The following is a 72089-nucleotide window of genomic DNA, read 5'->3' on the forward strand; positions in this document are numbered from 1 at the left end:
AGGTTAAGCATTTCATAAATATTAAATCACCAATAAGTCAATCAATTCAATATACTCAATAGCATGAATAGAGACGTTAATGCGAAAATTTCATCATCCCAAGTTCATGCCGAATTTTTGAAAATTGTTCTTCGCCAAGGGGTTTGGTAAAAATATCGGCGAGTTTTTTTTCTGTAGAAATAAACTCTAATGCAATATCTCCCTTTTGAACATGATCTCTCAAAAAATGATGTCTTATTTCTATATGCTTCGTTCTAGAGTGTTGAATGAGATTCTTTGAAAGATTTATAGCACTAGTATTATCGCACTTAATAGAAATTTGTTCTAGGTTAATACAATAGTCTCTAAGTATTTGTTTCATCCAAAGAGCTTGTGTACAACAACTTCCTGCAGCTATATATTCAGCCTCGGTAGTTGAAAGTGCAACAGAATTTTGTTTCTTGCTAAACCATGAAATAAGTGAGTGACCTAGAATATAGCAAGTTCCACTAGTGCTTTTCCTATCAACTTTATAACCGGCAAAGTCCGCATCGGAATAGCATGTTAAATCTATATGAGTTCCCCTAGGATACCAAAGGCCGATATCTATGGTTCCACTCAAATAACAGAAAATTCTTTTAACAGCAAGCAAATGGGATTCCTTAGGACATGATTGAAATCTTGCGCATAAACATACACTAAACATGATATCGGGTCTACTTGCAGTTAAATAAAGTAAAGATCTGATCATACCTCGATACATTTTGATATCCACTTCCTTGCATTTTTCATCTTTGTCAAGTTTGGTTGTTGTGCTCATTAGAGTGTTTTTGTTCTTTGAGTCATCAATGCCGAATCTTTTTAGTAGATCTTTTACATACTTGGCTTGATTTATGAAAATTCATTCCTCATTTTGTTTTATTTGCAGCCCAAGGAAGTACTTTAACTCTCCCATCATACTCATTTCAAATTCATTACTCATACAAGATGAAAATTCTTTACACAACAATTCATTAGTAGAACCAAAAATAATATCATCAACATAAATTTGAACAACAAGTATGTCTTTGTCCTTATGTTTGACAAAGAGAGTAGTATCCGCTTTACCCATTGAAAAATTATTTTCTAACAAGAAATTCTTAAGCCTATTATACCATGCTCTACGTGCTTGTTTTAAGCCATACAAAACTTTAAATAACTTATAAACATGATTTGAAAATTTTTCATTTTCAAAACCAAGGGGTTGTTTTACATACACTTTTTTCCATTATAAAACCATTCAAAAAGGCACTTTTCACATCCATTTGAAATAAAATGAAATCTTTATGACATGCAAATGCCAACAACATTCTAATTAATTCTAGTCTAGCTACGGGTGCAAATATTTCATAAAAATTAATTCCTTCTTCTTAGTTGTAACCTTGAGCCACTAATATAGCTTTATTCCTTACAACCACACCGGATTCATCCATCTTATTTCTAAATATCCATTTAGTACCTATGACGGATTGATGTTCCGGTTTAGGAACTAATTCCCACACATTGTTTCTTTCAAATTGATTTAACTCCTCTTGCATTGCCATAATCCAAGATTCATCATTTTCCGCATCCGCAAAGGATTTGGGTTCAATTTAAGAATAAATGCATTATGCTCATAAGTATTTCTAAGTGATGATCTAGTTGTAACACCTCATGAGGGATCTCCTAAAATTACATCCTTAGGGTGAGAAGAAATATACCTCCACTCTTTGGGGAGTGATTGAGAAGTACCTTCATTTTGCTCTACATTCATTTCTTCATGTTGCTCATCTTGATTCCCATGAGACACGTCCTTTTGATTATCTTTTGATGATTCTTTTTGTAAGTCTTCATCTACATCATTATCAACAACAACTTTCTCCGTAGATGAGGGATTAGATTCATCAAAAGTAACATGCATAGATTCTTCTACAACTAGTATATTTTTGTTATAAACTCTATAAGCTTTGCTTGAGTTTGAATATCCAAGAAAAATATCAACATTAGATTTTGGATCAAATTTGCCAAGATTGTCTTTTGTATTCAAAATAAAACATTTGTATCCAAAAACTTTGAAATAACCAATATTGGGTTTTCTATGTTTCCAAAGCTCATATGGAGTTTTGTTAAGCTTATGTCTAATCAACACACGATTTAAAACATAACAAGCGGTGTTGACGGCCTCGGCCCAAAAATACTTAGGCAATGAATTTTCATTCAACATAATCCTAGCCATTTCTTGAATGAATCTATTCTTTCTCTCAACAACTCCATTTTGTTGTGGAGTTCTAAGTGATGAAAATTGATGCTCAATACCAAAATCATTACAAAAAGTCTCAAATGCATGATTTTCAAACTCTCCTCCATGATCACTCCTAATGCATGCAATACCATACCCCTTTTCATTTTGAATTTTCTTACAAAGCACTTTAAAGGCATCAATAGCATCATCCTTATTAGCTAAGAATAATACCCATGTATATCTAGAATAATCACCCACTATCACAAATGCATAATATTTGCCATTTAGACTAACATATCTAGAAGGCCCAAATAAATCTATGTGAAGAAATTGAAATGGTTTTGAAGTAGAAATATGATTTTTATTTTTGAAAGATGTTCTGATTTGTTTTCCAAATTGACAAGTTTCACAAATCTTATCTTTTTGAAAACCAATTTTTGGAAGACCTTTAACTAAATCATTTTTCAAAATTTTCGAAATCAAATCCATACTTGCATGTCCTAACCTTCTATGTCATAACCAATTATCATCATGCAATGCCGAAAAATATTTATCAAGAGTAGATGCACATTCTATGTCAATGATATAAACATTACCACATATATTCCCAACAAATAAGATCTTACCATCACATGAATTCTCAATAATACAACTAAATTTATCAAATATAACTTTATAACCTTTGTCGCATAATTGACTAATACTAATTAAGTTGTGTTTCAAGTTCTCAACCAAACATACATTCTCAATTAGAGTTGAGGAAACTTTACCAACATTTCCAATTCCAAGAATTTTTCCTTTTGAGTTGTCTCCAAAAGATACGTCTCCACCATTTTCAATTTTGGTGAAGCTTGAGAACCATGCATAGTTTCCGGTCATGTGCCTTGAACAACTACTGTCCAAGTACCATTTATTTTTCTTCTTCTTCAAGCCCTACAAAGAAAATCTCAAGTTTTAGGTACCCAAAGTTTTTTGGGTCCTTGAGAGTTAGTAGTGATTCCTTTTGGAACCCAAATGCATTTCATACCATAATATGCATTTCTTTTTACTGGACACCTATTTTTCATATGACCATCTTGATTACAAAAATGACATACAATCTTATGATTACTTGTGGAGGTAGCTTTAACAAAATAATTCTTATAATACTTTTGCTTCAAGGTAGGCTTATACCCAAGTCCACCTTTATCAAAAACACATTTTTGTGAGTTAAACATATAATCCAACATCTTTTGCCCATTTTTAAATTTCAAAACAATCTCATTCAACTCATTGCTCTTTTTCTTAAGCATTTGGTTTTCATTTTTCAAATCATCTATGTGTGATTCTAAATGCTCATGTGAGATGATAGGTTTCTCATTTGATAATGCAATTTCATCATGCAATGTTTTGTTCTCTACTTCTAGGCATGCAATTCTTGCATTTAGAGATTCATTTTTATTTTTAAGCTTTGTCATTTCCTTTTCAAGACATACATTCTTTTTACCAATCTTCATCAACTCATTATTCAATTCTTTAAAAGCATCATACAATTCATCATAGGTGGGATCACTTACCTCATTGAGATCATCATCCCCTTCTATTGCCATAAGCGCTAGATTTGATACTTCTTGCGACCCTTCTTCATTACTTGAATCTTCTTTGCTATCATCCCAAGTTACAACCATGCCTTTCTTCTTGAGTTTGTTGATAAGTGGGCACTTCGATCTTATATAGCCAGGCTTCTTGCATTCATAGCATGTGATTACCTCTTTCTTCTCCCTTTGGTTCTTAAAGTTTCTGAAATTTCTTCACTCTCCGGTTTTCTTAAAGAATTTTCTAAACCTCCATGCTAACATGGCCAGCTCTTCATCATCCAGTTCATTCTCCCCATCACTCTTATATTTTAAAGCTTTGAGAGCAATGTTTTTCTTCTTCTCCTCATGCCCTTTTTCTGCGGCCAAATCTTCTTCATATGAAATGAGAGAACCAATTAAATCATCAAGAGGTAAAGTATTTAAATCTTTGGCCTCTTTAATAGCAGTTCTTTTAGGTCTCCATTCTTTTGGAAGTGACCTAATGATTTTCTTAATTTTCTCGCTATTTGAGAAGACATTTCATTGGGCTCCTAGAGTGTTTACTATGTCCGTAAATCTCGTATACATAGAATACACACCCTCATTTTGTTCCATTTGGAACAACTCATATTGTTTAGTGTACCTACTAATTTTTTACTCTTTCACTTGATTTGTGCCTTTATAGACTACTTCAAGTTTGTGCCAAATTTCATTAGCACTTTCACAACTAGATACTCGATGAAATTCTTTTTTATCAAGTGCACAAAATAAAGCATTCATAGCTTTAGAATTTAGAGAAACTTTTCTATTTTCCAATTCATTTCATTCCCTTGAAGGTTTTGGAATATCTTCCCCGACTTCATTTTTATTTAGGGGCAAAAACAGACCATCACATACAACTTTCCAAATTTCATAATCTAGTGCTTATAAATAAATTCTCATCCTAGTTTTTCAATATGGGTAGTCGTTTCCGTCAAAGAACGGTGGTCTAGTTGTGGACTGTCTTTTCCTAAAGGTTGAGTCATTTTGGGTTGCCATGGATCTTTTACTTTCGACGGTTAAGTCCTAACAAGAGAACCACGCTCTGATACCAAATAAAATACAAGTGTGCAACCCAAGAGGGTGGGTGAATTGGGATTCTAGAAAATTATTTGATTCTAAAACAAATTATTAAGCAAATCTAAAATGAATTTAATGAAATAACAATTAAATCAATTGCAATATAAAAAGATAAGGGAAGAGAGATTTAAACACGGAGATTTTTACATGGTTCGACCAACCTCGCTTACGTCCATGCCTCTAAGCTTTACGGGCTTGAGGATTTCACTAAGCAAGCCTCCAAGGCTTCAAATGCTTACACTTGACTTCCAATGTGTCAATGAACCTTTTACAACAAGAGATTATTCTCAATCTCTTAACCCAAGTGTATCCTAACACTTACAATCACTCAAAGTAAAAGATTAAAAATTGTTTTTCTCCCACACAATATTTAAGATTACAAATCAATGCCCAATGTGTGAATAGATGAAGCAAGAATGTGTTTTAAAGCTCTATGAAGATTGTATTCTCAAATATAAGCTCAATGGTCGTGTTGTGATTAATCTTGTTTGAATTTGAATGAGTTTATTTATACTTGGAGCTGAAAAACTAGTTGTTATAGACTGTCTACTCAAAAACGGTTCGCCGTTAACCATTAACGGTTATCCGTTTAGGCTGATCAAAGTTACCGTTGGGCCAATTTTTAAATAAACAGTTTGCTGTTTATGGTTACCCTTTCGCTGTTAATTCCCAGAGACCTGCAAGATGAACATCAATTATCCGTTTATATTAAACGGTTAAGGATTTGCATGAAATGAACTCTCTGGAAATTATCGGTTAGTCGTTTGTAATTAACGGTTCCCCGTTTATTTCCAGTTACCTGCAAAACAAGTTAGCCTTATTCGTTTCAGTTTAGCTTTTGCCATTTGTTTCCAGGTACAATCTTTCATTCTGGATTTTATCGGTTAACCGTTTAAATAAACAATTCGCCGTTAAATTTCAGTAGCCTTCCCAGCTTTTTGTGTTTTCCATTTTTCTTAATCAGTTAGAGCTTAGGCAATATATTGCTCTCTGGTTTTAATCGATTAACTGTTTAAATAAACGGTTCACCGTTTATTTCCAGAATCACAGTTTAAGTCAGATTTTGCAGAGAATCATTTTCTAATTTGAATTTTAACAGTGATCCATCTTTTATGAATATAATTGGAATGTTTATAAGGCTCTCGTTTATTAAGGAATAGCTCCAATATTTTAAACAAAAAATATTTAAAGTTTGTAATCATTAAAATCAATATTATTAACGTATTCATGTTAACACATAATGCTACTAAAACTGATTTTTCTTGTAGTATGACTTGAGACTTAGTATTGTTTATTTCAACTCCCTTTAATAAGTAGTAGATAAACAATTTAAAGCAAATCAAGCATGAAAGACAAACCTCAATGTTGTTATTTTGGTGCATTTTCCTTTGTAAATATATTTTGGGCATTCTTATACTTGCCATTATTCATGGAGCCATGCAAGCTATTATTAATGCTATTATTCATAGGGACATGCAACTGACTGAGCGTCTTAGAATTAGTTGTTATATCAAATTTATGAGTTTGTAGGTTTCGTTCAATTATAGGTTTTGTTCGATAATTCCATGATCTGCTGATCTTTAGCTTAGTGGGAAGTTGGTTTCCTAATTTTTAGTATTGTTTGTTATTCTGCAAGTATTGTAAAGGCTATTATATATAGTTGACAATGCCTTCAATGAAGGAGTAAGCAGATTGAAAGCCAAATAATCTTTTCTTTCTCTTTTTTTCTTCCTATATAAAATTCAAACGTATCAGTGGTATCAGATCCCGGTTCCAACCATGGACACTCGCAACAAAACAAATGCAAACTTCCGCAATGACGTCACCACAACTTTAGCTTAGCACGAAACAAGTTTTGATCAAGTTAATGCTGCCTTGCAAGCTGTGCTAACCAACCTTCAAACTTTTCCTCATTATCGTAACCTAAGTTCCAACCAACCTGAAACCAACCCATTTGCAATTAAAGAAACCTCTTGTTCAAATGCTGCCAATGAACGTCCTAATCACCATTAACACCCCATCATCACCTCAAGTTGGACTTCCCAAGGTTCAACAATGAGGACCCAACTAGCTGGGTTCACAAGGTAAAGCAATATTTTGATCTCAGCTAGCATCGTTTCACATAAAAGGCATTGCTTTACAGTGGCATAGGAGGTTGACAAAATTTTGTGGACCATTCATATGGGAAGAATTCACTAAGGTAGTATCCCCCCTCTGTTTTGGACCAACATATTAGGAGGGCCCGTCAAAAGTTTTGACTCGCCTTAAACAAACCTCGTCAGTGGTAGCATATCGAAAAACTTTTAAAAGACTTTCACACCAAGTTGATGGCTTGCCTGAAAATTTTTTAATTGGTTGCTTTATTACAGGACTCAACAATGACATATGTTTGGACATGAAAATTAAATAAGGTCATATAAGAATGACACGAGTAATTGAGGAGTGAAACCAATTACTATAGAAATTGACCCAACCAATCCGCTCCTAATCCACAATAGTCACGCAAAGACTAGTACTCAACCCAACAGCTGGTGTGTTAGGACCCCTTCCAAATCAGCACCTGAATGAAAATCTCATGACACCGTCAGCAACATTCCGCTTATCATCAATCAAGAGGCAAGTGAAAGACACGAAAAGGGGTTATGTTACTATTGTGATGAGAAGTTCACTTCATGCCACTACTGTGAGCGACCATAATTATTTATGGTCGAAAACTTGCCTCATTCAAGAAGTGAAGACTTCAATAACATCCAAATAGAAAAAGACACTCAGGAAATCATACCAGAGATTTCTTTTCACGCAATGGCAAGAACGAAACATCCATAAACCATATGCCTCCTAGGCAAGCTAAAAAATAAGGAAGTAACAATATTGATAGATGGCGGTAGCACTCACAACTTCATTGATCAATCTATAGTCTCCAAGTTCGGGGTTACTAGTGGTCAAAGATAATAAGTTTCAAGTTATGATTGCAAACCGAGAAAAAATAGAGTATGTTGAGTAGTGTCAAGTGCTTACTCTCATCATTCAAGGACATCTAATCACTATGTCCTTCCAGTCGTTGCATGCCATTTGGTCTTAGGAGTATTGTGGCTTGAAACTCTTGGACCTATCGAAACTGATTATAAAAAGCTAACCATAACTTTCAAAGTCGGCACGGATTGGCCAAACTAGCATCGCAACTTTAATTGACAAGGAGCTCAATAGAATACATAGCACGAGTTTCTTTTTTCAAAAAAGTATGTCAAGCATTAACCAGCGAAAGGTGCATTCGCTAGATATGAGTCGTCTCTTAGCTGTTTTTCTCATCTTTTTGACCACCCACTAGCTTTTCTCCAAAATGCTCCCATGATCATCATATTCCTTTACAACCAAGCTGAGAACTAGTGAGTGTACGACCATATCGTTACCCATATTACTAAAAGATTAAGATAGAAAAGATGGTGCAGGAGCTTTTACAATTGAGGTTGATAAGGGCTAGTAAGATCTCAATCTCATCACTCGTCCTGTTGGTGAGGAACACAAATGGAGGCTAACGATTTTGTGTGGATTATCGCATCCTAAACAATATTACAGTTAAAGATAAGTTCCTAATACCTGTAACTGATGAATTGTTGGATGAGTTGCATGGTGCCAAAATTTTCTTCAAATTGGATTTGCAATAACGAAATCATCAAATTTGAGTAAATGATGAAGACATTCCAAAGACAGCGTTCCGAACACACGAATGACACTACGAGTTTATGGTAATACCATGCAAGCCGTTATTCATGGAACCATGCAACTGACTAAAAATGTTAGAATTAATTGTCATACCAAATGTATTAGTTTGTGGGTTTTATTCAATAATTTCATGATGTGTTGATCTTTAGCTTAGTAGGAAGTTGATTTCTGTATTTTTAATCTTGTTTGTTATTCTTCCACTATTGTAAAGACTATTATATATAATCAACAGTGTCTTCAATACAGGGGTAAGCATATTGAAAGCCATATCATCTTTTCTTTCCTTTTCCTTCTTCCTCTATCAAATTCAAACATATCACATTCTAAAGTCAAATCATCTGATATAAAACAAAATTCATTTATATGTATTAGGGTTTTCCCATCTTTATAGACGACATTACCATCTTTATCCTACAAGTTAGAAGATAAAAAAAAATCAGCAATAAATAAAGTAAAACCTTAATTAAAGTAGAGTGAAGCGAAGAAAGGAAGACTAAGATTTAGCATGGCAAAACATGATTGTGAAATTGAACATTTACAATTGCAGAAACTTACAACCTAGAGTTTTCTATTCACCTAGCCCTCCCAAAAAAAAAAGAAGGATAACTAAGAGAAGAGAAAAGCAATTTATAGTGAAGTTAAGGGACTTATGGTAAGCGTGAAGAGCTGAAAGCAACTTCTCTTCAAAAAAATTTCGTTGTGCATCAATTTTTGTTTGATTTTTTTGTATTTGAAATTCAGCTTCAACAATGATTTTATCCTTTGATGTATGTTTTCGGTTTGGATGAGGGATTGAAGTGGGAAATGACTTTGGCTTTGAAATGCTTTGAGGGTTTTTGGGATTGAAGTGTGTTAGGTTGAGCGTTTTGCTTTGGTTTTGGTTTTGGTTTTTCTTCCATATATCATTTTTGGTTTTTTTTTTAATTTAGATTTAGGATCTAGCCTTTTAGTGTTGGTAGAATGTAAGGGTGGCCGTTCAATTCAAATTAACCCGAATCAAACCAAACCTAAACTTTTATTCGGTTTTCAATTCGGTTTGGGTTGACCTTAAAAATCAAATGGTGCGAATGTGTGAAACCGTTCGGTTTGGCAACTCGGTTTAAGTTAACCCAAACCGAATGGGTTATAAAAAAAAAAAAATTGCAAAATGAAAAAAAAAAAAGAGAAAAACAATCACCCGAAATAAAAACTAAAACAAATCAAAACAAACCCTAAAGCTAAAAGTTTAAAACTATCTCTCAGCCTCTCCTCTTTCCCTTCATAAGATAGGTGGTAGGTTTTGTGGGTTTTGAGGTGGTTGGAAGGAAAGAGGTGGCTGGTGTTAGAGCTCTGGGTTCAATGATAGTTTCGTCAACAAGGGAACACCGCCAACGATGGCTAAAATAGTGGTTGGAGTGGGCTATTGGGTATGTATTCTAAGGTTTTAGAATTTATGGGGCTGGGGTGGATTTTGGGCCTGCTGATTGGTGGCATGGTGGCCACTTCCGCCCATCAGTGGTCTTTGTCCATGGATGGCTGGTCGATGGAGTCAATGGCGTGTGTAATGGTTACGGCTTCGACTTCTTAATTTCCATTTTTATTTATTTAATAATTTATGTTTATTATTATTTATTTGGATTAAGTTGTTTCCTTTATTGTTGTTTAATTTATTATGCACTTTATAGTTTTGAATTTGGTGTCTTAATAACCTGAAGACTTCATCGTTTGTTGAATATTTCATTATCTATTGTTTTATTTGTTCATTTTTACCATAGTTACTATAACCCACGAATTTGTAATCTAAACCGTATTACAATTTAACCCGTATTGCAATTAGAATTATCAATGCGAAACCAAACTAAATTATAAAACCGAACCGAACCAAACTGAAATGATTTTTCAACGAAACCAAAAATTGATAAAATCGAACCGAAAACCGAAATGATTCGTGAAAGAGAAATGATTCGTGAAAAGAGGAAAAATGAAGAGCCCAAATCTTTTTCAATTGTTCAATTTTTATATTGCCCTAAGAACAAATAACACCATTTATATTCAAGAAAATAAAAATAAAATAAAAATTATAAATCAATATCATTGTATTAGTGAAGGTTTATGATTTTATAGCATCAGTAACTACTGACATTTAGTTGTGAAACGCAGAAAAAATACCTTCTGTAATCAAATACTAATACTTTTTAATATAGTATTATCGCTTTAGTATCAATGAATGTTATTTTTCTACTAAAAGTATGAGCATGTATATAGGCATAATCAATTTTAAAATGAAAGACCTATCTTTGAAAGTAACGCTAATTGCATTTATAAGTACTTTTTTTTTAAGGAACTATAAGTACAACTTACTCTCACACACACCGGATGGTATGCTATCTAAAATCCTAATTAATCCAATCATGTACTCCATTATCTTACTACTTGGGATCATTTCACTCCACATACCGTTGACGAATATTAAGCTTATTTCTAGATTCATTCTTCGCTTTCTGATTTTTTAAATATTTATCCTAACAACAACTCAATTAGTGGGCTTTACACCCAAATTCAATTGCGGTGCGCAAAGCAAGTGAGCAAATCAAGATTCCATATGCATAATAATTACGATCAGAAGCCATAAAACACCAACATTTAGTTGTTCAGTCATATTTGGATACATTGATAATCAGATATTCCACTGCAACAATTACCCTAAACTTGGCAATTAGCTGAAAGCATCCATCGTGGTTCAACATTTGCCTTTTCAATAAAACCTGAGTGAAGCATATTTCTGAACTTGTTTTTAAGCGTCACATTACAATCCAAATTTGCCCGTCGTGATAATTAAGTTTATTTAATTTGTAATTTATTTTTGAACAATGCTTGATCTGATAAGAGGACTTGCATTCGGTGCTAATATGATTTTGTGTTGATCTTTTCGAAACGTTGTAACTGGTAGTTAAGATATAAGAATGTATATGATATTAAATAATAGTCGCATACTATTATGTATAACACTCCTTGCATAATAGATATAAAGATAAGCATAAAATCATTTATCCAAATTCATGATAAGACAAGAAAAAGGTGAATTGAACTTACTAGCTAGGTCCATCTAGTAACATTATTTTGAATGATCTTTTTCAGAAAAATTAAAGGTACTTCCGATTTTTCGAGCCTTTTCTATGGTATTTCCTTCGTTAAATTTATTGCAAAATCGATGAAATCTTTCTCGGAACTTTACATTACAATTTATAGCTAGTGTGTGTATCTGGGAAAGATTATACAATTTGAACAGTAATATATTTAACTTCTGCGACAGAATTTTACGACTTTGTAGTGTTAATTAATAAGTGTTAAAAATCTATATATTATGTTTAAATTGAACCAAGCCCATGTGAAATCTCTGGCAGTTTCGTTTCTTAATTAGTTGAGCTAAACAAGTTGACGTATATAAAAGATCATTGAGAATCAATTGTTATTACTTCTGGAGATGCTCATAATAATTAAGCAAATAGAATTTGTTCGTTGAGTGTTCTTGACACATCCAAATTAATGTTAATACAAGTCTGCCCACGCCACATAAATGCTCAATCAATTGGTATAATATTTTATAAATTCAGTCACTTTTGAAGGTAATGTAACCTAAAATATTTTTTTTTAACATCTATCTTGATGAAGTTGTCCAACTAGACTTTACCTCCTTTAAAATATTACTTATTATATGGGAAGAAGTAATTCAGAACCATTTACAAGTTTAATTTTTTTTTAATTCAAGAAATATTGATGAGTAAGGACAAACTCAGATGCCAAAATTTCAAGCAACCATGACGTGAAACCAAATTCCATTTTTATGCACAGTTCTTGATAGATTTATTTCTTCTAAATAATAAAATTATTCAGAGTCTTGTACTTTCTTTTTCCTCCTTCCTTCTCCTACTCAGGTTGAGATCCACACGTCAACAAGAAATCCAACAAATCTTCATAATGTGATCATTGTTGCCATTATCATTGACCATTGACGTGTGCAAAAAAGCTATATATGTAAATGATACAGAATGCCGCCCTTAATTTATATTAATTTTCAAAATCTTACATTAACCAGAACAATGAAACAAAAAGACAAATAGAAAACTGAATTTGTTGCTTTTATTTTTACACTAACCCTCCCAGTTCGGCAATAAGTTATATAGTACTGTATGTTTCAATTCATGCTAGTTCTTTCAAAAAAAAAAAAAAATCACTAGCTTCCAATTATTTGAGAAATAAATTGATAACATATATGTACATCAAATTATAGGTTCTGTTCCTCTGCGGGGAAAAGGAAAAAAAAAACTTAAAATCAGAGACAAAAACATTTTTAACAAAGCTATCATAAGGAAATTTTAAAAAAAAAACGAAGAAAGATTAACAAAAGGAGAAACAGATGTATAGCATAAGGGTATAATTTATTAAAAATGATTTTTTTTCGTCGGGGCAAAATTGCCTGAATTTTGCATGGGCAATTAGTTAAACATTAAAACGAACACCATAGGAGTTAGTCCCAAAAAAAATTTAGACATTCGAGCATTCAGATGATCACAACCGTCCGTTTTAACCGGGTTGCTATTTGGCTTGTTAGTATAAAATTCAAGCAATTTTACCAAGTAGCAATGTTGATAAATTAAATTTTGTCCAAACGAAGTAGCAATTGTTCTGACCCTACATAAGAATGGGGTTTTGTCTGAGTCGGTACAGTATATATACATGATGAATTGTGCTATATAATGGATGAAGAGAGAGAGAAAGAGAAAACGTTTCAATTTGATCTATAATAATTTGAGGAAGAAAAAAAAATTAAAGGCAGCAATTTATGACTATGACTATCTCAATTAATTCATGTCAAATAAACTTAACGTTGGGAGAATCACAACTACCATACCTTTTGTCTCCCCCATGTTCTCTCCTTTAAACAAGTTTTCAGTTCCATCAATGGCACAGATAATCATAAAAATTTAATAAAACATAAAAATAGTCTTTAAAAGCTCATCAGTCAAACCATGTATAGTTCCCACACACGTGTAACAACAGCCCATCTTACAGAAAAGTTCACACGTGTGAAGACCATCTAGTTTCTCATTTCAGCATTACCACTAATAATGCTTTTACATAATCTGAAAACAAAAAAACAAAAAAAAGAAAGGTATTTATATATGAAGCAGAATAACCCTAGCTAAAGCATAATATGAGCACATGAAAAATTAATAGTTGACAGAAGGAACTTGAAAAGAAATGAAAAACTTCAAAACTCTCATGTATTACATGACATTTCAATTATCTCAAAATGGTTAAAACTAGTCAATTGAGCTCAGTAAATGCTAACACTATTATTATTAATTTTTTTCTTTTTTTTTTTGGTAGCTACTCTATCCATCATGAATCTATAAAATTATGAATCTATAAAATTAATTAATCAAAGTATGGGACAATATTATCACTAGAAATGGAGCTACAACCTGTTGTCCTCATAGGTGGTGTGTATAGAGAAGAAACTGAAGATGATGAAGATGAAGAAATGACTATAGACGGCGGGGGAGGTGGCGGTGGATGAGGAGGAGGCTGTGATGTCGAAAGAGACGGCGCCGATGAACCGCCAACAATTGAGACAACCCCAGATGAAAACAAAGGGTTACTAGATGAAATAATAGTACTAGCAGTAGCAGCTTCTCTATATTTGTATTTCATTATTTCAGTCCTCATTGCATTCAGCTCAGCTTGTAAAGATTGTACTTGTTGCTGCAAACTTGAAATTGCTCCTAAGCAACCATAAACCGGATCTCTCAACCTTAAGTTTGCTTCAAAAACAAGACTATTTGCAGCATCTGCTCTTTGGCTGTCTGGCACTTCCTACAAAAAATTAACCATTATAATTAAGAACAAACAAATAAAAATCAAATGAAATGCCCCCAACATAGCTCAGCTGGCCGTGAATACCATTTGCGTAACTCGTGTTTAAGTAAAAATAAGGGTCGGGGTTTGATGCTAAGTGGGTAAAATTTTTCATTCCTATCTAGATCTTTTTAAAACAAAAATTATTAAAAAAATACAGAAAGAAATCAAATAGAGTATCTCATCATTTAGTACGAAATTAGGGTTTTGCGTATGTATGTACCGAGAGCAACTTGGAAACATTGCTTGCACCAAAGACTTTATGAACAGCAGCAAATTTTTGGGGTTCATGGGGAGAGAAATAAGGAGAAAAAGGGCATTCTTCAGCACATCTTCTTCTCAAAAGTTTACAAGCAGCACAAGGAGTAACCGTGTTCAAAGTCCCTGCTGATGAATTAGGATTTAACATTTGTCTCCTTCCCATTTGGGAATTTAACACATCACTTTCTCTCTTGATCCTTTTTCCTATCTCATCAAATCTTTCCCTGGAGGCACAACAACCAAAAACAAAATAGAAAAGAAAAGAAAAACCATTAGGGTTAGGAAAAAAAATCATTAAAATTTTAAAGAAAATAATTCTTTTTTTTTAAATTTTGTCAATAATAATAGATTGTTACCTGTCTCTGGACATTCAGGGATGCTAATGGTTTGTTTGTCTAGAACAATAAGGAGGTGAAGAGATAAAAGATATATTGAAAGGGAGAGAAAAGAAGAAGAATGAAAATGAAGAAAGCAGTGCTTATAAGGCAAGGTAAAAAAGTAGGTCAAAGGTTTTTTTGAAGAAAACAAACAAAAGGAAATTTAATAAAGAAATTAATTATGAGAAAGGAAAAAAAAGTTGAAATTGAAGAGGGATTCTTGATTTTATAATTACATTAAACGTTTTGCATTTATGAATTATTCTTGAGGAAGAGAGAATGCCAGCTCTTGCTTGCTCACGTGTGAATGAATCCCTATGGGGCTATTGAGTATTTGACTTTTGATAGCATGGCTGTGATTGCTTAATAAGGATTATGATAATAATCTGCTGTGTGCTTATGAAAGTGGTTTTCCTCTTTTCTTCTGATTCATTGTATTTGAATTGTTTCTCTCCACAATATTAATCATTTGTTTATTTATTTTTTAACTCTCTCTCTCTTTCATAATTCAAAGTCACATCTTTAATCAAATAAAACTACTTGAAAATAATTTAATCAAACTCCTAAGAATTACCAATTAACATATATAAAAGCATATATTAAGAAGTTATATACCGAATAAATTCAATCAGATTTTTTGTTTAAAGCTTGCAAATCAAATTGTGACTATGGATCCATTTGGGATTATTTTTGAAAGACTCAAAAGTGATTTTAAAAAATTTAAATCTAATTTTAGTGTTTAGTAATTTTTTTAGGAAGGAGTATCTTTTCAAATTTTGATTTTCAGAATCATTTTATACCTAATTTCATATATATAGTCATAAACACTATAAAATTAAAATTATCTTTATTAATTAAGAAATAAAATCATTAACTTTAAAGAGATTATTATTATTATTACCAATTATATTCAGATAATAAAATAAAAATAAGTTAATAATATAAAATATTTATTTTAGTTATCAATTATAGTATATATACAATCAAAAAAAAGATATTTTATATACATATTTATATGTGTGTAAATAAATTTTTCAACTTTATATCTAATTCAGTTATTTACATTAATACTCTTCACAATTGATTATTTTTATACAATGTATTAATAGCAATTATTTTAAAGTTACAACATTACCAAACTAATCATATATATCTTCCAAAATTAATAATAATAATAATCATCATCATCATCATCCTATATCTCAAGAAATTTTTAAAACGCAGACAAATACAACTATACAAGCAAAGCAAATCAAGGCGGAAAATATCAACACCAATTTTCTACGCAAAACGATAAAATGTTAACAAATGGGGAAAATCATCCTTAGAAATCCTCCATGAAACAGACGAATGGATGACGTGTTACGTCCATTCTACCTACATACCTTTCTACTGCCAATAGAATCCAAATCGTAGCCGAAGCATGGTGGTGCTCCAATTGTCAGCAAATATTTTTATTCTAGTTATATGGAACCATAGATAGATACTGCGTATCTTAATTCTTGGATTTTATGGAAATATATAATCAACCAAGCTTGTTAGGCAGTACCTACTAGGCTACTACTATTAGATTGAAAAAGAAATTGAAGAACCCCAACACCCTACCAAATTGAAGAACCCCAACCCCAACCCCCTATCTCTTTCAATTATTTTTGTGACCTAATTTATGTGTAAATGCACCAATCATTCATCATTACCTATTATTATTAAGGATTTGGATCTAATGTTGAACTGATGTGTGCTCAACCTTTTACGATATTCTTCTACATATGTATGTATAGTATATACTGTTAATATTCAATTAGTAAAAAACTAAAGACCACGTCGTAACAAATAATTGAATGCCACAAATGTATTCATTTGCGATGATTAAAAATAATAATTTTTATAAATTTATTAAAGCTTTGATTTTCAACAAAAATATATGAGATAATTAATTTTACATGATAATTTTTTTTGTAATGTTGTTCTGTTTTATGAAATGTCTATGATAACGTAGAGCAAAAGAGTGACAGTATCTTTGTTTAAATATTTTAACAAGAAAAAAGGAAGTAAAAAAAATATTGTTTTGAAGTAAACAAAAACATAAATCAAAAGTGCTAACGACCTAACATTTTTTTTATATAGTAATTACTAGAATAGTAAGGCATATTTTTCCTTTCAAGGACTTAACTCAAACGAACTCTCTTATCTAGTTTAAGAGAAAAAAATAATAATAATAAACTGTTAGGGGATTAGTAAGCACATTACCACGTTTAAAATGATATTTTACAAGAACCGAAAGGTATTATTATTCCGAAGGGAAGGGACTTCAATTCCCTCCCTTGGTGTAGCTGTTAGTGTCATCGAAATAACTTTTATAGGCTCCATTTCTTTTTCTGATATTGTGGTTTAAAAGGTATAATTTATGAAACAAAATTTGGAAGTGTTTAGTAAAGGAAATGATCCATGGCAACTTAATTTATACAAATTTTGACACAATTAGTTAACCATTAGATTAGAGATTTATCCATTATTAGGATTAAACGAAGTAATGACGCATGGATATATAATAATTATTTATTAATGAATTTAATTTTTCCAAATGTTTTTCTTTTCCTCTGACAATAATTAACTACATTTTCTCCTCTCTTTCTTAACTTGTCTCTTCAGTCTTCACTTTCCTTTCGTATCTTTTATCTCTAGCTAGTAACAAATCCTCTTCCTCTCTAGTAAAAAAGGAAAATAGCATTAAGTTATATCATCTGTAACTTATAGTAAATCTTATAGTAAATCTAAACATAGTCATGCATAATCTTCTAATTATTTCACATGTTGCCATTTTGTTGTATTGGGTGACTACATTGGGTTGCTGTGAGTTGTAGATGTAACTTACTAGCTGCCGTATTAGAGAAAAAAAAAGAAATTAAAAAGAAGAAAAATTCAATTATTACAATTATTACTAAATATCCATGTCATCAACTGCCCCCAGTAAATATCAAATTTTGAACAATTATTTTGGCAAAAAATAATGAAGATATTATAAGTTTTGAATCAAAGAATGCAAGTGTTTATTAAAGCTGTAGTTTTTAAGTTAACTAAATTATTACTCTACCTAATAACGTTAGAAAGTGGAGCTAACTTATTGAAAATACTTCTCTTCTCAGAACAAACTAATTTTCCTTTTGTGTAGAAATATTTATGATATGTCAATACATATATGATTCTTATTCAAAATTGTATAGTTGCAACATGATACATTAGACTTACCATCTTTAATCTTATTTTGGTCGTGAAGGTATGTATTCCATATGTTTTGTTTTGGCTTTTCTATAGAATTAGGATTTACAGCCTTTTAATAGTTATTATTCATAATTATTTCTAAAGATAATTTAAAAAAAAAAAGGGATTAGTTTATTGTATCTAAATTTTAAAATTTACAAGTAAACTTGAAACACATTCTACATATATATATATATATATATATATATATATATTATCTCATAATTTGAAATTATAACCAACTCTTGTTATCATTAAAAGTTATTTTTTATTCGCCCACGTATAAATTCAATGTTTGGTTTTGGTTACTTTCGCGATCACTCGAGAAATTCAATGTTTGGTTTTGGCTATTCGGATTTCGGCTTACAAGGTTTGTTGATGGGAAAATATGTCAATTTGTCATCTCATTCTTATTGGGCCTCACAAGAAAAGTCCAAAAGGAGTGACACCCAGTTTCATGCATCGTTGACCGCCGATTATGATGAGTTTGCCTGGCAAACTCCTGTACGCTCACAATAAAATTACTAAGTGCACTCCGTGTCCATTTGATGGTAACGTACCGTGTAGGATACGCACCAAAAAATATCATGTACACCAACATCCACGCGCTTATAAAACGTTAAGGCAATCCATCTTTCACTCGTACCATGACTAGAGATGGCAGCTTTTAACCTGAATAATAAGGGGTTGGTAAATTCTAGGTCAATTCGATCGGATTTTGGATTAACCAAGTTGGAAAAAAGTAATGCAAACTCAATTTAAATTTATAATTTGATCTGATTTGATTTAAATTATATTTAAATTGGGGATCAAAATTTTAAGTATTTGTTTTTTAATTTCGTGTAACTCGATCAAAAAATTTGATCGGATCGAGTTGGATAGATTCCTGTACGATCAAGTTGAGGGCTTCATATACTTCTCATCTAAATCCAAATTTTTCATAATGGGTATGTCAAATCGGATCAAGTTATTTACCCATTCCCATGATTAAACTCAACATGAACATAGTATGAATTGGGACTATTGGCCCCCATCAATCACTCTTATAAAACATCTTTTTCTAGAAATACATGTTAGGAAAATTAAAGTAATATTACTGCTAATAACACCCATGTGTTAATTCCATAAATGACCTTACCTATTTTTTCTCAATGAAGACCTGCGTAAACTATATGGAAAAGACAGGGTAATAGCTCGTTTAATCCTTATATTTTGAGGTTAGTGTCCGTTTAGTTTTTATATTTTTAAAAATACATCCTTACAATTAAATTATTGACACCGCTACTATTATTTTTTGTTTCTTTTGCCTTACTTTTGCAATATTATTTTCTTATAATAATGTTTCTTTTTTTAGGATATTAATAAAAAGAAAAAAATTACCAATTTAACCAAAAAAATAAATAAAAATAAAAAATATATATTAATTTTTGTGGAACACTCTGCTGAAGAGTTAATGTTCAAAAAAGTTGATAATTTAATTTTTTTACAATAGTAATTTTTTTGGACATACATGAGCTTCTAGAAAAATTAGTATATATTGTTTTTGTTTTATTTTATTTTTTGGGATTAAATTAGTAATTTAGTTTTTTCTTTTTATTAATGTCTAAAAAAAGCAATGTTGTACCAAAAGAAACAAAAAGTAATGGGAAGAGTGTCAATAATTCAATGACAAGAATGTTTTGAGATATTTTTAAAAATATATGAACTAAAGAACCACTAACCTCAATATATACGGAGTAAATGAGCTTTTATCCGAAAATATAACTCAAGACTATAAAACTATCCCATTTAGTTTATTATTACATAGAACTTCGATCAAAAGATAGGAGTCATAAACTCTCCATGGTGAGTAAGTAAACTTCCTAAAAGAAGCTGCCAGGATTTTGATAACAACATAAGTAATGGTGAAGTCAAAATTGAAGCCACAAACAAACCTCAAACCCTAAAAATTATTACTTCATAAAAATAATTTAAAAAATTTCCTTTCTTTTGAAAATTATCATATTAGATTTAAGATTTATTTGTTTTATTGAATTTAAGGGTATTCTTATAATTATAATTTTTTTTAATTTTCAAAATTTTGTAAAATAAAATAGTATTTTAATTCATTTAGGGGCAAAATGGTTATTTTAATTGTCAAAGTGGTTGATTGATACAAGTTTAAAAATAAAGGTGGTGCAAAATACATATTAAAATTTTGTAATAATTAAATGTATATATGACAAAAAAAAAAGTAGTGTAGAAATAATTTTCCTAAGATTTAATAGTGTTCTAGCCAATCGTATATTCTAAAAGAAGCATGAGGATCGTAGCTAGTGAGAGGGCGAGGAGAGTTGCATAAAAATGGGACATCTACTTTTACTTTTTAAGTTTTGGCGATCTTTAGAAGGTTATTTGTGGAAAATAGGGGCCACTTTATATGTAGATGCTTTATGCAATTCTGAAAGAAGGGATAATGAGACTTGCATGTTGAGTTGATGATGGATAAATTAGTTCTTCTAGCCTTCATAATTGGATATTCTTTTTACAGCATTAATGTTTGCCTCGAGTCAAACTTAGAGAGTCTCATAAAAACAATGTCATTTTGATCTTGAAATTTTTTTAATTTGAGCACCAATGTTGTGTCAAGCATTTTGCATTCTCTTTCAATCTGTTTCAACCACACGATGTTGTTTGATAATGAATTTTGTTAATTTGAGCACTGTGTTGAGTACAAGCATATGCTTTCTCCTTCGATTTACTTTCAACCATAACACTTCAGCTACAAAACCCCAAGTACAGAACCCCTAAATTGCAAAACCCCAACTGGTTCTTCAAAGTTAGTTTCAATTTGTACGTGGGCTTTGGCATAAGGTAACGTATCGGTTCCTGAACGTTTACTTGAATCTTAAGCTGGTTCATTTTGAATTGAATTTTGACCTATCTCATTTTGAACCGTAAGCATTTGTTTCTATATTACTGTTTCTAAATTTAATGAATTTGAGATAATTAATTAATAATATTTTGAAATTGTTTCTAAATTTAATAAATCTTAAGCTATTTTATTTGATTTGTGAGTTGAATCATGAGCATTTATATCTAATTAGCATTTGTTTCTATATAATTGTTTATAAATTTAATAAATTTGGGATAACTAATTAATAATATTCTGAATTTGTTTCTAAATTTAAATGAATTTGAGATAATTAATTAATAATATTCTGAATTAGTATAATTTGCAGCAATAATGGACGAGATTGATGAAGTGGAGGTTGATGAAGTCAAGGAATTTCAAGATTTACAAGAGGCTGATTTTGAGGAAATAATGAAAAATTGGTGGAGTTGCCGAGCCTAAGGTGGGATGTGTTTTAATAGTCCAGATGAAATGTTCGAATATTACAAAGTTTGTGGCCAACAAGAGGGGTTTCCAGTGATACGAAGATCTTGTAAAAAAGGGGATAATGGGAGTATGAGATATGTGACATTTACTTGTGGGCGAAACGGCAAGTCAAAAAAAAATCCAATCATGTATTGCGGCTTCAACCTAACCAGAAAATTGAATACAATGCTAAAATTGGAGGACGTTTGGATTTTGTTAGTGGAAAATAGGTAACTGAAAATTTGTACCTTGAACACAATCATGCCGTAAGTCCGAGCAAGAGTAGGCATTATCAATGCAATCGTACCATTAGTCCTTATGTAAAAAAAACAGCTTTAAATAAATGAAGAAGTAGGAATTAAAATGGCTTAAAGTTTCAAATCTATTGTTGTTGAGGCCAGTGGCTTTAAAAATGTCTCATTCTTAAAAAGAGATGTTAGAAATCATGTTGACAAAGTAAGGTGATTAAGGCTCGAAGAAGGGGATGCTGCTGCATTTCAGAATATTTTAAGAAAATGCAAGCAGAAAATGATGGATTTTTCTTCAGTCTTGACTTAGATGAAGATGGTATGTATTTTGGGCAAATCCAAGAAGTAGGGCAGCCTACAAAGACTTTGGAGATGTTGTTACATTTTACACCACATACCTTACGAATAAATATGACATGCCATTTGCTCCTTTTATTGGAATTAATCACCACGGTCATTCTATTTTGTTAGGATGTGGGTTGATTTTGCATGAGAATACAGACATTTATTTGGTTGTGTGACACATGGCTATCATGTGTGTTAGATAAATATAGTCTTGGTGATATTCAAGGGTTACCTGGTTTATATGAGAAAAATATCGTTGGATTTCATGTTTTGTTAAAACAACTTTTTAGGGTTGGCATTTCAATTGCTCAATGTAGTGAGAGTATGAATGCTTTCTTTGATGGATATGTTAACTAAAAACTAACTTTGAAGCAGTTTATGGAGAAATATGAAAAAACAATGGAAAGTGAAATTAAAAAAAAATGGTAAGCAGATGCTAGGTGCTTCAGCCAACGGATGTCATGTCGTACTAGTTTCGCAATGGAAAAACAAGTTGAGAAAGTATATACATTATTTCCAAGTTTCAAGAATTTCAACAGGAGCTAATGGATAAGATGTATTGTGAGGTTTTCAATTGTGGGGGATCAAAATATGAAGTCATTGAAAATGATGGAAAGAATAAAGAGAAGACTTTTAAAGTTATTTTTTAAAACGATGATGCTGAAATTCATTGTTTGTGTTCAATGTTTGAATGTAAAAAAATTGTTTGCAGACACACCATTGTAGTGTTAATATTTACATCAATTATGATGTAAGGAGTTCGAGCATTGAACATCAGTGATATAAAGAAAAGTGTGTTGCTTTTTATGATGTTGCTGATATATCTTCAAAAAATAAAGAAAGTCATAAAGAGTGTTTTTGTTTGGATAAAAAAAGTAATGAATGATGTATCTCTAAATGCTAGCTGTGAAAGCGAAGATACAACTGTTGTTGGTAGGGCGAGAAGTTGAATGGAAATCATATAGGATCCAATAGTATCTTGTTGAAAAGGTTGTCCACTTTCTTAAAGAAAGCAAAAGCAATTTAAAAAGACAAAACAAATGTCGAACAATACTTCATTGAGTACAACTATAAAGGTAATTCTATTACATCAAAGTCATTTATATTAATTTATCACATTAATTTTTAATTAATTTAATACAAAATTTTTAATATGTCTTGCTTACTTTCATAGGACTTAAAGGTACATGATTTATCTTCTCAGGCGGCTACTATTATCACAACACAAGAGAGCAATATGGCTATGGTAATTTTTTTTTATGGAATATCCATTTAGTCTTTAGTTCTACCTACTGTTAGTGTTGTTCTATTATTATTTGTTTAATAATTTGTGGTTTTTGTTTTGACAATAGCTACCACAACAGGCATTCCCACAGTATGCTTTGTTTCCCTTACTATCAGCCTTGGATAAATTATGGAGGAGTTCATCATGTAAGCTTCCAAAAATTACTACAACAAGATTTCGAGGATGGCAATCAGATGGAGTTTTCAGCTAATGAACCAAGCACATAATCAAAGTTGGCTAGTGTTTTGATGTATTATTTTGTTTTCGTCATTGTTTGAATCCAAATGTCATATTCAGTTGTTGAATATAATTAATTCACATCTATAAATGCAGTCTATATTTATGTTGTTGCAGCAACAATTTAAATGTAATTTCTAATATAAAAAAGTAAAATAACTTAAAAACTTATATTTCGAAAGAAAACGTAATTGCATGTCTACTAGTCTTTTCTTATTACATAGTACAAGAAATCAACAGATATTACTCTAATTGTTGCAATTTTGTAACTCTAAAATAATTGTTCCCTAAATCAACCAAAACCTCAATCAGCTAAAACATAAATCAGCAGCTACCTAAATCAGGTGCAAAAGCATTACCTTAAGTGCAAAACTATCTCATTCGTTGTGGTTGTGGGCTATTACGTGATGGTTGTGGGGAGCCGTGGCTGGCGCTTTGTGAGTGGATGTGATTTGTTGTTTGAGTTAGCTTTGCGAATGTCGGCTGTCGCGTGACTGTTGGTGATGGCAGCAGCAGTGGCTGGGCTCGCATGATGACTGTGAGTTGTGGGCGATAGTGGTTGTGAGTAGTGATTGGAGACCTCGATCGATGGCGAGATTGCAATTGTGGCTAGAGACCTCAATCGATGGTGAGATTGCAATTGTGGCTGTGAGTTGAATAAAAACTATGAGTTTTCATGTTAATCAAAATGGTGAGTTTTCATGTTAGTCAAAATGGTGAATTTCAATTTGGGGTTTGAGTCGGGGCATGAATCGTGGGAAGTAAGATTTTCCTTCCTTTTATTAAACATTCAATTCCCTTGAAATGGATTCATACCTAGAGGAGAAATCGAAATATCCCATGGGAAAAAAAAAATCAAGTTTCGTTTCAATTAATAATTTTTTATTCAAAAAAAAAGCTCATGTGGGTCAAAAGAATTAATAACTAAAATAAAGCTTAGCAATGGCGGTGAGCACAATTCACATGTGAATGTCGTCAACTAATTAGAGTTCGGCAAACCAGAGTTGTGATTCTCTGAAACTCGATAACAAAGTTAGACCGAGATGGTAGGAGAGGCGACCAGTAAGTGTGTTGAGACTTTACACAAAATTGTATAATTAGGGTTTAGTTTTTAGTAGTTTTCTAAAATTAATATTACCATTTACTTTTATTTTCTAATTTTTTTAATTTGGAGAATTTAAACCTATTTTGAATTTGGATTTGAGTTCGGGACTTGATAAAATCTTCTAAGTCGAACTTAAAATATTTGAGGCTTGGAATTATCCCCAAAATGGATCATTTTTATTTTTGAAGTTTTATGAAAGCCTATACTCAACCTGAATTAGTTAGGAACCCATAGAATAGTGATAGACAAATAACTTGATCCAACCAAATTCAATATGAAAAAAATCAAGTAAGGGTAGGATTGGTTGTAAGCCCAACCCACTCGGATGGTATTTAACCAACCCGATCGGTTCAAATTAAATCCAATCTGATCTGGGAATTCAACTGAGTTGGCCTCTTCACAAAAAAAAAAAAAAAAAACCTAGTTCTAATTAAGGAACATTACAACACACACAAACTTGCAAACATCTGCAGCAGCCGCAACACAAACACACACACACAACACTATAATATAATAGTAGTCACAACACTTCACACACACAACACATCACAGTGGCGACAATACACCACACATAGTAGCAGTCGACGACAGCACATACCAAACACAGCAAATGCATTGATGCAAATACTGTTACAAAGAGACACAAACGTAGCATTCACCGAGGATCGATGGAAATTGCAATCACCACCGATTGGATCTGCTACTTTGTGCCCGGATATGTTGCTTCAATCTCCAGGTTTCTCCAAGCTCCAAGCCTCCAAGTCTCCTAACCCGAATTTTTGATGGTATATAGGATATGTTAATTGTTAATAATATGTACTATTAATAATAAAATCTAAAAGTTAGTTTATTGAAAATTTAGAGCTTGATTAAATCCTCATAAGCTTAAATCAAAAGTATGAATTGATTTTTTTTTTGTATGAACCTATTTAACCCAAACCCAATCCAATTCCAACTCAGCCCGATTTTCTATCAGATAATTCGGATGAGTTTTTCTCCAATCCAATCAACTCGAAACTCAATTGGGTTGACCCAAACTCAATTCGAATTCGATTTTGCCCATCCTTACCATATTATATGTTGGCATCCTTAATTTCATGATCAGGAAGAAACAATAAAATAAGAGAAATATATGAAATCATTTGTGGTAATTTTGTCAATCGCAATACGAATTGGTTGGGGTAAGTGTTTGGGGTATAAAAACATACCCCACAAATATTGGAGTCACAACGATAACATGGGGAACAAGAAGGGATTAATCTGGTCACATGTGAAAGCGACCAGAATCTTGCGAGGAGACCAAAATCAACATGCCTGATCCTATGATCTTGGTTGAATCCTCGGGTTATAGAGCTCCACTTGGGAAAGAGAGTTCATAACGTCTGAGCATGTCCCGCTGTAACAATTAAGTATAACTGAACATTATAATTGTAGCCCAATAAATACATGGGAACAGATACATTAACTCGTAGATTTAAGTGATGCTTTTAATTTCATAATGGTCGCGCATTGAAGAACAACTGATACTTGCGGTTGTCTAAAAGAACCAAAGAAGATCCTGAAAAAAGAGATTTTTCTGGGAGTTCGGGGAAATAAAAAAGAATTCGATAGAATAATAAAATCACAAGTATGTGAGATACTATTTTTTCCAAATAAAAAATTCAGTTGCTGACTTGAGGTTTTCGCCATAAAATCTGGCGCCCCCTAATAGTTTTCCATTGTTGCAGATCAAAGGAGGTGTTGTGCAGTTCAATTTCCACTATTGTAGCAAGTGACGATTTCCAATCAAAACAAATTAAAGCGTTGACGAGACAATCTGGTTGCTATAATTAGCTCAACTAGATTTCGGCATCCACAATAAGTATTAATTGTTAATTTAGAATGGTACTTTAATCCATTTTGCTATTCCAAGTTTGCATTAAAGAAAGTTTCAATATCAACCTGAGTTCAATATCAACCTGAGCCAAGCAAATTGGCATTAGCAAAAGAGAGTCCCCTACTGCGAATCAATCCATAATCATCACAGAGTCCATGGATATTAGCAACAACCACAACCGATTTCTCAATATTTAATTAGTATTCTAGTGTATTAACAAACTTATTTATTTTTGTAGGTTTTAATTAAATATCTGCTTATGAATGCTTACAAATATGCTGTAGGTTTTAATTAAATATCTGCTTATGAAGGCTTAGAGATATGCTGGTACATGGGCCAAATTGCAGCTTTTGTCAATTAAAAGGTTTGCTTATCTCATTGTAAGTGCTAAGTGCAAATCACATGTTCATTGAAAATCATCAATTCAAATAGCACACATATTTTGTAGTTGTCGTCGATTAAAGATTAATGCAAGTGCGGTTGATATACATTGCAAATTAAGAAATCGATATCGGATATGGTTATGAAAATTCTAGATTGAAAATCAATATCTATTATTTGATTTTTATTATAGAACCGGAGAAAACAATAATCAAGTCCAAAAATAGTGATAATTCTAACAAAATTATGTTGCAAGAAACTCAGATACCAAAAAAAAAGTTATCAAATCTAATGGTACAAAATAAATAAAGGGAACAAATGGTGAGAATTTAGATCTACAATAAAGTTTCTCTCCAATCTCACACCTTTTAGTATGTAAATAGGAGCCAAAAAGATCAAGAAGGAATCTTTTGGCTAATTTTTATAGAAATGGTCAAGAGAAATTCAAATCCAAAAATTCTCCAAACACAAACATTAATTTGAGTATCGAAATACTTTTTTAAGGTACATGCTCGAATTCAATTAGTGAAAATCATTGAGAACTACTGATCTAGTCCAAAATTTGTGAAGCAAGCAGGTATAATTTATTATCTATTTCTTCTTTAATTTCTTGAATTCGGACATTTGAAGGCTATAGAACCTTCATGCATATATATACTTGAATTGATATATGGAGTATTAATTATTGATTAAGTTATTTTAATTCAAAAATGGCTTAACTAGATAAGCATTACTCTTAACAATAGCAAACCTCAGGGCTAAAAGCATTATAAAAACCATTTTTATTAAATTTGAGATTAGCGTTTAAGTTATTTTAATTGTCAGCCTTGAGGTTTACTACTGCTATGATGTGTTTACTTATGGGATCAAAAATCAGGATCCGCAATGGGAATGATTGATGATGTTTACTTATTAAAGTAGAATAAAAAATTAATGAAAATGAAACATGTTGGGCTCACATATTCGTGCAATTAAAAAATGTAAACTTAATTCCTATGGAGGGAGGGAAACAAATTCTTATTCCTTGAACTCTTCATTTTACCCTTATTAAATTTTCATACCTCCCAAATTGCCCTCAATTAAGTTTTGTACTTTTTCATTTTGGTCCCTGTAGAAGTTATGTAATATTTACAAATAGATCCTTCCTTGTTTATTATTAGTAATATAATAATAATAATAATAATAATACTATTATAATTATATTTATAATAATTATTATTATCATTATAATTATATCGTCGTCGTCGTCATCATTATTATTATTATTAAAATTTGTTAACTTTATTATTATTATTATTATTAACAATAATTATATGAATAATAATAATCCTAATCATAATTATTATAATAAATAAGGACACTAATCAACTAAGATCATTTTAGTAACTTGCAATCTATTTCAATTTCAAGACAAAATAAACACATTAAATTTTTTTTATTATTATTGTTGTTGTTGTTAGTAGTGGTGGTAAGTACATGATAAAAGTATTATTATTGTTGTTAATTTTTTAATAATAATAATCACAATAATTGAAATACAAAATAATAATGATGACAATAGTCAATTATAACTCATTCCAGTTTTCCTTTAGTAAACACACAATTAAAATAATGCTTATAAAATGGGATATAATAAAAGTTATCATGTGAGGCTGAGACGCTGAGTTCTAATTCTAGTGATGAGTGACCTTTTTAAGGTTGAAGTCTTAGGTTCGAATTTTAATGGATACATAAGTTAATTACAAAAAAATTAAGATATATCAATTGTATCCTAAATGACATGTAACCAATCAACGATTGTTGTGCATTTGGTAGTAATGTTTAATTTTTAATACTATCACTAAAGAGATAATTTCACATTATTAAATGAATGACATGTTAAATGTCGCATCTCTGGATATATAAACTTTGTACCCCAATTTTTTAAGCATACTGTTATTTGTTTATATCATCTTACAGTATGTTAAAATTTGAAAAATTTTATAGATCCATTAATCATTATGTACAATATATAATTAACTAGTTCAATTAATAAGGTAATTAAAATTAATATAAAAACACTTAGGGTTCGATCTCTATTCATCAGCTTTAGATGCCACAGCAATTTGATTTATATAATTTAATATTTCAAAGAGATAAAAAGAAAACACCTATACCTTGTATTTTGTAGAACGAAATTCCCAATTCGTTGCATGTGAGATCACGTGGTTGTTTCACTAAATTGACGGCCATGATTAAGTGCCAATTAATGCTCAAGCAAATGTCCAACGTTGTTTATATAATTTTATTCCACAGCGAAAGTTGACCATTCTATTTATAAAGGTTAGTTTGATGATATTCTTATTAATATAATCAATACACATATAGAAGTTCCTAATTTATTGATTATCTAAGATCCATATGACCGTGTCCAAAAGTTGACTTTTGACTAAATAATTAATTGATAAACATTTCTCTACGATTTATAATTTTTTTATGCTAACTAAGATTTAAATTTATTCCCAGTTTGAAAATAGTGTATCTTTTAAAATAATTGTTTTTCGTTGTATTATGGAAATAATCAGCTGTGAAGAAAATCAGTTAAACATTTGGTAAAATTTATTTTTAAAAGTGATGTGAATTATAAAAGTAGTTATATGCATTATTTGGTAGATGTTATTGTTAAGTTACGTAAGAATACAAATAATTGAATTAGATATAATGTTGAGTAAATTTATTTATATATTTATAAACACACACACACACAGAATAATTATATATATATATATAATTGATAACCAAAATAAATATTTTATATTATTAGTTTTGTTATCTCATTATAATCGATAATAATAATAATAAAAATAATCTCTTTAAACTAATTCTTAATGATTTTATTCTTTAATTAATGAGGATAATTTTATATTTTTATAATATATTTGAGAATATATATGAAATTATATTAATTATAAAATTAATTCTTAAAATCAGATTTTGAAAATTTACTCCTTACCTTCTTTTAAAATCTGCTATAAAATAACAATTTACTATAGGATAAGTATTTTGTTGTAGAATAAAGTGATTTCGTCAAAAGTAATTTCTAAAAAAACTTACCAAATACTAAAATTAATTTTTAGTTTTTCAAAATCAGTTTTGAGCTTTCAAAAAGCAAACCTAAACGGCCCTTAATACGTCTTACTCTTATGTATTTAAAAAAATAAGGGGTCTCATAACTGGCCAACTCGCCAAAACCCCGGATGTAACTATCATTTTCCTCACAAAATAAATATGAAGAAAGCACAAACAAAAGCTCAATACATAACATGTGTTTCATTTCATTCATATATCTGATAGTTGTTAACTGCTGCATTATATTGTTCTAAAAACATTGTAGCAAAATGCATGTATTACATAAGCAACGAGTACAAAGATTCATTAGACTCAAAAGCAAAGTTTTATATTGATCACTCATTGAGAATTCTTGAGCATTAATACCTTGATCAAATATGAATACAAGCCTCTAGGCCGAGCATTTGCGCCTCGAGAAGAACACAAAGCTGGTGAGGCATTGGATGATGATCCATATTCATCATGCTCTTCCTCATCATACCGTGCCCTAGAGTCACAAGATAACCTAGGGCTTGATATTTCGTATCTTGCTCGAAAATTCGATGCCTTAATCATCGGAGAAGATGGCACGGAATACGATGATGATCGCGAAGAAGATGCCGATGATGACGACGACGATAAAGGTGATGATGGGTTAACATTATTTGTTTTCCTTGTAGCGCGCTTAGTAAACACCGTGCCCAAAAGACTAGACTTTTTGGGGTTTTTTCCAATTGGAGGGTTTGAAGAATTGTAGGAGTATGAAGGTGGTGGTGTCAAAGGAGGACGAGCCAAATCTCGATATCGGATTTTAGGTGTACCTGGCTCAGATTCCCATCTGAATGGGACTGAAACGGATGCTCCTTCATGGTAATAATAATCTTCCATTAATAAACCATGACTAATCGAAATCTCTCTCGTTAAACGCCTCGTAATCTTGTGACCATCGTTGATTTGTGGGAGCTTCTTGGGAGGATCTGCTCTGCTTGTGCGCATTTGATTACTAGCACAAGTACTAGAAGTAGAAGGAGGAGAGAAGAGCTATGGCTTTTGGCTAAGTATGATTATAAAAGACAAGGGTTTGTGATAGACCGATAAAGCAGATTATTAGGTGCTTTAACTATACATATATAGATACGATTTTCACTAAATAATTTTGTATATTGGGTATATTTAAAGTCATACATGGAATGTAAAATTAAATGAATGATGAAGTTTTATATTATTGAATGAAGGGTTAATCACATGGGGGTTGCATCTCTTGGATTAATTGCCAAAACTGAGGCTGCACCCATGTTACATTAAATGCGCCACCCTTTGGCATATTGGTTATTGTTTAGTAGACAAAATTAGAGTCGTTTGAGAGAACCAAAAAAAAAAATTAAGTCGTTTGACCTTATGATTTGACATAGTCATTAACCAAGGAGAGTCTTTATTACATTGAACCAACTTACGTTAATATTAAATGAAACCGGATTTTTATAAGAATTTAACTTAATTTATTAAATTCTTAGTTTTTATATTAATTTTCTTTCTTTAATTAAGGTCAGAAGGAGCAGCTGCCGCTTTGATATAGACATCGATCATGCATTAGTCAAAATAACTCGATAGAATTTTAGAGCATTGTTTTTTTTTTAATAATTACGTACTCAACCTTAACGAATTTTATGTAAGGATTATTCTAGCTTTCTATATTTAAGTTTACAAATTTTATATTATATTTATCTTTTATATATATATATATATATATATATTTTCAAGTACGTGTGTACTTTTTTTTTCCCACAAACATGTTATTAAATCATAAAAATTTTTAGCTAATTGAACACTAAATCCATGAAACTACATTAAATTGAATACTAACTCTGTTAAACCATGTGCTTTAATAGCATGTCCATATTTAAAAAAAAAGGTCCATATTTGGTAAACCATATGGTTTAATAATATGTCCACACTAGAAAAAAAGAGTCCACATAACCAACAAAGTGTTGGCTCCACTGGCAATGGAGTCCCCTTAAGTGGCTTAATTGGGTTTGCTCCCCAGTTCGAGTCGCAAGAAAGTCGCCTTTGTTGGGAGAACATGTGCCTCTCGGTTCGAGCGAGGACTTCTAGTCTGGGTTGTGGTACGGGCTTAAATGTGCCTCCCACAGTTGGGGCCCTCCCCAAGATATCTCGTGATCAAAACCAAAAAAAAAAAAAGAGTCCACATAAATATATATATATATATATATATATATATAGCCAGTGGCGAAGTTAAGAGTTGCCTAACCTAGGCTGCAGCCCGAATTAGCTTTTTGAAAAAGAAAAATAATTAATTATAATTTATGAATTTATCTTTATTAATTTATATAGAAAATAAAAATAAATTTAATAGCCCACTCTAAAATATGGTGCTAGCTTTGCCACCGAAGGGCACTATTAACAGATTAAAAAAAACATATATTTTAATACACCAACTGACAAATAACATAATTTTTAATGTATTGAAATATGTGTTTTTTTGTATTTTACTGACATTAAAGTAAGAATGCCCTCATTAGAAAAGGACAATATATATATATATATATATATATATATATATATATATATATATATATATATATATATATATATTTATTTATTTATTTATTTATTTATTTATTTATTTATTTCAAGTGCTATGTTGATGATAACGATTGGAACACACATGAGTTGCTGGTACCATAAAAGAAAGAACTAAATAGTAACATTTAGTTGACAAAGTCGATCAATTAGTTGCTTCGAAATAGGCATAAGATAATGAATGAAAGGGAAATTAACTAGAATTATCCAGAATGATAAGCATGTTTATTTGGTAAGCATACTATGATGATGCATCATTTAATTTAGAATACTACATAAATAACTTCAAAATCACGCATACAAGATTAACAATATAGGAATGGTTTAGCAATTAAAAGTTTTCAAATTAGTACAGAATAAATATATTTTGTATGAAGCTGGCAAAAGAAGACTGGAGGATGACAACACGAGTGATGACACAGTAAATGACCAACAGATCCTCTTCATATTAGGAAAATATTAATTGATAATTATTACTATTAGTATTAGCAGTAACAACAAAAAATCACTAAACACTAATTTTACTCTCAATTATTATTTGAGTAATGATACAGTCATAAATTTTTGTACAAACTTATCTTGTACAAATTAATGTGACATAATAAAATTGACTGAATTAAATATCTCTTGACCCACATGATTTATTTTTATTATTTTATATTTTCATTCAATCAATAAATTAATGTCACATCAATTTGTACAAGATAAATTTATACAAAAATTTATAGTTCTATTACCATTTTTATTATTTCTCAAACGCGATGACCATGGGCACAAAATGTATTCATGGTGAGCCGATCCATGCCAAGTGGGTATAAGGCATTGACTTTTGGTGCAGTGAAAGTGAAATATATAAATTACGCTCTGAATGAACAATATTAAATTTGAGCAATATATATAAATTATGTGATCAGGAAATTGTGATATTAGTGATTGCAAAAATTATGGTGATTGGTTGTATGATAGATTATTTGTTTGCAGAAACTACTGTGATTAATGTTTCCTTAACAATTTTGTAAATTCCTAAAATAAAAGGCAACAGAAAATTAACAACTAGAATTGATAATGATATTTTGAGAACATTAACCTGATTGTCATTAAGGCCAATTGCAAGGGACTAATGGAGATTTTTCTTAAAGTTAATGGAGAGGGTCTAGGAAAAGGAAATAAAGATCGATCTAGAAGCTCGACTGTAAGTCTTGACACAAATCACTTGTCATGAGGCAACGGGGTATGAGATAACTATAAACAATCATAATTTAATAATTTTCTTGCTCCTTTATTTATTGGAAAAGCTAGTACGAAATTTTTTTAATCTTTCATTACTGCAACTTAATAGTATTTTACAAATTGAATATCGTAACGTAGATGCCGGTAAACCTACATAATATTAATTATAAACTAGTGAGCTGAATCAACATAAATTTAAAACTACAATTAGTAACTAAGCAAATAGCAGCACGACACGGCTATATAAGGTCGTCGTCACATAAATTTCTAGATGTTGCATTAAAATATTATTTGCGAAAGAAAGTGAAAAATGTAAATATTATGAACACTTGAACCCATTATACAATTTGAAGGAACTGGAGTTTCTATCTTCACTGAGCCCGGTTCATTCTTCCCTCTTTTGCTCGTTATTCCAAGGGGAGCGTGTGGGTGTACTACTTGCCTGGACACTCTTAACGCCGAATAAGAATTTGGTTAAAGAAGGTAAAGCCAGGTGAGAGTTTTTCAATAGGGTATATATTTTATTGGGTATTCAATGTTCTTAGCTCGTATAAGACAGTATAAATACTACAAAAAATGATGAAATGAAGTTACTATTTGTAGGCACAGAGTTTGAGATAACTTTGGTACCCGAATTGATACACCACGTGTCTTATTTTGATCAGGACACGTGGTGCTTATCATAGTGAGGGTCTTCATATCAACTACCAAGTCTTTACAAGTACCCCAGTGTTACCTTATTCGGAATAAGGTATCAACTACCAAGTCTTTATAAGTTATTCCTCAAGATATATTAATTAGTGGGCTATCGCGTGTCCTTGCGACAGAATTTTCTTTGGCAAGAACTCATATCTGTCAACCCCACTTCATGCCCTTGGGTTCGGAGACCTTGACACCCCAGTTTCTCCTAGGCCCAGGCCCAATTCAACTCAGGTCTTTAAAAATTTGAAAAATCAGGAGGCTCAGGCCTGGGGAAATAATAAAAAATGGAGTGGTGATAAATCTCAATTTATCTCAACAGTCCACTTCTAAATTATCTTTATTTATTTTTAAAAATTAATCATATTTTCTAAACCTATTATCTAGTAAACAACAAAACCTACAAATCATATTCATTCCAACCTAAGTATGCACAAAATCGAAAAGAGATTGGCAACAAGAAAAAAAATTGCTCCAATAAACAAAGAAACGGTGTTGGAGTTATATTTAGCAGAACAAATTTTCAGAAGAATTCATGGGGCCATGCTACAAGCATAACAAAAGTTGTTACTTCAAAAACTTTTAATTTTACCAAATAATTTATCATAACGTGCAGATTCTATATGAAAAATCTAAGCTGGTACATCTCGAGGCCCTGAAGAAGCATTGATCTTTGAGGAATTTTGGAAGAAGAACAACTCTTCCATGTTCAGTCTACAGCTTCTCCTCTACCTCTTGCTCACTTTCTCGTGTTATGTCGGCCTACTTTTCCCTCGCTCTTCTATATTTCTTCTAGCACCTTCAACGATAAAAAAACCCAATGTTGTGCTCCCTCTTGGTGCGGCGCTAGTGCCTATGCCTACGCTTCGTATAATGATGGTGTTCTTAGTGCTCGTACGGATCGAGTGAAGGATAGATATGCTATGTCTTACAAAGTATTTTGAGAGATCATTTTGGCTATTGAGACTTGACTAACTAGATGTTAACGCTATTCAGATAAGAAAAAAAAAATTATGACTAAATGTATTTTTAAAAATAAATAGAGATATTTTGAAAGTAGGGACCATTAGAATAAATTGAGAAGTTTGAATATCATCACTTAAGACCGAATAGTTAGAACTTAAGCTCTCACACATTAAAAGTAGGGACCATTAGAATAAATTGAGAAGTTTGAATATCATCACTTAAGACCGAATAGTTAGAACTTAAGCTCTCACACATTGTGAGAGCTTAAGTTTTAGTCTCCAATATAGTAATATGGAGACTTAATTCCTCTTTCAAATTTGAGTGGAGGCTAATTTTCTGTTTTACGAAATATAAGTGGAGTATACATTCCTCAATTATTAGTTTGTAAATATCAGTTACAGTCTCATATAATATGAGTTGTAGTCTTGAATCATAATCTCATGTAATATATATATATATATCACTCAAAAAAATGTTAATTACTAATTAATTTCATCTTATTCATACAATAAACTAGACACTACTTAGTAATTAACAGTTTTGCATTAATTAATCGGCCGCCCGCTCCTTCAACCACCCTTTTCCATTAAGCTTTATCATTGTGATTAACACGATGCACCACCGAGAAGCAAGTCCTTCGTTCTTCTCACATCCATACATCATTAGGGATGGCAATGGGCACCGCCCGCAGCGGGTTTGCCATTACCAAACCCAAACCCGCACAAAATTTAAATTACCAAACCCACCCGCAACCCGCAGCGGGTTTTAATTTTTTTACAAAAACCCACCCGCAGCGGGTTTTAACAATTACCAAACCCGCAATGGTATCCAACGGATTTTTTGCGGGTTTCTGTATTTAAAATCACAAATGTTTAATATATAAATTTATAATAATAACCTCAAATTCCATATAACATACTCAATTTTATATTTAAATAATGTAAATGAAAAATTAAAATTTCCACATTAATTCAACACAAATTCTCAAATTTAAGTATAAATTACACAAATCCATTTAAAAAACACAAACTAGTATCTAAAAATAATAATTACATTTCATATTATCATTTAAATCAAGCTCCAAGAGAAGATATTCATTTCATTCACCACCATAAGCACCCATCCAACACAATGCCTATAATAATAATTAAGATTAATATTTTCAAATACTAATTCGAAGGAAAATGTCTTTAGTTTTCTTTAGATTATGACTTTAGAATAGGATATAGGCCACATACACACATACACAACTTTGAGCCTTTGGCTATTTGGTAATTTAATTAATGACATTATTTTCTTTATACATTTTTAGATTAAAATTAAATTAAAAATATTTGAAAAAAATATTGCGGGTTTGGTGGATATCCATGCGGGTATCCACCGGATATAAGGTTAATACCAAACCCACCCGCATCCATGTGCGGGTTTTAATTTATAATACTAAACCTGCCCGCAACGGGTAAAATTACCTGCAACGGGCGGGTTTTGGCGGGTGGGTTTGGACGGGTTTGCGGGTACAATTGCCATCCCTATACATCATCCAACGGGACCCACATTCACTATTTATAAATTCAAAAACAATTTGGCGCAACAAGTTAAAAATTAAACCGACTGAAAAGTCACACAACAAAAGCGACCAAAACTGTCGCCTCCCTTCGATTCAAATATTCCCCCAATCCTAGAAAAAGATCTCATCATCCTTATCATACAACCCCCCGCAGGAGATCATTGCCTACCCGTCATCGTCCACCTAGTACTACATAAATGAGAAGTAGCCAAACCCAACTTGGATTGAAAATTTTACCATTTCCATCCATCCATCAAAAATTAATTAAATTAAATCAAATCAAATCAAATTAATACAGCTCTTCAGGTCTGCTAATTTCTATTTGAATTAAGGTAATTTCTTGTATCAAATTTATCTCTGATTTCATTTGTTTATTATTTTTTCTGGTGCAATCATATTAATATAATTTTTTTTGGTCGTAAATTACAGTATCGACCTTAATTGAAAACTCACCGTCTTTCCAGCGTTTTTGGATTTGACCAGGAATGCTGGAAGATGTGTGCTTTAATCGAAGAGAGATCGGTAGCTGAAGCCGCAGCTTCCGTAATATTTCATTTGTTTAATCTGGATGAAATTGGCGGTAAAATATTATTATTTTTTGACAAAAGATTGACTGCTGGTGGTGGAAGTAGTGTTGGTAACTGTAGAGTGCATAACATTAATATTAATATTCTATGTGAAGAAGACGGTTGAGTTTTTGAAGAGTGTGATTTGTTGTATATTATTTGTTTGTATACACTTTATAGTTTCTTAGGGTTTATATATGTTTGGGATGGATCATAATAAGCCGAGTGTGTTAACGGAGAAATACGAAGTAGGGAGATTATTAGGGCAAGGGGCTTTTGCTAAGGTTTATTATGCGAGGAGTATTAGGACTAATCAAAGCGTGGCTGTTAAAGTGATTGATAAAGATAAGATTATGAGGGTTGGACTCGCTGATCAGGTCAAGAGAGAGATATCGGTGATGAGAATCGTTAGACATCCTAACATTGTTCAGCTATATGAGGTGATGGCCACAAAGAGTAAGATTTTTTTTGTTATGGAGTATGCTAAGGGTGGCGAGCTTTTTAACAAGGTGGCTAAAGGGAAACTGAAGGAGGATGCTGCGCGGAGGTATTTTCAGCAGTTGATTAATGCGGTTGATTTCTGTCATAGCAGGGGTGTTTATCATCGGGATATAAAGCCAGAGAATTTGTTGTTGGATGAGAATGAGAATTTGAAGATATCTGATTTTGGATTGAGTGCTCTTGCTCAGTGCAAGCATCAAGATGGGTTACTTCACACTACTTGTGGTACTCCAGCGTATGTTGCTCCTGAAGTGATTAACAGGAAAGGGTATGATGGTGAAAAAGTTGATATTTGGTCTTGCGGAGTGGTTTTGTTTGTTCTGTTGGCTGGTTATCTACCATTTCATGATTCGAATTTGATAGAGATGTATAGGAAAATTGGCAAGGCTGAATTCAAATGCCCCAACTGGTTTCCTCCTGAAGTACGGAAGTTGCTCTGCAAAATATTGGATCCAAACCCCAGTACAAGGATTTCCATGGCTAAGATTAGGGAGAGTTCTTGGTTCAGAAAAGGAATGAACCAGAAACAGAAACAAAAGGTAACTGAAAGCAAGGATGCGGCTTCTCAGGATGCAGGGGCCTCTGCTCCTCAGGGGAGTAGCAGCATTGCTGCTGAGATCAAGCAAGAGTTAGGTCAACTCCCAAACTTGAATGCTTTTGATATCATCTCCCTTTCAGCTGGATTTGACCTGTCTGGATTTTTTGATGAAAATCCTTTAATTAGAGAAGCAAGATTTACTTCCAAACGGCCTGCCTCAGTTATCATCTCTAAGCTTGAAGAAATTGCTAAATCTTTGAGGTTGAAGATGATGAAGAAGGATGGAGGTTTATTGAAATTTGAAGGATTGAAGGAAGGTAGAAAAGGAATCGTGTCCATGGATGCAGAGATCTTTCAAATTACTCCAAATTTTCATCTGGTCGAGATGAAGAAATCAAATGGAGATACGTTGGAATATAAGAAGTTGTTAAAAGACGATATCCGGCCTGCTCTTCAAGATATTGTTTGGGTATGGCAAGGTGAGCAGCAGCAGCCATTACAACAGCAACTAGAGCTGCAGCAACAACAGGATCAGCGGCCACAGCCACAAGAATTGTGGCATCATCAAGAAGCACAAGAACAGCAGCAGCAGCAATAATAACAGCAATACCTGCAGTTGCAAATTTCTTGCTGTTTCTTGTTTGTAACAGCAACCACCCCCCCCCCCCCCCCCCCCCCGGACGCCGAAAACCCTCCTTTCCCTTCTGACTGTTGTAATTGTATCCCCATGTTAACAAGTATACTGTGTTTTGGTATAGTGTGATTGATTAATGGCTCACTTGTTTTACACATACAATTTGAATTTTATGAATTTCATCTGTCATACACTGCCATTTTACTTGCCCATAGTGGTATCCATCTAATTCGGTGTGTGTTTCTACTGTTGGTAGCTTGGTGTTGCCACATATCATGCAATGATTGTCGGTGAATGTTTAATTTTTCTATTATATTGTCTTCTTGTTTACCATGCATAACAGTAATTCTTACTACGGAGTTTCCCGACAAGCCCAAAGTTCCTGCACGATCTCTGAAGATGTCAAATGTTTCCTGTCTTCTACCACAGGAATTCTAATTTTCTGCATAAAACATCTGTGCATACATTTGGCCAGCTGAAAAATCTTTGGTAAGGTAATTGTAATCGGCTTGGATGCAATCTTTAGGGTACTGTGTGCGCACGCCTAGATTGATATGTGGTTCATCATACTGACATTTTATGGTCTTACTAGTCTACAGTCCAGAATGATTAATGCTCGTCTGCACTGTTAGGATGAATCTGTATTTGCCTGCATCTGATCTCCTTAATTTTGTTCTAAATTTCTCCAAGTGATGTACATGCAATTCAGCTTGGTATCTTTGGTTGATGATTACCGATAATATGCGCGAGGCCTGATTCAGAAAAATAACAAATCCCTGGAGACCACACAGCGCGTATCTAACAGTAACCAGACATCTAGCAGAAGATTCTTTTGATCCGCAAAGAGGACAGGGAATTGATTGGGACCCTCATGGTATCATTTTGCCTTCAGACAAAAAGCTAGACAGCAGTGTGAAAGTCGTGTGATTTATCATGGCATTTGGTCCCCATCATTGTGAGGCTAATAATATTGCCAAATGTCTTCTATTTTCTAATGGATTGTAGAGTCCTGTCTGTGAATTTTGTTTGGCTGCCATTAGTGCTTGTAGTTAACTCAGATTTTATTACTGGGAATCTGAGTACAGTCAGACCTTTCTAGCTGACGATTAAAAATGATGGGTTAATTTTGTCCTGCCCCCAAATATTTCAACATTTTTCACCGAGTCCCCAAATGTTTCAACAATACTCACTCCACGCCCAAATCCGTTATTTTGACCGTTTATTCTAATGGTCAAAGGGCAAATTTAGAAATTTATATACTAAATATTATTTGATGATGATAAATTAAATTTATTTGATAATTTAATTGATGGAATTATTATTAATTACCTTTAAATAAAATTTTTTAATGTAAACATTAATTATTAAATTAACATTTTATCTCATTTTATTTTTCTCTAATTCAAGATAAGGGGTATTTTGGATATTTACTTAAATTTCAAATAACTCCGTTAAATATAACGGTCAAATTAATGAAATTGGGTGTGGAGTGAGCATTATCGAAACACATGGGTGCGTGGCGAAAAATGTTGAAACATTTCGGGGCAGGACAAAATTAACCCTAAAAATGATCCACCGATGTCTGGACTGGACGTCTGCATCAGTATCAAAATTCTGATATGAACTTAACGCTTGTTAGAATCTTATGCTATGTATTCTAGAGTGGGGAGTCATCTGAATCATTTGTTTACTTTCCTTTAGGGTGCACAAAGTAAAAATTTCACTTTATGGGCCATACTCATTTTTTGAGTAAGGAGTTAGATTCTCATTCCCATGGAGAGAGGTGTGAGTCTCATTTCTACTCCTTCCTCAATTTTGAAAATACATTTAACAAAACAAATTTCAGAAATTACAATCTTATCATATATAATTTGGGCAAAAATTTTTTTTTTATAATTTAAATAATTAAAATGAAAGTAATAAAATTTTTTAATTTACATCATTAAATTTTTTAATAATTATTATTATTTTATACAATTAAAATTAATAATAAAATAAATAGGATATTATACGAATATATTTTCTTATTCATTTTACAATTAAAAAGTTACATATTACTTAAATAAGGGTAACCTTATACTTTAAAACAATTCACTCCTAATTTAAGATAAAGTAAACACATAATTAATTTTCTCATTGGCAATTCATAGTCATTCTAGTGTAAGTAAACACTATACTTCCACTGCACACTCCCAATTCGAGGGTTCCACTTCTCAAGATTCTCACTCCAATCCGATAAGTAAACACAATATTATTTATAATCAATATATTGCATTAAGCAACATGCAGGAGAAATATTTTTCTGGTACACATGAGCATTTTGATGAGACAAACACTTTCTAAAAAACAAATAAAATATTTTCCGCCTTATTATTTTTTCTTGTATTTTATGGCAGTGTGTCCAACACTGCTATTATTGGACAAAACATGGAAGCTTAAGTCAAGTCAATGATGACAGGGCATAGACTGCTAACCCTTCTCTTCTTGCTGTATGACATTTCTCTGCAGTTAGGAGATGGAGTCAACAAATCGATGACCTCAACATTCGGTAAGCCAGTAGAGCTCTGGACTTGTAGTTGATCCTTATTAGCAACTTCAATGGTTATAGATTGTCTCTGTGCGAATTGTTGATTTTCTTCATCATTTACAGCAGTAGCGCATTGTTCACTCCTTTGGCGACCCAATTCATTAGTATCTTCTGCAGAAGTGCTGGAAATGACAGAAGTTGTCTCCAGTGAGCTGAGCAAACCAAATGGCTCTTGGCAGTTTACTTCTAGACATGACGAGTCTCTTGGCTGCTCATTTCCATATTGTTTAAATTGACCACATTGCTCATAGGCATCCTCATAAATGCTAAAAGAATAATCTGATGAAAAATTAATTGTCACATCTCCGCGTGTTTCCTCTAAACTTCCACTGTTTTCACTAGCTTCATCGTACTCCTCATCACCCAGGCTGTCTTCATCCCCTAACAAACGCTCATCTCTTTCAGTATAGCAGGGAAGTTCATCCATGGAACGTACTTGGACCTTCATGTGCTCTGGCAGGTTTGGGCAACTAGAAGAATGTTTCGAGTATTTTGTTGAAAAATAGTTCACCGTGATGTTCAAGCTGATGACAGAAGACGCACATTACATATTTGACGGACCGACCATTGGTTAAATAAAACCAAGTTAACCAAAGCGTACCTCTCCCAGTTAGGGAGGTTGAGCATCGTGTATGCGAGTTTGATTTTATTGGCAACTCCAGAGAAGGATTTAAATGTAGCAGCTGCCCGCCTTACAGCCAGTGATTCCATTGGATGCTGCCAAGCCCACTCAAACTGCAGGTGTAAATCAAAATTAACCCACTTCAGTATGTCAGCATTATTCAGCAGAACTCTCATCTAATCTAATACTTCATGTTAAAATAAGAAAGAACTTTCTCCCCATAAACGAGCAATGAACTTCTAATTATAATTGATGGATAACTTTTAAGAGGTTCAGAACATTGTATTGATTGCATATACTAAAGCAAATGAAAGTTTCAATAACAGCAAAACGGCACCCTTCTTTTGCAATCAAAAGACCGTCACTTACATAAAAAATCAAATATATAAACAACCACCTGACGAAACAGAAGTTATTGCACAAAACACAATTCATCAGAATTTCCATTATGCACCACCTATATAATTTCTTTGACATGGATCAGGGGTTCACCAATAGAATGCCAAAGAAAGCCTTATATGATAGAGGTATGACAATTTACAAGCACGTGCATGCCTTGTTCTCTGTACTTATGTGCACAAGAACTGCAGGAAACATTCAACACCAGATAAAGGGATAAAAATAGTGTATTCAGTATGATTACAGATTGTCATTCATTAGATATAACAGTGAATAGCTGAGAGAAAGCATTAGCATTCATGTCAAGGCAATATTTCTCATTCGAATGACTCAATTGCCCACGTAAACAAACTAACTTATATAAACCTTGCATATCATTCACCCAGTTATGTTAAAGTAAAATAACATGACACGAGACAAGCCATTAAGTTAAATAACGAATCATCTAAGAAGAAGTGATTTCAAGAAGCGCAAACGCAACTTGATGGTAAAGATGGCAATAAGGTCAAAGATTTTGTCGAACCTGAAGAGCTGAAACATTTGTTGGGAAACCATAAATGCATAAAACCATTTCCCAAGGGCGCCTTTTCTTCGTCCTCACTGCCCCACACCTTATTTCACCATTATGCTGCCTAATTCTACGACGCGGGTTCACAGTGAATCTGCAGTGATCCAATACTAGCATTAGATAAGCATCCCAATTCCTAAAATTAGCTTTAGCTATGAATTATCAACAGCATATGTATCAGACACAATCAATAAAAGCAGTTAATTTGCTCTAGTCTTTCACGAACCCTTATTAATTAAGATCGGATAAAATCTTGCACCATAGCAGAAATTTCAAGAATCAAATCAGAGATGCAAATATATTATTAAAATACGTACCGAAAAAAAAAGAAAAGAAACCATTAATCTTGAGATAAAAAAGTGATAGAAAAATATATGATCAGAGCTCTAATTAGTGATCAACAAAGTAACCCAGATGATAAAAATTTGAAATTGAAGAGACAGAGAGAGAATTGAAAGCTCACCCGATATAGGTGTGGCCTTTGAAACGGGGGCATAAGGAGGTTAAAAGATAACAAGCGAAGAACCCTTTCCGTTGATCTTTGGCTTTCTGTTCTTCTTCTTCTTCTTCAAAATCATCTTTTACTGGATCTAGAGTTTTTGACTTTGAAATTAGGGTTTCTGAGTCATGAACTGCTTTGCTTCCCTTTCTCTTCGGCATCTCTCTCAGTAGCATCTATTTTGATGCTCTCTGTCTCGCTTGAGTGTAATTCGACCGTTGAAACTTTGCCTTTTATTCAGTCATTTCAAGTTTCAAATGTAATTTCCTTTTCTAACAGAGAGGTACAAACTTTCATGTAACAATATAAAAGGGGTTTGTAAACCATATATGATTGAAAGTTCAAAAAATGCTGTCGCTCATATATTAATATTGTAATGGATAAACTTCAATTCTAAATAGAACGACAATTTTTAATTTATTTTCTAAAAGTGTGAATCCTTCAATTTATTTTTTTTATATGTAAAATGCAGGGTTTATTAATGTCTTTTTTTTTATTTTAATCTTTTTAACGACAAGTGAGAATAAATTAAAGTCTTGATACTTTTAGGGGCAAATTAAAGTTTACTCTATTGTAAAAAGAGTAATAATAGAGTTAAAACTACCTTATATAAATAAGTGTGTACAAACTAACGTGATGTGAAGATTAGTTGTATAAAATTATCATGGGTCTACATAATTAAAAGTAATAATTCTTATTACCTTTTAGCAAATTTTTTCAAGTCGCACTAATTTCTAAGTACAAAAATATTTATACCTCATTGTAAGAATATTTAAACAACAAATTTTATCACATTTGGTCAACTAATAACTATGTAAAAAGACTGGTAGTGGTTTGTTTGTAAGAGTATCATCTTGTTCAAAACGCCACTATAGGAGCTTGTTCAAGTTTGAATCCCGGAGAGATAGCCTATATAGTATATACAAATTAACATTACCCTTTAATTCTACCCACCTTGGTGTCATCTTCAGTTACAGTTCATTTTCCTTCATTTGAAAACATGCTAATGTTGCCGCTGCTGTTGTTGATACGTTAAACTTTTTCATAAAATACATCTGCAGCTTCATTAACTTGCAAGTGGATGCCGTCATTTCTCTTGTACACTTGATCTTGAGCACAACATTATAAGTAGATTATTTAATGTCGCAAAACTCCTAGATTGATATTTTCTGTCCTATTACTTGTTCATACCTACTAGATGAATGAAACTTTCATCCCTCATAAGAATTATTTCTTTATGACATTTAAATCTCTAATAAACATTTAATCTCATTTCTTCTCAATGTTAAAATGCGAATCGAGTTCATGCATGGACTTGTAGCAGGCCAATGCAGTCTAAAATACCGTTAACAAAATCTAACTCCATTGATGAAATGAGATATTGTTGCATAAAATTATTATGGGATCCGCATAACTGAAAAAAATAGCTGTTATTATTTTTTATCAAATCTCTTCTTATCACATCAGTTTATACACATTTGTTTGTCCAAAACTGTTTGTACCTATATCATTATTATTATTAAAAATTTTAAGGAACTCAAACACCAAAAATAAATTAGGAAGGAAAAAAGTGTCATTCATAATTTAAGTTCCACCTTTTCTCATTCTTGTTCATGTTTTGTCTATATTTCTATCAGCTAGCTTCAGAAATGATGCTAACAAAAATATTTTTTGCTTTTATTTTGCAAACTATCTCAAAGCAATTCATGGTATGAGCCATGAATAACAAAAAATTTGCTCATGTATACCAACTTCCGAGCAGGCTAAAAAACATATCAGCAACCAAAAAACACATGGCATTCAATGACATCTACATAGAAAATCTTAAGAAATTCCTACGTGAATTTACTCAAGAAAAACTCAAGGTCGTGAGAAATCCTAATCTAGTGATAAATTAGGTATAAGCAAATCCCACCTCAAACTCATCACTAGAGCAACAGAATGATAGGTAGGCAAGAAATTATTGAAGCTTTCAATATACTATCACCATATCCAGATGAAGCATTCACTAAAATACCTAGAATCATGAATTAATTCTTAAGGGGCACTTTTGATTTTGATATTGATGCTTCGCAATGACATAGAACATAAAAATGATGACCTGTTGTTGAAAAATGTCACAAAAATTTTTCACTCTCATATTACTTCGTCTATCAAATTCTAAACTGATGCTCAAAAGAAGTATACTACCCTATGCAATCACAATGTGGACTCTAGAGACGCCCGGCAAATTCTTAAACAAGTGAACCTACCCAGTTGCTGTCCCATCCATGTTTTTACTCTTAGCAGCACACAGCAACCAGGAGCACAGGTATTCCCTGCTAACAGACTGGATTAACCGATTAAGAATGAGAAACTCAATAATTGCAATGCTATTCCATTCATCAACTTGATAACCTAGAAAATGGACAATCTGGGCATGGAAATTACTAACAGGGGAGTACAGTGATCATTGATGAATCTAAGGAAACCAGACAACTCAGTAAAACATGTGGATAGAACTTTCAGTAAACACCAGTGCAGCTGATAGATTTTTAATTTTAAAACAGAGAATATAATGTTAAGATAAATAGCACCACCTCCTCTCTCTCAATTTTTTTTTTCAACTTATCGCTAGATTTCCTAACTAATACATCTTCTCCACAAACCACTCAAAACTAGAAGCTACTCACATCAACTCAGTTCATTGGTAATAATATTAATATCCATTAGCCAGCAAAGCCAATTATCAAACCGACATCAACTACTGTAAATAAGCATGAACAGGCAGTGATATACCCACACTAGAAGGGAGATAACCTAGCGATCAAGTACAGGAGTGTTAAGCAAGTTGTGAGTAAAAACACTTATACCAAAGTTACCGCAAGTAACTTTGGTGATTATATGAGAAACACTTCTATGAGTGACCTAGTTATGTGATTATGTCTCATACATGGGTGTTAAAATCATAGATAAAAATTATGTGCTAGCAAGCAAGATGTTAGGTGCTATAAATAATTAAATGTAATCATTTTAATTTATATGAGATTCAGCGCATAAATAGACATATAAATAGCAAACCACACAAACAATAACACCATCAATTCATTCACTTTTACATCTTCCTTCAATGAAACTTGCAATTGTTGCTAAGGGCACCCGCATTTCGAGAACCCCCAGATCGGAAAACAAGAAATTGTACGTGGCAAATTCAGTGATACAAATATCATTTATTATTCTTTACAACAACAAGAACAACAACAACAAAACCAAACCCAGATCAAAGAGAACGCTTTGAGGAGGAACCCAAATGCCTCCACAAATATTTACCACTGGCCATGTCAACAAATGTCCAAAATCCCGATTCCAAAGCTAAACGAACCTGCCACGTGTCAACATTACAATCATTCGTCAACAACCCAGAAACAAAAAACCAAATAAATAAACGAAATCCCAGAAAATATCAGAAACCTTGGAGCAGGGGGATTGATTTTTGGTGGTGTCGGTGCTGTCGTCGGCGTCCAGGAGAACATCGTCGGAAAGCTGTTGCTGTGGAGATTTGAGGTTTCTGATGACGAAAAAACCGGCAAGAGTGGCGGAAAGGAAAATGAGGATCAGCCTTAGCGGGCACATTTCTCTTTCTCTTTCATTCAATTCAAAGATATTTTGTTTTTTCAATTCAATTGAATGAATGAAAGAGGAAATGGTGAAGAAATAAAGAAAGTGGAGTTGAATGAAGCTTTCGCTTTTGTCAAATCCGTTTACTAATCGCTAATTTGCTAACGAGCACACGTTCTTTTTATTAATTGTCATCGATAATGGGATTTGGTGAAATCATTCAATAATTGCATTTGACCTAACCAACCAATCTCAAGGGTATTTCCGGTGTTTTCATTTTAAGAAATTACTGTTTTTGAAGGATGACATTGGCAGTAAGACGGAATTATAGTGTAGGATAATATAATTAAATTTAATATAACTATTATTTATATAATGTTTTTTAAAAATAAATAAATAAGTTATAATATTATTTATTTGTTATATAACAGTTTTGGTATCTCTAATATATCATAAAAATTTTCGTAAGTGGTGTATAAGAAATATGCTAGGACATACCTTAATGTATTATTTTTTGTAAAACTCTATCTTAAAATAAATATTATGGCATTACAATTCTAAATATATTTTTGTTTAAACTCAGGAATATCGGCTTATTAAAAAAGGGGAAAAATTACTCACATTCTACAAAAGTTTATTAGGAGCTATTTAAATATATTAGAGTTGAAAAAATTACTCCTATATCACAAATTTGTTTAGACTTGCTTTGATGGTTTATAGTTGAAATCCAACACAAAATTTTAGTTACTAATCTAAAAAAAATAATTTACTCCCGGATATAAAAACTCAAAACTCTCGGACTTAAAAAAATGAGGCAAGTGTGTACCTCCTTTTAAGTCAATGAATAGTTGACTTATGAATAAAACCAAATAATAATAGAGTAATAATATAGTTACAAACTCTTGTATAAATTTATTTTGTACAAACTGATGTGGTATTAATTCATTGATTGAATTAAATATCTCTTGTTCTACATAATTTATTTTTATTATTTTATATTTTCATTCAACCAACAAATTAATGTCACATCAATTTATATAATATAAATTTATACAAAAATTTGTAATTGTACCATCACTTATCACAATAATATGTTTTAGATGGTATTGGAAGAGTGAGAGCGGAATATGAGGATGGGTCCAGTTATTTTGCACACTTGCAATGTAGCCCAAAACTTTTCTTTGCAATAACTATTAGTTCTTAAAAAGTAAGGGTAAAAAAAAGCATAATTATTATTTTACTCTTTGAATTCCTTGTTAATCATCCGTTCTTATTTATTTGCTAAGTTATTAAATTAGAGAACTGAACTGGGAAACATTGATTAGTTTGTTGTTTTCTCTGTTTTTATTTTCCTGTTGATTATAACAACAAAATTGAGCAGAGTATTGGCAAAATAACTATACCTTGTCTAGTGATTTCATGTACATTTGGTAGAATATGTGGAGACTAATAATGAATTTATTAAATTATTAATTAACATTGATATAATTCATGTAAAGATCTCTAATAATTTTGTTGATTTGATTTTTATGAGCTAAAATGAAAAGAGATTCCGTGTTTTTTTTAACTTAAAAGATAGAAACAAATAGAGAAAAGTTTCTCTAAATGGTCAAAATTTAAAAAAGTTGTTCAATGTCAGTTAAAACTTTTTTCATATTTGGCCAAAAACTCATTTTTTTCATGCTTTTCATAATAATAATAATAATAATAATACAATTTGAGATGAGCAAGTTGTTTTAGTAAAGTTGTTCAATCAAATTCAATATAGTTTCAACAATTACTCAAGCTTTTTTTTTTCCCGTCATTAATAATTGAAACTTTGAGATTGAAGTTGGGACATGAAAAGGATTAGCGTGAATATGGAGAGAGATAAAAGTTCAATCCATAGCCATTATACAAAATAAAAAATAAAAATTGTCCATCACATTAATTGATTGATTAAAATTGGCTAAATTAAACTGACTATTATTGAGAGACTCACACCTGCAGCAAAATCAAACCAAATTAGCATAGTCATCGAATTTAATTAATTGATTTGCTATAAACTCCTCTTATTATCTTTGAAAATTCAAAAGTTTAAAATTACATACAAAAATCTATCCATAGAGAGAGAGGAGAAGAAGAAGAAGAAGAAACAAGATTAAATAAAGTTAAAAAAGTGAAATGTGGAGCAGGAGAGGGATTGATAAGAAGAGAAAAAGTTTTAAAATCTACAATGGGCATTCGACTCAATTTCGGTTTGGATTGAATTTTGAAAACTGATTGGATTGAAATTCGGATAGGATTTAACCCAATCCGGATCGCTTTATAATTTTCACAAACCCATCTCTCTCACGCTCAAAGTATCAAAACAAAATTGAAAGAAAAAATACTTCTTCTTCAGTCTTATTTGAGATTTAAGTACTGTAACTTTTAAGTTACAAGAAAAAAATTATAACTATAAATAAAAGTTAATAATATATAATAAATATAAATTTTAAATAATAATTTTAACAAAATTATTAAAAATATAATAGATTTTCTATTTTCCTTAAAAAATCATATTAACATACCTTCCAAACTACAACTATTAATGTTTACCTAACACTTCATTATTTAAGTTATAACTGTCTGATCTCAATTCTAAACAGACCATTCTTCTTCCACTGTTGCAACTCCCTCTACCATCGTCTTCTTTAGCTACTGCAACCCCCTTTACCCGCCCTTGAAGCCCCAGAGGCGGAGCGGCTGATCTCTCCATTCATCTTTGAAGTCGCCACCATCTTCATGCTGTTGTACCTGTCCCGCCGTCATCTTTGTGAGCCACAATTTTAAGTGTTACTTAATCTTTTTGATTGATTGTAGTTAACTTTTTATGTTAATTATTAAATATATAATCTTGTAAATATTAATTAGTTAAGTTCAATTTGATTTTTGATAGGATTCGAGGGAGAACAAATATGTAGGGTTAGGGTTAATAACCTAAATTAAACTTTTTTTTTAATATATTACAATCAGAGAGCTATTGATATTTATAATCAGAAACTAGTTGGGACTCTTATAAATAATTATATTACAGTACAGTCCGAATGTCAACCCTCACTTCAAGATGGAGGGAGGTCTTACTCTCACTATTAATATTAGAGAGAGATCGATTCTACTTCAATGTGAGGAGTCTACTAAACCCCATTATACAGGAGAATCAAGTTCCAGTGCTAACCCTGCGCTAGGACTTGAATCCGTGAGTGTGGCCAATGAACTACGGGCCCTTTGATAACAACCTAAATTAATCTTGAATTTATAAAAGAACCAACTTAAATTCGATTTGATTTGATTTAGAATTCAATTCAAACTTGATTGGATTAAATTCTTCAAATCAAATGGGTTGTAATTCCAACCAAAACTCAATCTGAAACCCAATTTACCCACTCCGTATAAGGTAACACCGGGCCGGGCAAGATATTCTGTCGGCATAAAGTTGAGAAAAATAAAGTTTAGAAGCAAATGTGAGATGTTTTGGTTTCAACATTTCTTTGTCCTTACAAGAAAAAAAAATAGAGCTTTTCTTTACGAAGAGTATTTCAAATATAATTTGAATCTTTTCATGGGTGTCATTTTCAAGCAACAAGAACTCAACAAACAATTTTCTTTTGTGTCAATGGTCGTTCTCCGTCTTTATTAGTATTTTTTATTTAAAAAAAATAAAAAATAGTGTTTGAAAAATAGTTCCAAACACCACCATATTAAAGTCTAAATAACTTGAAAATAGTGTGAATCCAAAAATAAGTTAGGTATTGCATCTTTTAATAGATAAATTATAAAGTCAAAGAGATGGAATATACACCAATTATATTCTAAAAAAATGCTAATTATGTTCCTCCAATTCTCCAAGCACTCATTTTTAATTTTATTCATACAGTGGTTTTTTCATGGGCTGCTAGCTGTATGTAGACCCCACGCTCACAATTCCACAAATAGAACGACTAGGTCCACACAATTAATCACTGAAATCAATATTTTCAATAAAATTCGGTAAGTTCTTGGATGATAAAAATTTTTGAAACTTACAAAATTTAAGAAATTTGCCATTTTTTTCCCTAAATATTTGTTTAATTTGTCAATGCTTAGCTTCTTCGAGTGGGCTTTTACATTGGTAATCTTACTTTTGTTGGAGTGGGGATTACATTATTGCCATGTATTGACAAATGACTTGTATTAATAAATAAGTTAATTTTAAAATACTATTTTCGTGAATTTATTTTTTTTTCAAATTGTTATACTTATTTTTTAAAACCTCAATTTACTGATTATTTTTGTTAAAACCAACAAAAGTTTATCTTCGTAAGGGGAAATATTTTTCTCTTTATTAATGAGCACCCCCATTTTTCTCTTATCTTTTAATCAATTCACAAGATAAAAATCCAAAATTTACCCATTACAAATTAACAATCACAGAAATGAAAAAATATGCAGCCATCAGCCTCCCATCACTTCTGTATCAAGGCGTTTCCAGAAATAATAACTTTAGCCAACTAAACAACTGTAATTGTATCATCATAAATCAAGACAATTTCCTCACTCTCTGCTCAACTAATATGAAATATTCCAAATACCAATCTGTGCATTTTTTCCCACTGACTCGATAGGCATCTGTCAAGATCACATCAAAATCATCCAACGTTTCTATAAACTCACTGCAGCCCTTGAACCGGCTTAAAAGCTTTTATTAGCCAGCAATACTTTCCTGCTATGTTTGACTGGGAAAAATAGGCTAACAGATCATGTCAATCAACACGAGCACTTCTGCAACACTAAGCATCAAATTGCACAAAACTTCACCTAAAGAGTTTCAAATAAATATAGACATTCTGCTCCGCAGTTCCAATCTACCATGTTTAATTGCTTATATCTGCAGAGAAGAACGGTTGTTTGATTAATCAAATATAGTTTAGTGAATGATAACATGCAAAGTATACATATGAAGCTACTAAACAACCAGCAAATTCCCTAAATTTAATTGAACACATGTAATTATAAATATTATAATACACTTGGTTTCAAGTCATTCCAAGCACATTCAAAGAAATGGTTATTAGTTCAGGGCAAAAGTCTTCGCTTCTAGATAAACCCAACCAACCCCCCCCACCCCCTCCTCTCTCTCTCTCTCATTACACGGTAGGCTTGGCAAAATCCGGGTCCGGTCCGGGTTTTGGTGTTGCCCGGGACCGGACCGGATGAGAGAAATGCAAACCCGGACCCGGGTTAAAACCCGGTTTTTCCGGGTGCGGTCCGGGCTTGAGCCCGGCACCTTCCGGGTCCGGGTTTTGATCCGGGCTTTTTAAACCCGCATGTGATAAATTTAATTTTTTTTCAATTTTTTTCTTCAATTTTTTTTTAAATTTCTCTAACAATACAAATTTTAAAAAAGAAAATAATCAAATAAACTCATTCAATTTCAAATTTTAAAAAAGAAAATAGTCAAATACAAATATATAACACATTAACAATACAAATTTTGCACAAATGATAAATAAAAATTATTTCAATCTACTTTTTAATACCTAAATTTATCCAATTTCTAACTTAAACTCATTCAATCTATATATAAAATAAATAAATTAAATTCAACAACACAATAATTACACAATAAATTTAAATAACATCCAATATATCATAAATTCATAATTATATATTTATATATAATATATTTATTTTTTTAAAATTTATTTAAAAACCGGGTCCGGTCCGGGTTCCGGGTTTTTTGTGTTGAACCCGGACCCGGGACCGGAAATGTCCGGGTTTGAGAATTTCAAACCCGGATCCAGTTTTTATATGCATGCGGTCCGGGTTTTGCCCGGACCGGATTGGCCGGGTCCGGGCCGGGTCCGGTCCGGGCGGGCTTTTTTGACACCCCTATTACACGGTTATAACTACACCAAAATATTAAATCCACAATTCATGACTTCCATGGTAAGAGATATTCACCTTAATTAGACCTTGGCAAACCGAGCTATCTTAGAAAGCACTGTTCTTAAACTTCGAATACCAGCTCCCGATTTGGAGCTTACCATCATCTGAAGATTAATCAAAGACACAGCATTCAGGATGCTTCCTTGAATTATAAGCATTAGAGAATATTACCAAACAGTATTTGACAACGAGCTTCTTCATTCATACCACAGGTTGAACTAGAGAATTATTTGCCTTCAGGCTCTGCAAAATGAGATAAAAAGAGAGAGCTGTTAGTCCCAAAGGTAAGCATGCTCCTATTAGAACAAAATTGTCAACCACATAAGTAAAATATCACCTCTTCAATTTGCATTGCACGGCGTGCCACATCAATTGGGAACACTGTATCTGTCTTGGTTAATACAACCTGGTATTTAGTTTGAGATCTGCAAAGTTGATAATGAACATTATAAATATGCTCATGTGCAATACTTCTATATTATTTCTTTGCAACAAGAATTATGCACTACCACTGATGTAGCAGAGCCTTGCTGCATGAATTAAACATAAGGCTGAAAAAAGACTACTTCACATAATTATACTATCAACCACCATCAAAGTAGTATCAATTTCATATTCCGCTTTTCAATCCAGTTTTAAGAAGCATCATGAATGTAAAAAGTTTACACCCCACCATTTACAAATGCTCAAAAGTATCAATCTCCAGGATATCAACCCATACCTTTCCATCAGACTAATAAGTTCATGATCTCTTGGCTTCACGCCCCATTTTGTGTCAATGAGAAGACATACTCGTTTTAGACTAACTCTGGTGGAAACATACTCCTTCACCTGTAAGGTTTTTCAACAGTTTTTGGAGAAAAACATCAACTGGAATCTTTGATTCAACTCATTAGAGGATTGCAGGCAGCAAAACAAAATTAGAGAGCAAGTGTATCTCATTTGCCATCGAAATCTCTAACTCAATAGCCCATGCACATACCAACCACCACATCCATTCAATATGTATTTGAGCATTTGAAGTACACCTAAAAGAATAGTAAAAAGACAAAGACATTTATCTGAAAATATATTGTCTAACAGAATCCTTTTGATGCTGCCTAGAACAAATGAAAGTGGGAAGCAAAGGTACCATCAAGATAATAATAAGTTCAATAATAAGTTCCAATTTAATCCTTCCCTATTTGTGTGTGCATACAGCCTCCCAGAGATCAGTCCACAAGAAGTTGTCCAAAATGAGGAATCCTAACCTTTTGCCATCGAAATCAATTCAATATGTATTTGAGTATTTGAAGTATGTCTAAAAGAATAGTAAAAAGACAAAGACATCTATCTGAAAATATATTATCTAACAAAATCCCTTTGATGCTGCCTAGAAGAAATGAAAGTGGGAAGCGAAGCTACCATCAAGACAATGAGATCCAATCTAATCCTTCCCCATTTGTGTGTGCATACAGATAGGTCCGCAAGAGGTTGTGCAAAACCATTTTGATACATAGAGATAGTTCCATGGGGTTACCAAAATAATAATTATCCTGGTCCTCACCCTTCAATGTTCAGCAACAAAAAATAGGTCCTATTTTTAAGGTATGACCATGCAAGTTCTATCTTATTCAAGCATTAAATGATAACAAGTAATTCTGTTAATAAACTTTCTCAGAAGTATAAAATTATTACATTAGTGTAAAAAATGTAGATAAGAAAGCAGGTACATGACCAAAAATTTCTGTAAGAAATACTCACAAGCTCCTCCCAAGCATCCTTAACCTCCTCTTTTGCATAAGCAAAACCATACCCAGGCAAATCAACTAGGCAGAGTTTTGTTCCCAGCTTGAAGAAATTAATGGTCTGCAGAAGAATGTTGTGGTATAGAAATTTCAGCCGTTAAGTGTTCTTATTATAGAAATTCTGAAAAACTGTAAGCTTTATCTGTGAGAAATGAAGCACCTGAGTGAGACCTGGTTTATCTGACGTTCGTACTACACCCCATTGTCGTGTTAGTGCATTTAGCATAGATGACTTCCCAACATTCGACCTTCCTAATGAGGGAAAAGGCATTTGTCACTCCTTATTTCTCAGAAAGGGTATATACATCTAAAGCATGCAGTACTTTGTAATCTGAATCATGTTATCGATCAATTAAAATTTTCAGAAGAGTGAAGCTCATCCATCAAACAATAAACTTGAATCAAACATCACACAAAGTATAAAAATCCTCGCACTGGACTATGCTTTTTCAATACATCTTAGTTACATCAGTTTCAATCATATAATTGTGATTTCTGGTACAGTCATTCTTAATCATTGAATCTGTAAATCTACCACATGGGTCCAAAATAAATTAGAAAAGTTTGAAACTGCAAAATTTTGATTCAAAACTAACAGAACTTGGGGCCTAATCTTAAAAAAAGAAATAAAAATTAAAATCAGGCAGGGATATTTAATATTCTACCTGCAAATGCAATCTCTGGAAGATCAGGAGCTGGAAACGATGATGAAACCTTTGCAGCAGCAAAGAATTCCAATTTGTTCCTAAATATCTATAAGAAACTAGTTAGAACGAGATTGATAAAATGAAAAACCAATCACTAGTCTACTAACAAGCAACTTTAAGCTTGCTTTTATGTTGACATGACAAATAATAATGAAGGAATCACCGTAAATATGAGAAACATTCAAATAAAAACTGAAGGTGCTCATCATACAAACTTACATTTTCTTCAATGCACTCTCTTTCAGAGCTAGTTGAGAAGGGGATATTATCTAATGGGGCAGAAAGCTCAACGTTATAGCCAGCCCTCCGCAGCTCTATCGGGCGTCTTCGGCCCAACAACTGTCAGGGAAAATATCCAGAATCATAGTACAGTAAATGGAATGTATGCAATAGATATCAAAGTGAGCCTAAGAACCTCAGAGATTACTAATAAAAATTACATTATCTTCCACAAATGAAAGGATAGAGGGACTGGGTTGTATCGCACGGAATTGTGCATTCTTTGACATTTCAACATTCTTCTCCATATCCTTTTTCTTCTCTTTAGCATTTTCTGGAAAGCAAGCAATAGAAGTGGAAAAAGAAAGAAAAGTTTACTGTAAACAAACATAAGCAAAGAATATTGTTGCAAATAGAAAACCAAATACATAATAAAAGATTTCTGAGAAATATAATGTAATTGTTATCAAACAATCAAGAACATTCTCTATGTGATCAAAAACAAATCACAGTAGAGCAATGGCTGCGGTTGGTTTCCAAAATATATCAACACAATCCAAAGTAGAGAAGTTCAAGCCTGAAACATGCTACTATAACTGGGTCCGTGTTCTAATGCCCATAAATAACCACCTCCCCACCACTCCCCCACTCCGAAAAAAGGGAAACTTCAGAAAATAATCAGATAATTTAGAAATAAATCAGAGGAGAACAATGCAGGCATTGCTTGCATAGCTGAGCACAAAGACAAATCCTCTATGTCCCAACTCATTCACATGCAACATGCAGTCCGAGAACTATAAGATTCCGAACCTCACATTTTCCATTTTCAAACATTTAAACTCAGACTCAATCCAAGCTTATTGCTAGAGCATTAGGTGCTTGATGCAATATCTTAGCTAAAGCATTTGTCCCTCACAAAGACAAAATAGGGACTCAAAACCATCATTCCTAGGGACTTGAGTTTACCCCCCCCCCCCAAAAAAAAAAATCCCAAGAAATTCAACTTGTACAGGCCAGGTCGCAATAAACAACTCGCTTTTCAAATGAAAATCAACAAAAGGATCACAGATTTCTTGCCTAATCCATAATGCTCCAGTGTCCATTCAGTTTCATGAAAAGGTAGGAAATAAAACATATTATAACTTTTAAACTTAAATCCTCGAATCAGAATAATCAGAATACTAAATGTGTTTAACTTAACAAACTGACACTAATTTTCAAAGATTTTCTAAATGTGTTTAACTTAACAAACTGACACTAATTTTCAAAGATTTTTAAAAGTTTGCAGTAGTTAGCAAAGTCCATACTCTCAAATTCAATCCAAAATTGAGATAATAAAAAAAAATTATAACACTGTTAAAACACAGAAATCGTTTCACAGTGAAAATGGGAATATATATACAATAGAGAGACAGAATCAGATGCAGGCATACTAACCATCGGGAATTAAACCATCATCTAGTCGCTTATTTGAGGTATCATATGGGTCTATCCGGATCACCCGCTTCTTCTTCTTCTTGGGCTGATCATCTTGGGCCTGTGAATCTCCATCAAAACTCTTCTTGTCGCTAACTGTTTTTTTCAAGGAAGATCCAGACATACCTTGGAGCTTTATCTGACTTGCATTCACTTTCTTATTTGAATCAGGTTTGCTTTTGCTTACCTTCTTAGCCAATCCCTTATCCCAAATTGTACGAGATTTTCTACCACTTTCTTGCTCAGCAAAGCTAAATTGTACGAGATTTTCCACCGCCTCAAAACCCGTCTTAGATAAAGTCTTCTTGCCATGTGCCCCTGCATGGTTGTCATATACCCTCCCAATAGCATCACCACCAGCAGCATAGATTCTCTTCCTTTTCCTATCAGAATTCATGGTTTCATGTCTTCTTGTCTCATAAACCTCTTCATCACTACCTTGACCTCTGAAAACTATATTATCTTTCCCATTAGACTTCAACTTCCTCTTTCCATCCATGGCACGATGACGAGCCTTTATATTCTCTCCCTTTGAATTCTTATTCGACTTCCCAATTGAAATTTCGAGTTTTCCATCGTTTACTCTTGAATTTAACAACTTCTTATTCCCACCATTCTCATTCTTGGACTTTCCATTCGAAATTTTGAGTCTTTTATTGAGCTTATGCCTCAATGTAGACTCAGCGGGCATTTTTCTCGTCTCAAAACCCAATTCAATAGATATAATAACTCAATACACTAACCACACTGGCTCAAAAACCTGGTACAAATATAGAGTTAAAACAAAATAAAAAATTCATTCAGGCAATAAAACAAACACATTGCAGGTCAGTTAAAAGATTCAAAACAAATCACAGTTAAACCAATTTCAACCTAATGAAGATCAAATAAGAGTGATTACAAATAAAAAAAAAAAAGTGTGAACTGCGAAATTTAAAAAAAATAAAACTCACTTTAAATCAGGCAGTTGGCAGAGGCCGGCTTTCGTGAGTTGTACTGTTTTTGTGAAGGGACCAAGGAAGTTGCAGCGGCAGAGAATTGAAAGCCAAATGAAGATTGCCGTTTTTACATTTGCCCCCTAAAGAAATGAGGTATTACTAATTTTCCCATTATACTTTCATAGTAACTTGTTACCCCCTTGAATGGGTGGGGGTTCGGTTCGGGCTAAACCAAACCGAACCGAACTCAAATTTTTATTCAATTTTTAGTTCGGTTTGCGTTAGCCTTGAAACCCAAACGGTTTACATCTTCAAAATCGATTAGGTTCGAATTTAAAATTTAAAACTACTTGATTTTGACCAAAAAAATGCATCCAATGACAATCGAGCAAAACAAAACGAACCCTAACGAAACTCAGCCACAGGTAGGGATGGCAAATTGGTCCTTCCAAATTGGATAGTCATATATCCAATTCAATTAGATTGGATAATATCCATCAAAAATCTTCTTGGATATGGAAATTGATATTTTTAAAAATATTCAATTAGATATTAGATGGGTATAAATATTTAATGGATATCTAAAATCCAATTAATTTATCCATTTAAAGTTAAAAAAAATATATTGTTAAACTAAAATGAAAAAAAACACAATAAAATTTCATTTCCTCTTATGTTAACTAGTGAAGAATTTAAATTATATTAAAAACTAAAGTTTCTAAAATTACCCTTCAATTTTTTAACTTATTTAATGCCATTAATAATTATTATTTTATTTTATTGATTTAATATTATAAATGGACCTCCACCGGAAATTCGTCAGACCACCGCCGGACCTCGCCGGACCACTGTCGACTTCGCCGGAAAGTTGCCGGACCCCTCTGCCGGACTTCACCAGACCTCCGCCACTGGCCACCGGACCACCATTTTATTATTATTATATATATATATATAATTACTAATATAAACAGTTTAATAGCCAAATTTGATATTGGAGTTTTAACTATTTTATATTATTATTTTTATATAATAAAAATAAAATATCTATGGATCTCCATATCTATATGAATAAAATCCATATCCATGTCCAATATTAAATACTGGATATGGATAATTATGGATTTGTATTAATATCCATCCATAATTGGATTTTTGCCATCCTTAGCCACAGCCCCACCCACACATATAGCCCACAACCTAACCCTATCATCAAACCCTCTGGGTTTGCATGTTCTTGCATGCCACTTCACATCAGCCCACTACGACAAGCCGCGACGCCCTATATCTTCAGCCTTACGGGCAAAGTCTCTATGATAGCACAACTGCATAGCCTCATCCTTCTCTCTCAAATCACTCATGACTAACGGTTATAGTCAGCTTCCTGTCACTAGTCACCACTACAGCTTGCCCTCACTTTTCCTATCAGCTCTTCATAATCATTGTCAGCTTCTTTTTTGCTTGTAATTGCTCGCGTGTTTTGTGAAATTGCATAGCTCTTGTTGATTGGCTATGAGTACAGGCAAAAACATGCATACCCAGAATATAATTATGAAAATTGAAAACTGTAGGTCTCTAGAGTTCGTGCTCTGATGGGATTGGCTATTGAGTTGTATACTTGTATGATATTTTGGAGTTTAGAATGTAAAAAATGTATCCAAGTCCATTTGAACATCCCAAATCTACAACATTAAACGAACATTTTTGAATATGAAGAACACAATTGTTGGCTTGCTACTTTATCTTAAGCTTCTTGCTACTTTAACCTAAAATGTTTTATAACCCAAATCGTATTACAACCCAAAATTAACAACTCGTAACCGAACCAAACCAAATTATGAACTTGAACCAAACTAATCGAATTTGAAATCGAATAGAACCAAATTGAAATAATTATCCAACCTGTTTGGGTTGAATTCTTAAATCTGAACGTGTTGCAAATCAAATCGAAAACCAAAAAAATCAAATTGAAAATCGAAATGCCCACTCCTACCCTTAATGTTAAATGACTGGCACCCATTTTAAACGCACCAAGTATGCACACACCCAATTTTTAATATAAAATTTATTAATTAATTCTATCAATGACAATATAACAAAATTGAGTAAAATATTCACTTCATGTGTTCATTTTATATGTGGGTAAGGATGGTAATGGCAGAAAAGTATGAGTTAGAGGGTTTCTTCTATTCTCCATCTCATTTAGAATTTGGCCCTTATTCACTAATAAATTTATGATGTGTTAACTAATTAAGAATGGAATGAGATTATTGGAATAAGAATCATTATAACATTTACTTACAACATTAGGTGGGGGTAAGAGAATGAATTAGCTAGGGCCCACATAAATTTGGGAATGATTACTTGGGAATCAAAACTCATTTCTCGCTTTATTCTTGTATGGGGTGGGAATTTCACCAAGCCATGTCTCATAAGGAGAGGTTATTTCTTGATTGAAATAAAATTATGCTTGATTGTAAATTTAAGCTTGGTGGTCTACAATTCATTTGATTCTATTATATGTTTTGGATAACAAGGTCCAAGAGCGTATTCAAGCAATGACATTGTATAAATAAACTCCTATTACAACTTTGACTATGATTGTTGTTTTATTGATTAATAGATTTAAACTTAAACAATAATAACACTTGCTGTGAATAGTGATGTGGGAGTAGAGTATACCAGCGAATAATGGAGAACCATTAGCTCAATATTAATTTTCTAAGATTGTTGCAGTCTAGTAGTTGTAATTAGGACAAATGTGAGAAAAAGGAACATTATGGAAAATGAATATGAAAGTGTGTTTGGAAATTAGTTTTGGAAACTGGAAAATGCTCTTAACTTTCTTTTAAACTTTCTCTTGGATTTCTTAACTAAAAATGATGGATACTTGAATGAAAGGTGAAGTTTGCTATTTATAGACTTCATTTCTTCACTTTGATTAATTTGAATGTATGCTTAACATTAATCTTAATGCATGCTTTTGCATTAAATATCAATACATGTTTATCATTAATTAAAGTACATAGTTTTGCGTTAAATATCAATGCATGCTTTAGATTAAATATTAATGCATGATTTATGATTTAATATTTTAAGCTAAATTTATTATTACTACTAATACTACCACCACTACTACTGTTATTATTATTATTTTAGAATAATTGGTTTTTCACTAGCTCGTTCCATAAGACATTCCCTTACAGGTAAGGTGTTAGCCTAAAGGGCTCCACATAATGTAATTTTGATGATAACAAACATGTGTCTTAAGTAAAAATAATAAATATTGTATTTGACATTTTTACTAGTTTTTTGAAGGATAATATTTATGCAAGTGAATCAAGTGAAATTAAGCTCAAGACACTCAACGGACAACGGCAAAATCAAGAATAAAGTTTAGAGCTCAATGGACAAATTAGTGCGATAAATTCTTGTAAAGCCGGTATGATTTAATTGATGCATGATTTAGCATTTGAGAAGCTCAAGAGATTAATTTAATTAAATATTTTTCATAAACTAAAAGGTTTATTTTTATAAAGTAAAGCATTTTGTGGATTTGAATAATTTGAACTTAAATGCTAAGTTTTGGAATCTTTGTTTTTAATAAGTATTATTATTAAATTTCGGAGTTGGACATTTTTACAAACATTTGAAATGTTTTGGGTCATACTATAATTTATGAATATTTTGGACTAAAGTGAAAGGTTTTGAGAACTTTGAAAAATATGGGCATTATGTTGAAAAAGACCTTTTTGAGAAATAATAATATCTTTGTGGCTATATCATAATTTCAAAACGTTTTAGAATGTCAACTATTCTTAGGAAATTCTGAAATTGGACATATTTAAAAAGTTTTATGACATTTTAGGTCATAGTATAATTATAAAAAATTTGGGTCAAAGTATAATTTTAGTGAACAATGTTCTTTTACGTAAGAAAGTTTTAGAAAGTCAACTTTTACGTAACAAAAGGATTCATTATTCTTTTCATGATGTTAGAATAGAAAAATATAGTGATCAAGGAGAAGTTGGTAGTAAGTTTAGGAAGCAGTTTAAGGACTTTATTGAGTTGATGGCTACTTTTCATGTGGGAGATTATATTTCATGGCAAGGTTGGTTGTGCTATTTCAATAGCTTGAATGCCAAGCTTAAGAAAACTTCAAAGGAGGTTGATGATTTTCTTGAGGTAGTCATTCAAGAACATGAGAATAGAATGAGTAACAATTCTCAAGTTGAAGATCACAAGGACTTTATAGATGTCTTGCTTTAGCGTCAGAAAGAAAATATTTTAGACTTTCCTATTGATAAAGCTTCATTTGCTGCTATTTTTAGGTTTAATTTTCTGCTGTTTCTGGGTAAGGTGGCTGCTATTTTTAAGATTATTTTTCTGCTATTTTTTGATAAATTTACTGTTATTCCCAGGTAAATTTTTTTGGTGTTTTGGGCTTCATTTGCTGCTGGTTTTGGGTTAAATATTTTGCTGTTTCTAGGTAAATATACTACTATTTTTTAGTTAAATTTTCTGCTATTTTTGGATAAATTTTCTGCTGTATTTGGGTTTCATTTACTGCTGTTTTTAGGTTAAATTTTTTGCTATTTCTGGGTAAATTGGCTGTTGTTTTTTAGTTAAATTGTTTGCTATTTTTGGATAAATTTACTGTTGTTTTTGGTTATATTTTTTGCTGTTTTCAGGTAAGTTTTTTTGGTGTTCTGGGCTTCATTTGCTGTTGTTTTTTGGTTAAATATTTTGCTGTTTCTAGGTAAATATACTGCTATTTTTGGAAAAATTTACTGCTGTATTTGGGATGATTGGCTGCCATTTTTGGTTAAATTTTTTTGGTGTTTTGGCCCTCATTTGCTGTTATTTTTATGTTAAAATTTCTGCCGTTTCTGGATAAATTAGCTGCTGTTTTACAGTTAAATTTTTTACTATTTCTGGATAAATTTATTGCTATTTTTGTGTTAAATGTTTTGCTGTTTTTGGGTAAATTTGTTGCTGTTTGGATAAATTTATGACTATTTTTGGGCTAAATTTTTTGCTGTTTACATGTAAATTTTTGGTGTTTTGGGCTTCATTTGCTGCTGGATTTGGGTTAAATGTTCTACTGTATTTGGGTAAAATTTACTACTATTTTTTAGTTAAATTTTTTACTGTTTTTGGATAAATTTATTACTGTTTTTGGGTTATATTTTTTGTTGTTTTACAGGATCCAAAACTTGTGATATTTGACATTTCTTTTTGTGCTAAATCTTCATGTACAGGTTCTTGTAAACTCGAAAATGGCTGAAAATGTAGATGAGGGCAACGAGAATGATTTCAAGGAGAATGATAATGTGAGCTAGGAAAATGAAATTTTAAGAAGACATCGACCTTTCATTGAGTATTTGTAAGTCTTCTTACATTAAATATTATGTGTTTGACTTTTGGTAAATTTATGAATATTTAGTAAAGCCAAGCACAATAATGTTAATGGGCACTGATTATATTTTTTTTTCAAAATATTTAATTGACTCGAGCAAGCAAGAAGAAAAAATATTACGGGACCAAGGAAAAAAAGTGGTGAGTGTAGGTGCGATAATTAATTTCCATTAAATGTGGGATGTGTTACAAGCAATAACTTATTGTCATTTTTTTTAATTTTTTAGGATAGAATTAAATTAGGGAAATGTTTCAAAAATTTGAGTGAAGAAGAGAAGGCTAAATTTAGAATGGTTGGTAGTGATATAGCACGGAATAAAGACAAAGAAGATGATTTTGTGAAGGGAACTCAAAAAGCCATGGAAACTAGATGTGCTCCAGATCGTTTTGCAAAACTGGTAGCAAAATTGTCAGAAAATAAAAAAAAAGTTGTTGTGGAGTTAGGATTCGAAAGTCTTCTGCACATAAAATGTGGTCGACTGAAACAAGATTTATGTTCATGGTTGGTTCAAAATTTTGATCCATTTACTTCATGTATTTTTTTGCATGGTAAGAGTGTCAATCTGTCGCCTCAAGATTTTGAGTACATTATGGGAATAAAAGATGGTGGAGTCGACATTGATATGGATCTTGGTATTGATGACATAGATAAATTGAGGAATGAATATTGTGATGACAATGGATACATTAAGCCGAAAACTTTAAAGTCAAAATTGGTGAATCAAAGGGAGGTGAATGATGACTTAAAAGAAACTTTGTTTTGTTTGTTATAGCTACAATTATTTTTCCTAAATCGGGGTTGAATTTAGCCCCGTATTACTTGGTTTTTTTGAAAGACACCAGTGCCATAAATAAAAAAAATTGGGCAACGTGGGCTTTTAAAGGGCTAGTTGAGGGCATACAAAAGTTCAAGGCAAGACAACATAAAGTTGTTAATGGTTGTGTACTATTTTTGGAGGTAATAATTTTTTTAAAAATGATTTCATCAGTTTTATTGTGTTATTTTGTTTGTGCTTTGTTTTGATCATTTTGTTAATATTGCAGCTTTTTTACATGGATTCTATATCATTTGCACGAAAATTTATTGATAAATCTTTAAGTCCAATAACAACATGGACAAATCGAGATGTAACTAACTTATTGAGTTTTGTTAAGAAAAATGGTGGTTATGGGAGCTCAAAGGTATGGCATCTACTTTTTATTAATTAAATATTAACGTGTCATATTGAAATGACATGTATTTAATAGTATGTGGTATTTATTAGGTTAATTTGCTAGAAATCCATCCTTAACAAAACACGGCCCAGGAAACATTTGATGGAACAAGTTGGAAGAATGAAGAATGCATACATAATTGTCAACATCAGAAGGAATTATCACTTGTTCGAAAAGATATTGGCCGTATGACATTAGAGCTTGATGGTTTAAAGCATTTAATGGGTAGTTGGATGCAGCAAATGCAACAAGTAATGGAAACCCTTAAAGAGAACTTAACCTAAAAGCAAGTTGAGCAGCAAAAGGAGAATAATGGCACTGCTGTTGGAATTACTTCTCCTTCCTGAAAGCAACAAAAGAACGATGAATCAAGCCATGAAATTTTAACTTTTGCGGAACTAATGAAGAGAGCCAAAGAAAGGCTAGATGGAGATGATATTCTTGAGAAGAAATTATTGGATGAGGAGAATGTTGTAGAGAAACATGATGAGAGAATTTTGACGGGTGAGTCAGACCTAAATGAGGGAAAGCGTAAGCAAATTTTCTACAATGTAGCTATGCAGGTATTTAGCAATAAACTGTGATCTTTTTTTTTTTTTTGCACAAGTAAAACATAATAGTGCATAGATGAGTATTAAGTTATAAATCATAATTTTTGTAGGATAATGGCCGGAATGATGATTGTTCTATTGAAGAGGAATCATCAAACCAACTTAGTGTATTTGAGGTTAAAGATATGCGCTCCCGAAAGCGAAAGTATGGTCCATACCAAAAACCCCCTTATAATTAGTTTCCCAAAAGACGAAGCAATCAAAATTTTTTTCATGATTCAATCACTCTACTAAATTCATTTTCAGAGGAAGATATGAAGTTGCTGCAATATATATTTCAAGGAGAATTGCCTATGGAGTAATTGGATTTTCGCATGACCCATTTTCCATATGTTATTATTTTTGCATTAACACTGTTATAGTTTTAATTCTATTTTTGGATTCTTAATACAGTGAGCATATTGTTGATGGAATTAGTTTTTTCGTCTCTCGCCAAGAGATGTTTTCTTTGGCTCCTAATACTTGGATCATTGACACAGTAAGCATACCTTCCTTATATTTAGTTTAATAATTCAATTTATTTATTTTCTTTCTAAGTATTTAAGTCTTCTTGTTTAATGGCTCTATTCGTAGGTCATAGATTGTTTCGTCAACTACTTGACAAACAAAGAACGTGCAAAAACGAGCCTAGAGATGCGTATTTGGTATTTGCCCACCATATTTTCAGTAAGTTGTAAATTTTATACTATGAATTTTTTTACTGATAGTTGACCCTATATGTTGATAATATACTAATTTTATATTTATTTTATGAGTTTTGCAGCAAAAAATAGTGGCAAACATGGCCTGCAAAAAGAAATCAAGCATCGAAGAATTTGTCAAAAATCATAATATTCGAGATAAATACATGTCAGAACTTGCAGTATGTGAAAATGTAAGAAATTAAATACAAAATTACAATAAATAATGGCATTGTTTAAGACATTTAATGGTAATTATTAAAAATTATGCATTTGTCATGTATATCTATGTTCTTATAAATGATGGCTATGCACATTGGTATCTAGCGGTGTTGATTGTTAAAACGCAAACCGTTGAAATTTGGGACTCTTTACCTAGTAATAGTTCGAATTCACATCGAGAGGAAATTGTTAGAGCAATTGCAAGTGAAGCTTGCATTTCACTTGTATTATTACCAATAAATGCAAATGTATGCTGACTATTAACATCATTATCACAGTTACAGGGACTCGACGAAGTTTTCCTCGATGACTTTTTGGGAAAATTTCATTCATGTTGGGATTTTTTTAGTTTTAAAATTTCATATCCAGATAATGTCCCAATACAACCAAATGGAACTAACTGCGGTTTGTTTGTGATCAAGTTCATGGAGGTGCAATGTGATCTATTATCTATAAAACATGTATGTGACATTAATTTTATATCATATTGATTTAAAGTTTTACAATGAATGATGACTCTTTTTCTCACTTTTTTATTTTTTCTCTTACTATATTTAGTATAACTCAACAATAGAAAGATATCGCATTGCACTCCACCTTGTCAACGGAGATACAAATAAAATGAGAGATAGTATCAGATGTAAGGCTGAAGAATTTCATGATTCGCACAAGAATAATCTTCCACCGACCAAAATGACGAACAAAGTTAATGGTCAAAAGAATTTGAAGAAGAAAAAGTAGAGTTCAAAAGCCTGCAACATGTTAAAAGTAGGTTCTCTTTAACTATTTCTTTCTTGCTTTTTTTTGCTCCTATTACATTTCATGATTTGTATTAGTTATTTATTAGTTATTGCAATTATAATTGTTGTTTCACATAAAATTAATAAGAAACAATTTCCAATTTGCAATTGCCTACCGAGTATAAGCAAAATGTGGACTGGAAATAGTCAATGTTTTACTGCAAGTTTTCCTTTATTCTCCAAGTGGCTCACAATTTCCTCTTCAGTAACATCTTGTGGGAAGGTGGATCATCTTTATTGGGGAGCAGTAGTAACGATAGTTCTTTGTTTACTACCATTCTGTATATTTTATTTGAAATTAGTATTATTCTTGGTTATTTATTTTTATAATGATTCTAATATCTTGTTGACTATTTTTTTTTTAAGATTTTCTTTTGAAATTTTTTAGGATCTGCTAGAGTGAGTAAATTTTAATCTCTTTTTTATTTATTTGGGTGTCGAAGTTGTTGAATGTAAGAAAATTTTTTAAAAATAATTCGCTTAAAGTCCTAGATACTATGAATACTATAAAGCACTTCTTGGAAGAATGATACTCCGTTCACACATTTTAGATAGCTTCGTACATACACAATTGCTTAATCACAAAATATAATATTGTAAGATGTCTCAAAAAAAATATTCATGAAAAGTGATCACCAATGTAAAGCCGTCAGGATTTGTACCAATATCACGCACGTGAGAGTTAAAGTCCATGTAATCAACTAATATTCTCCTCAACATTCAGAACCTATAAACCTGGACAAAATGAGAAACTTTATCAAAAATAAAGAGTACGACATTGCAATTTCTTTTCCAAAAAACTTATAATTAAAAGGGACCGTAAGGTTTAAATTAAAGATGCCAATTATTTGATTTCAAACTAGTAATGAGGTCTATCAAAAAAAAAAAATTAGTAACATATCTCTAGTTGGACCTAGTTTTTTCAGAAAATTATATTGTTTATATCATAAAAGTGACTTAATTCTATAAATATGACATAATTTGTCGTGAGATTACAATCTTTAGTTGGAGCTATTGAGATTACATAATTTGTCGTGAATGTAAGAAAAAAGTACTGTAATATTTATTAAATTAAATATTACAATGATTTGATTTTAAACTAGTAAAGAGGTCTATCCCAAAAAAAATAAAAATTAGTAACATATCAAGTTTTAGTTGAACCTAGTTTTTCTGAGAAAATTATATTGTTTGTGCCATAAAATTGACTTAATTCTATAAATATGACATCATAATGAGTAATTCCAATAATATGACAATTCATTAAAAATAAGTTGTAATTATTCTTCAAAGATTTTATACTTATTCTCCATTTGTACCTGTCCATTATTCATCTATTTTTACCCAGCCATACTTAATTTATGCTAGATTGTGATTGCGTCTTTTTCTAATTTCTTGGGTAGGGAAAAATGAACAAGAGGGTATACATTTTGAAATTATACACTTTTGTGGCATATATAAACCAGAAAATCATATCCTTTCTTTCTCAAGTTAATTGAATGATATTACAATTTTTTCATTGCCACTTTGGGATTTAGGATAAAATTTTGCTTATTTAAAAAATGCAACTCTACTAAATATCAACAAGCATGAAGTACAATACAAACTTATATTGTGTCAAGATTTTGCCCAAAACAATATCCTCTCAAACAAACATTAATCCATCTAATAATAAGTGTATGGAAAAATACTAGTTACAAAAGATTTCACCATCACATTTCTTACAACGAAATAATTATAATCATAAACGTTGAGGTTTTGGGAAAAGCTATTTCCCCTGAATTAAACCCCGAATCGCACCCCGAATTTTGTCAAAAACAGTGCGTTTTGCTTTTTGCCCTTTTGTTTTTAATTGCAGTTGTACCATGTGTGAGATTTCCCTTTATTTGCTTTCAACCACAACACTTCATTTTTTATGTATTATTTTGTTTTTATCATTGTTTGACTGCAAAAGAAATATTCAAGTTAATCAGCATAGTTTATATTTATGTTGTTGCAGCAACAAATGAAATAAATATAATTTCTAACATAATAAAATAAAAAAAATCAAAAATTTAAGACATCTTTGGTATTATTTCTGAATTTGTATTTTTTAAGAATAAAAATAAAAATGAAAAATATATTTTACAGTATTTCGAATTTGAATATATTTTTTATATCATGTATTTTAAAAATAAAAAAAATAATTTACATTCGGTAGACACAATTAAAAATAATAAAAAGAGAGAATATACATTCGGTAAGACTGAACTGCTTGTTCAAAAGAAGGGGCTGCAGTAAGAAAAACACATCATGTACTAATTATAAAACATGTAGAACTACTGTATTTTACCAGTCACAAAACCTTTTTTTCTTAAGAGGTAATGTCCCATGGCAACTATAAATATGGGAAAAAAATTACCACAAAGTATAACAACCCCATCTTTTTCTCCAAACAAATACAACCATTTTAGTTCATATCTAAGCTAAGAACCATTCTACTTTCAGGTTTCGACCAACGAAATAACCATAGTATAAAAATAATTATACTCTAATCCAAACATGGCTTCAGAATTTACGATTCATACCAGACTCAATTGGCCAAACCTATGGAATTGGAATGATGCATTTATTTAACTCAAAAGGTAAATATTAGGCTTAAGGTTCTTACATATTAAAACAATAATAATTCATTCATTTTGAACATGAGATGCAACTTGGACTATTTCAAGTTATTCCAAAAGAAAGCATTAAAAGGAATTTGTTCATCCTACGTGGTATAAGTAGCATACTTCAGTTAGTATTATACATCATCAGTTAAATCATTTGGACTATTAACATTGATAACAACAATAATAAAATAAACATATGTAGTTATAAAATAAATAGATAAATTCAACTTCGGATAAATTTGGGTTGTTACAGTAACCCTCCAAGCCACCACTGTATTATAACCAATAGACATTTGAATTATAACAGATAGAAAAGAATAAAATAAAATAAAATGAGTTAAAAAAGCTGATATAATGAACCTTGCGGTCAAATGTTAGATCTGACTACTTCGAACGAACTAAAGGCCAACAATGAAAATTTCACATAAAAGCAACCAGAATACCAGCAAAATAGCTTAAATTAAAAGTTTTCTGACTTGTTCAGGAGAGACATCAACAATTTTCAAAACTTTTTACTGGACCTCACCTTTATAAATTATCAAAACTTCTGCCACCAATCTGACAACATCACAGAAAAACAAGCAACACCATATTTAATTAAGTTATAAAAAAGCTTCAAGATTTGCATATTCTGGGATATAATAAGAAACCAATCATAGAACATGTCATAAGCAAGGGCTCAAGCAGAGGAAAGATCTTGAATACCTCAATGTGATGATAATCATCATGAAACAATATCAATAGATGTGATCTAGGGACATATCTCACATAAAAACCTTCAAACAATATTAATATAAGCGATAGATCATATAAAATAAATAACTTCATAACAAAAGAGTTTACATTAGGGGTTAGAAAAAAAAAAAAAGGTACTAGGCTAAAGCCTAACCTCTGGTTACCGCACTTTCATTTGTGTGTAAAGTCTCCCAAATTCTTTAGTCATGGCGTAATAGATTCTCTTATATATATAATGAATAATGCTGTTAACAAAAGCCCCTAAACTTAGAATTACTTCCACTTTTTTATATTCTTAATTCTAATAAGGCAAGAGTGAGTTTTGGTATATCTAATGGGATATAGAAAGGTATTTACCCCTATTTTATCTAGCAACTTCGAAACCTGGTAAGTCTCTCGCAAAACCTGAATTTAGATGGATGGACTTCAAATGAAAGGATTTTCTAACAAAAGCTAAAACATTGCAATGGCATAGTGAACATAGGAAAATGAAAATATAAAGCAAAAGAAAAAGTTCCCATTGGATAAGACAAATACAAAATGATCCAAGTTCTTATTGGCCATGCCAATATTATTCATGCTGAATTAATCTAATTTATTTTTCAATTAAGGTTAGTAACAATTTATCTGTAAATAACTTAACCAACTTGGTTATTACAACATTACTTTTTCAAAGCGTTTTGAGCTCACAATATCAAGACAACAATTTGGTTGTTGGTTAATTGAGTACCGGAATAAGTGATTTTTACCGCAAGAA

At 31.9% G+C, this 72089-nt stretch overlaps 7 protein-coding genes and 1 long non-coding RNA gene across 16 annotated transcripts in view; 2 read left to right on the forward strand and 6 right to left on the reverse strand.

The window, feature by feature from the left end:
• Window positions 1–13157: 13157 nt before the first annotated feature.
• Window positions 13158–15361, reverse strand: LOC102630293 (LOB domain-containing protein 15). 2 transcript variants are annotated; one of them, XM_006468100.4, is made up of 4 exons: window positions 15153–15361; window positions 14759–15020; window positions 14103–14493; window positions 13158–13760 (listed from the first exon to the last, which is right to left on the reverse strand). In XM_006468100.4, exons 1-4 carry the CDS (start codon window positions 15164–15166, stop codon window positions 13723–13725), a joined length of 705 nt encoding a protein of 234 aa, XP_006468163.1. In that variant the 5' UTR covers window positions 15167–15361; the 3' UTR covers window positions 13158–13722. The 2 variants fall into 2 exon arrangements, with proteins under 2 accessions (XP_006468163.1, XP_015382435.1); XM_015526949.3 differs by lacking the exon at window positions 13158–13760 and having other exon boundaries at window positions 13876–14493.
• A 15198-nt stretch (window positions 15362–30559) lies between these two features.
• LOC107175500 (uncharacterized) lies at window positions 30560–31465 on the reverse strand. The gene has a single exon (XM_015526927.3). It carries the CDS (start codon window positions 31350–31352, stop codon window positions 30717–30719), a length of 636 nt encoding a protein of 211 aa, XP_015382413.1. The 5' UTR covers window positions 31353–31465; the 3' UTR covers window positions 30560–30716.
• A 6136-nt stretch (window positions 31466–37601) lies between these two features.
• On the forward strand, window positions 37602–39820 carry LOC102630597 (CBL-interacting serine/threonine-protein kinase 10). Its single transcript, XM_006468101.4, has 2 exons — window positions 37602–37751; window positions 37849–39820. Exon 2 carries the CDS (start codon window positions 38183–38185, stop codon window positions 39620–39622), a length of 1440 nt encoding a protein of 479 aa, XP_006468164.1. The 5' UTR covers window positions 37602–37751; window positions 37849–38182; the 3' UTR covers window positions 39623–39820.
• A 2074-nt stretch (window positions 39821–41894) lies between these two features.
• Window positions 41895–44633, reverse strand: LOC102631105 (uncharacterized). The gene is made up of 4 exons (XM_006468103.2): window positions 44298–44633; window positions 43790–43928; window positions 42847–42980; window positions 41895–42769 (listed from the first exon to the last, which is right to left on the reverse strand). The coding sequence occupies exons 1-4, from the start codon at window positions 44507–44509 to the stop codon at window positions 42094–42096; spliced, it is 1161 nt and encodes a 386-aa protein (XP_006468166.1). The 5' UTR covers window positions 44510–44633; the 3' UTR covers window positions 41895–42093.
• A 2766-nt stretch (window positions 44634–47399) lies between these two features.
• Window positions 47400–48130, reverse strand: LOC102631421 (hypothetical protein). Its single transcript, XM_006468104.4, has 2 exons — window positions 47784–48130; window positions 47400–47694 (listed from the first exon to the last, which is right to left on the reverse strand). The coding sequence occupies exons 1-2, from the start codon at window positions 47943–47945 to the stop codon at window positions 47593–47595; spliced, it is 264 nt and encodes an 87-aa protein (XP_006468167.1). The 5' UTR covers window positions 47946–48130; the 3' UTR covers window positions 47400–47592.
• A 4193-nt stretch (window positions 48131–52323) lies between these two features.
• LOC102606816 (uncharacterized) lies at window positions 52324–59236 on the reverse strand. Its single transcript, XM_006468105.4, has 12 exons — window positions 59022–59236; window positions 58030–58828; window positions 56814–56926; window positions 56593–56712; window positions 56332–56419; window positions 55827–55918; window positions 55623–55727; window positions 54601–54710; window positions 54217–54304; window positions 54087–54122; window positions 53895–53983; window positions 52324–52818 (listed from the first exon to the last, which is right to left on the reverse strand). The coding sequence occupies exons 2-11, from the start codon at window positions 58757–58759 to the stop codon at window positions 53900–53902; spliced, it is 1566 nt and encodes a 521-aa protein (XP_006468168.1). The 5' UTR covers window positions 58760–58828; window positions 59022–59236; the 3' UTR covers window positions 52324–52818; window positions 53895–53899.
• Window positions 59237–66386: 7150 nt separating this feature from the next.
• On the forward strand, window positions 66387–67393 carry LOC127903817 (uncharacterized). Its single transcript, XM_052445031.1, has 4 exons — window positions 66387–66545; window positions 66641–66725; window positions 66821–66913; window positions 67011–67393. The coding sequence occupies exons 1-4, from the start codon at window positions 66502–66504 to the stop codon at window positions 67131–67133; spliced, it is 345 nt and encodes a 114-aa protein (XP_052300991.1). The 5' UTR covers window positions 66387–66501; the 3' UTR covers window positions 67134–67393.
• A 1126-nt stretch (window positions 67394–68519) lies between these two features.
• The window catches only part of LOC102607394 (uncharacterized), a 5600-nt gene continuing 2030 nt past the window's right edge, over window positions 68520–72089 (reverse strand). Inside the window, exons 3-4 of one of the 8 annotated variants that reach the window (XR_003064076.2) lie at window positions 71124–71155; window positions 68670–68684 (exon numbers count right to left, since the gene is read on the reverse strand). This is a non-coding gene — a long non-coding RNA (uncharacterized LOC102607394). The other 7 variants (XR_003064075.2, XR_003064077.2, XR_003064074.2 and 4 more) reach the window with 7 other exon arrangements.

Source organism: Citrus sinensis, chromosome 7 (assembly GCF_022201045.2).
Source record: "Citrus sinensis cultivar Valencia sweet orange chromosome 7, DVS_A1.0, whole genome shotgun sequence".
In the NCBI taxonomy this organism is placed as follows: domain Eukaryota; kingdom Viridiplantae; phylum Streptophyta; class Magnoliopsida; order Sapindales; family Rutaceae; genus Citrus; species Citrus sinensis.

Coding starts and splice junctions, on each gene's coding strand:
- LOC102631105 (XM_006468103.2), bottom strand. CDS start 44,509: ATGCTACTGAGAGAGATGCCGAAGAGAAAGGGAAGCAAAGCAGTTCAT. Junction 42,981..43,789: donor CAAATGTTTCAGCTCTTCAG/GTTCGACAAAAT, acceptor TTACACCTGCAG/TTTGAGTGGGCTTGGCAGCA. Junction 42,770..42,846: donor AACCTCCCTAACTGGGAGAG/GTACGCTTTGGT, acceptor TTCTGTCATCAG/CTTGAACATCACGGTGAACT.
- LOC107175500 (XM_015526927.3), bottom strand. CDS start 31,352: ATGCGCACAAGCAGAGCAGATCCTCCCAAGAAGCTCCCACAAATCAAC.
- LOC102630597 (XM_006468101.4), top strand. CDS start 38,183: ATGTTTGGGATGGATCATAATAAGCCGAGTGTGTTAACGGAGAAATAC.
- LOC102606816 (XM_006468105.4), bottom strand. CDS start 58,759: ATGCCCGCTGAGTCTACATTGAGGCATAAGCTCAATAAAAGACTCAAA. Junction 56,713..56,813: donor TTTCATTTGTGGAAGATAAT/GTAATTTTTATT, acceptor TTTCCCTGACAG/TTGTTGGGCCGAAGACGCCC. Junction 55,919..56,331: donor TCCAGAGATTGCATTTGCAG/GTAGAATATTAA, acceptor TTCCCTCATTAG/GAAGGTCGAATGTTGGGAAG.
- LOC102630293 (XM_015526949.3), bottom strand. Junction 14,494..14,758: donor ATGTTTCCAAGTTGCTCTCG/GTACATACATAC, acceptor AATTTTTTGTAG/GAAGTGCCAGACAGCCAAAG.
- LOC127903817 (XM_052445031.1), top strand. CDS start 66,502: ATGAAGTTGCTGCAATATATATTTCAAGGAGAATTGCCTATGGA. Junction 66,726..66,820: donor ATACTTGGATCATTGACACA/GTAAGCATACCT, acceptor CTCTATTCGTAG/GTCATAGATTGTTTCGTCAA. Junction 66,914..67,010: donor ATTTGCCCACCATATTTTCA/GTAAGTTGTAAA, acceptor TGAGTTTTGCAG/CAAAAAATAGTGGCAAACAT.
- LOC102631421 (XM_006468104.4), bottom strand. CDS start 47,945: ATGTGCCCGCTAAGGCTGATCCTCATTTTCCTTTCCGCCACTCTTGCC. Junction 47,695..47,783: donor ATCAATCCCCCTGCTCCAAG/GTTTCTGATATT, acceptor GACACGTGGCAG/GTTCGTTTAGCTTTGGAATC.